General features: G+C 42.5%; 2 protein-coding genes across 8 annotated transcripts; one reads left to right on the top strand and one right to left on the bottom strand.

The window, feature by feature from the left end:
* The first annotated feature begins 25,301 nt into the window (after positions 1-25,301).
* On the top strand, positions 25,302-42,262 carry HNRNPF (heterogeneous nuclear ribonucleoprotein F). 5 transcript variants are annotated; one of them, XM_045841834.1, is made up of 5 exons: positions 25,414-25,454; positions 25,769-25,836; positions 36,355-36,491; positions 37,669-37,727; positions 40,378-42,262. In XM_045841834.1, the coding sequence occupies exon 5, from the start codon at positions 40,429-40,431 to the stop codon at positions 41,671-41,673; it is 1,245 nt and encodes a 414-aa protein (XP_045697790.1). In that variant the 5' UTR covers positions 25,414-25,454; positions 25,769-25,836; positions 36,355-36,491; positions 37,669-37,727; positions 40,378-40,428; the 3' UTR covers positions 41,674-42,262. The 5 variants fall into 5 exon arrangements, with proteins under 5 accessions (XP_045697787.1, XP_045697790.1, XP_045697789.1 ...); XM_045841831.1 differs by lacking the exon at positions 25,769-25,836 and having other exon boundaries at positions 25,302-25,454; XM_045841833.1 differs by lacking the exon at positions 25,414-25,454 and having other exon boundaries at positions 25,464-25,836.
* Positions 42,263-51,151: 8,889 nt separating this feature from the next.
* FXYD4 (FXYD domain containing ion transport regulator 4) lies at positions 51,152-55,375 on the bottom strand. Of its 3 annotated transcripts, XM_045842211.1 has the most exons (8): positions 55,232-55,371; positions 53,667-53,726; positions 52,879-52,911; positions 52,745-52,768; positions 51,990-52,064; positions 51,853-51,889; positions 51,516-51,553; positions 51,152-51,328 (listed from the first exon to the last, which is right to left on the bottom strand). In XM_045842211.1, the coding sequence occupies exons 2-7, from the start codon at positions 53,704-53,706 to the stop codon at positions 51,538-51,540; spliced, it is 225 nt and encodes a 74-aa protein (XP_045698167.1). In that variant the 5' UTR covers positions 53,707-53,726; positions 55,232-55,371; the 3' UTR covers positions 51,152-51,328; positions 51,516-51,537. The 3 variants fall into 3 exon arrangements, with proteins under 3 accessions (XP_045698167.1, XP_045698165.1, XP_045698166.1); XM_045842209.1 differs by lacking the exon at positions 51,516-51,553 and having other exon boundaries at positions 55,232-55,375; XM_045842210.1 differs by lacking the exons at positions 51,516-51,553; positions 53,667-53,726 and having other exon boundaries at positions 55,232-55,375.
* Positions 55,376-71,630: the final 16,255 nt, after the last annotated feature.

Below are 71,630 nucleotides of genomic sequence, written 5' to 3'. Positions count from 1 at the left end.
CTTTCCCTGTCTCTCCTTTTTTTTTTTCCAGTCTGGTTGCTCTTGTTACAGTGGGGGGCGGAGCCTTAGGTGTTCACCAGGGCTGGGCACCCCAGTCACTAGATTGTGACCTTATATGTGGGGGCGGGGGCGGGGGCGGGGGCGGGAGCGGGGATGGGAGGGAATAATGGCGGTAGTTCCGTTCTCCTGGGCTCAGTCCCTGCTCTGGGATCCTGGGCTGCGAGCTCTGCCCTGGTCCACAATCGCTGCCTCACTGGGTCCGCCAGCTGCAGCTTGCGTACTCAGGGATCACCGCTGCGTTCTTGCGCCCTGGATGGCTGTCGCGCCGATTTCGCGCCAAATTTTCCACGACCTCCGCGTGCTGCTGACCCACGCCAGCCCCGCACCCACCCGGTTCGTCGTCTCCTACCAGTCTGGATGTACAGGTCTACTTCAACTTCTTGGCTGTCCGACTTCCATTCAGATAAATCCTCAATCAGTTCTGAGTGTTATTCTATCTGTAAATTATTGTTGTTCTAATCTTGGTTGTGCGAGAAGGTACAGTGTGTCCACCTATTCCTCCATCTTGCCGGAAGTCGCTACTATTCTTTTCTAAGAGTGTATTATAAAAGTCCAACTACCTCCTGCCTGTGTTGCTTAGTTGGTTAGAGCATCATTCTGTAGACTAAAACTTCATGGGTTTGATTCCCAGATAGAGCAACATACCCAGATTGCAGGTTCCATCCTTCGTCAGGATGTGTATAACAAGGCAGCCAATTGGTCTTTTTTTTCTCACACTGATGTTTCTCTTTCTCCCTCTCCCTCTCTCTCTAGAAGCAATGAAAAAAAAGAATGTCCTCTGGTGAGGATAAAAAAAAGTACATCTGTATTGATGAGTCATAGGCATTAAGGTTAACAATGTAGATAACTTAGTCTATTAGCATTTTCCCTAATCTATAAAATGGTTATTTAGGAGAGTATAAGAACTTAACTCTGATGAAGGGAGTGCTCCTCAGATTCTAGCATTAGCCATCAAAATTAACATTGACAATAGGCAATTGAAGCCTATAAGAACAAAAAAAACCACCTGTTTCAAAAAGCATCCAGATGACCTGCAAGTGAGTTTGCTACAATGAGGCCCCTAAGTTTGAAGAGACCATGAAGAGCAAAGGGCTAGAATAATATAAATAGGCTGTTCTTCCAATATGCAGAAAGAAAACCACTATTAACACTTTCAGTACAATCCTCCAGAACTTTGTAATATATGTAGATATATATTGCACATTTAATCACAATACCAAAATACACCATTTTAGGAAAATGTACATTGGGTCACTTTTTTTTTAACAAAAAAGATTTCTGCTGCCACAAGTTAAAAAGGCAGCAGAGTTAACTGCTTGTCAGATTGTTACTGAACAACAGGGGGGTAAAGGGTGCCTGATATACTATTACCCAGAAGGAACCCCCAGGTTCGTTATGCCTGCCACCAGAAGAAAGATGTCTCTCAATGCCAGAGATTCGTGAAAAGGAAAGGAAATGTTTATTTAATGCTATACAAACTTAAAGTAGTGACCTAATATCTTCATCAAAATCCCAAAGTTCCTTAAAACACCCACAAACACACACAGTCCTTCCTTCCCCCCTTTGCCCAGTCTGGGGGTACCATATCTCAGGAAAAGAAATAGAAGTCCGTAGCTCAGGCAGCCCCCAGTTCTTCCCAGTAATCTGCCTTGGCTGGTAGTCCTCCCTCAGTTCCCGGCACCATTAGCTGTGTCGCCAGGATCTCTGCTAAAGCCGGGTGGTGGTTCCCCCTTCTAAAGTTGTGGGGGTCCCCACTCTGGCAAAGCTGTGTGGCTCTCCTTTCTATTGCCACAGCCAAGTGGTCCTGTCTGCACAATGGCCGCAGGAGTCTCCACTCTACCAAAACCGTGTGGTTCTCCCTGCACAATGGCTGCAAAGAGGGGGGACGCCACTCTGCCAGAGCCGAGTGGAGGTTCTTTGCTAAAGCCACATGGTGATTCTCTCTGCACAATGGCTGCAGGAGTCCCTACTCTGCCAAAGCCATGTGGTCCTCTCAATTGCTGCTGCATCTGGGTTTAAATCCCTGTGCCAATCTTCCTCTGCAGCCCCATTTCCGATTCCTCCTACAATCAGTTACACCTGCCAGCACTCATATCCTTTCAGTTTTACTGGGTTGCCATTGTGAGTCTGGGCAGGCATGGTCCCATGTCATGGAGCCAATCTTCTTCAAGCTCCCATGCAGGTGCTGTAACTCAGGGACCTGCCTCCCAGTTACATCTCGGTGGGGAAGTTACTTCTGTTCCCCTGGCTCAGAGCATGGTCACAGCTATTTAACATATCTATGTAACCAGTTAAAGGTTATAGATATGTTAAATGACCATGCCAGAGGTTAGCTGCAAAACTGTTGCTATGTGAAACAGCTCTCAATGGCCCTTCTCCATATGTCCCTTCCCCCAAACCACACCTGTGGGGGGCGGGAGTGTTGAGGACATCCTAATATTTCCTGGATACCCTGAGTTCTGGGCCCCATTCCAAATCTCTATTTGGGGTCCCCCTCTTGGCTTTACCCTGTTACAAGATCAGGTGATTTATCTCTCCCACATGTATTCAGCAGTAGGGCACTTAGAACTCAGCTATGTTGCCAAGTACCCATTTATTATATAAGTTACAGCTAAAACTTTGAGTGGTCTTCTGTATCTATCAAGTTTCAAATAGAGAAACAAAACCACCAGGAGATGTGTATGTATAATCTGTTACAGATATTTGATAGTTATGCCACTATAGGAGCTGGTAAAATAGAAGAGGTGCCATGACTCACATTATCTTATTCCTTCTTCTTGGTTTGGTTCTTTCTTATATTGACATTTACTTGATGTAGTGTGGCAGCATTCCAAAGAGGCCCACCCAGGATCACCTTGCAGACCTAGGCTTGGGCAAGGTACCAACAGGTGCCCATCGTGCACCACTGTTTCCTCACTTTGCATTAAGTAAACTTGAGTGAGTTTTTCTTAGGATTCTGGACCTCCCTGCTTTAAGATAAGAGGCCCTGATTTTATCTGAGCTGTTTAAAACAAATCCTCAAGGTAGAACTAAAGAGAAGTTTAGATAACTCAGGCTAAGGACAAGAGTTGAATTAACTCAGGACAGGAGCAAAAATTGGTGGTTAGATATTTTTAACTTTGGTTTTTCAATTGAAATTGCTTTCTGAGAGTCTAGACAAAACCCTTTGCTAGATAAATGACAGCCTGAACTTGATAGGGTCCAGACATAAGGGGCATTTCCTCCCCTTAGCTCAAATTTTGGGTATTCTTAGGTGACTAAAAATCTATGTGGAGGTGTCAGAGGGTATCCCTCATGATAAGCAGGAGTGCCATAGGAAATTTTAACTTAAGTATAATTAAACAGGTGGCAACCACGAAGCCCATGGGCCAAATCCAGCCCTCCACCTTGTTTTATCCAGCCCGGCACCTTATTTTTCTACCTGGCAGCAATACCAAGCTCTTGCTTAACTGTTAAGGAGTAGTTACATTTATACAGTCCTAAAATTATATTTGGCCCTTTGAATACAAGGGGTGGCAATGTTGATGTGACCCCCAGTGAAAATGAGTTTGACACCCCTGAATTAAATAATTGACTCATTCAGGTATGCACACATAAAGATTGGTTACCTAGCACTCTGAGTTCTCACAGTTGTATTAGACAGCCAGAGAGAGAAACTGACACAAAAGGTTGAAGCAACTCAGGAGATGACAGTTTCTTGGAATTCAACCCATAATCAGCACACTTCATTCAACCCACTACACAACAACCATAGAAATTTGTTCAGCCCTGGCTAGTGTGGCTCAGTGGAAGGAGCACTGGCCTGTAATCTGAAGGGTCACCAGTTCGATTCCCTGCCAAGGCACATGACTGGGTTGTGGGCCAGGTCCCACACTGGGGGTGTACCTCTCACCCATAAATGTTTTTCTCCCTCTCTCTCTCCCTTTCCCTCTCTCTAAAAATAAATTTAAAAAAATTTTTAAAGAAATGTGTTTGGACTGTACAGACCTCAAAATAAAACTAAAATTAGAGACTCGAAAGATGGCAGCAGAGTAGAAGAATATATCACACACTACCTCCTGGAACCAGACTGGAAATAAAATTAAAGAGAATGATCAGCCAAGTTAAACTAAAGGCTATCTGAAAAAGAGATTTTTAACCAAAGACAGCCAAAAACCCATCCCTAGACCATTAGGAAGGACAGGAACATCTTAAAGGGGCTGGCCCTGCATGTATGTGTGGTGGACTAAGGCAGCAGGCTGTAGGAGCTTCCCCTTGAGAGAAGTGAAGCCAGGACCACAGATGAGCTCACAAGCACAGAAAGCCAGTGCCAAGATCAGCCCACCTCATAGTGTTCACTGGTGACAGGCCACAGGAGCTCTCTCTGGTGTGAAGAGACCAAAAAAAAAAAAAAAAGCTGGAGACAAATCTACCATCTTATTTTTTCTTAAAGGAGCTAAGCAAAGCACAGGTTTTGTGTTTGCAGCTACACACCTTGGACCCCAGCAAAGGGAGGGCAGCATGGACTAGAGTCATGCAAGGAGAGTCTGGAGTGGGAGGCACTGAGGAGAGACTTGGGGGAGTGGCTGTTGGATTCTTAGGCTGGGATACACCTGGGCTCCACAGCAGCCATCTTTCTTAAGAAGAGATATCCCTTTCCAGGGGAAAATCAATGACCTTACCCTGTGGGTTATTGCTCCCCCGACGCTTTGGAATTCTGCTCACCATACCCTCTGAAAACCTATTCACTCCACTTTGCAACTTTTTTGATTCTTTTTTCTGTTTTTCTCTGTCTTGGTGTTTTGCTTTGTTTGTTTTTTCCTTTCTTTTCTCCCATCCTGCATCTTAACCCTTGCTGAGGAGAGAGCAACATAAACAGACTCAGAGGTTGTCAGAGACTGGCAGTAGGGCACAACCAATTCACACACTTTACTGGGAAATAGACTGGTGCTTCCCTCTCATGGGAGAGCCACAGAAATACCTTCCCAGTGTCCAGCAAACCCCAAATCTGGGTTCTGGAGGCTTATTGGGGTCCCCAATCTGTCAAGTACAAGGAAATAATCTCAGATGAAAGACTAATAGCTCAGGGAAGGGAGAACACACCCACCATGTTTCCTGGGGTCTGAAAGGCACCTGCCATGGAAGATCCAAGAATCACAGCCACCTGTTTCCACAAGAAGACTTCTCAGAAATAGCTGGGGTCTGCAACTCATCTAAGATTAATAGCAGAGCAGCAGGAGAGACAGGCAGAGGTGGATACTGAGGTGATTCAGGACATTTTCTGTCATACCCCAACACCTTGCTGATGAAAGCCAGCTTTGAAAAGCAGTTTGGGAGCTGGGAGCAGCCAAACTTGGAGGAATTAGTTACAAACTATGGATCACTTGTAGTTTCCAAAAAGTCTTCTGTAGGCCCTCCATGGACATCACCTGACATTGGTTTACAAGAAACTCAGACATCAGAACAGTATCTATAGGGAACCGATCCACATGGCAGCGGCAAATGTAGCTCAGCTCTGATTCAGAAAACTGGCAGGTGCGAGGCAGTGTACAGGAGCCAGGCCCACAGATTGGCTTTCCCATGGGAAAACAGGCCTGCATTGTACCTTTTTTAAAATTTTTGCTTTGAGGCTTGTTTTTGCTAAAACTCCCTCACCCTGAATTGAAGCAGCAAATGTTTACTGCATATCTTTAAAGTAACTTCCTAAATTCTGTGCTAATTCTCCCAAGAATAGAGTCTAACCAGATCAATCACTTTTATCATTCCCTTGCATTCACAACATTTTTTCTTTGTTATCTGTAAAAAGCAATCAGCAACATCCTTTCCTTTGTTATCTGTAAAAAGTAATCAAATCTAAGCATAATTAATGAGAACCTTCTTTGATGTATGCTACTAGAAAGCAAAAAAAGCCTGTCCAGACAAGGGTCAGGGCACTATCTCACTCAGAGAGTGGCCATGCCATCCCTTTTTCTCTACAGGACTTCTACAGTTCCTGTGAATTTATTTGTCACATCCACAATACTATGGACACCACTGGTCAGCATCTGCATCAAGTATCCAAGGGAGAAACCAACAGGCAAGCACTAAATTCTGCTGAGATGAATCCACTTGGTTCTTTTGAAATTATTTTTCTATTTTTTATTTTTCATAGACTTACAATTTTTAATCTATTTTTTCTTTTATTTTTGATACTCTACTTTTTATTTTATATCTCCTATTTTACTCTCATCTTTGATTTTTCCATTATTCCCCTCAATCCATTGAGCCACACCAGCCAGGCTTTCTTTCTTCTCTTCTTTTATTATTTTTGTTACTTTTTCTGTGTTCCTTTCCTCCATTTTGCTCTTTCAATTCATTACACATAGTATTAGTTCTCTTCCTCTTTCTCCTCTCATAATCACTTCTCTTTCCTTTAGTCTTCTCATATTATTTTTCCTTTCTACCTTTCTCTATTATTCCATTTCTCTTCCTGCTTTTATTATTTCTTGCTTTCTTTTTGATATTATTGCTGTAGAGGTTGGGAGAAGTTGCTTTTTGGTGTTATTTTTGGGTTGTTTTGCTTCATTCTGCCAGCACCCATACAACCATGTACAAGACACAGTGGAGGTTAAGCCTTTTAGTCAGCCAGCTAGAGAGGAGTTCTCACCAATGAATGGGCAAATAACAATCAGAACTCAAATATAACAGAAGAACCACATAACACACACAAAAGACATTCCTAGAGCATCTGGATTAGGAGATAAAGGAGTCTGCACCACTGGGTACCACAGGACTCCTAACACATAAGTCCACTCCAAGGCAAGAGTCAAAGCATATTAATCTAATACAAGAAACAAACACAAAGAGACAACTAAAATGTGGAGACAAAGAAACAACTTCCATGAAAGAAAAGGAGGGATCACACACACACACACATGCACAAAGAGCCAAATGAAAGCTAGGTAAGCAATCTATCAGACATAGAGTTCAAAGTAATGGTTATAAGGATGCTCAAGGAACTTACTGAGAACTACAGTGAACTTAGTGGGAAAAACATTAGCATGAAAAAGGACAGAGAAACCTTGAATTAGAACCAATTAAAAGTTAAAAGTGTAATATATAAATTAAGAATACATTAGAAGGAATTAATTGCTAGATGAGGCAGAGGTCAAATCAGTAAGTTGGAAGACAAGGTAGGAAAAAATACCCAGTCACAAGAACAAAATGAAAAATGCCTCAAGAAGAATGAGAATAGTTTAAGGCAGCTTTAGGACAACATGACTCAAAACAACATTTGCATCATAGGAATACCAGGAGAAGAAAGGGAGTAAGAAATAAAAAACCTGTTTGAAGAAATAATGACATAAATCTTTCCTAATTAGGTGAAGGAGAGAGTCATGCAGATTCAGGAAGCACAGAGTTTCAATCAGGATGAACTCAAAGATGCCCACACCAAGTCACATCACAATTAAAATGGCAAAATTTAAAGACAGAGAGAGAATCTTAAAGGCAGCAAAAGAGAAACAGCTAGTTACATTAAAAGGAGCTCCAATAAAGCTATGGGATAATTTCCCATCATAAACACTACAGGACAGAAGGGAGTAGCATAAGATATTTCAAATAATGAAGAGGAAGGACCTTCAACCAAGACTACTCTATCCAACAAGGCTCTCATTTAAATGGAAGGCAAATAGTTTCCCAGATTTAAAAAAAAAAAAAAGACTAAAGGAATACATTGCCACCAAACCAGCATTTAAAGAGATGTTAAAGGGACTGATTTAAGAAGAAAAGAAATAGAGAGAGAAGAAGAGAGGTACAAAGGGGAAAATGGCAATGAATGAGTATGTATTAACAATAACCTTAAATGTAATGGGTTAAATGCTCCAATAAAAAGACATAGGTAGATAAAGGATAACAAAACATAATCCATAAATACGCTATCTACAAAAAAACCCACCACAGAACAAAAGATTTACACAGGTTGAAAGTGAAGGAATGGTAAAAATATTCCAAGCAAATAGACGTGAAAAAAAAAGGCTAGAGTAGCAATATTTAGTTCATGTGAAATAAATTTCACAACTTAAGACCATAACAACAGACAAAGAAGTTTACTACATACTACTTAGAGGAGTAGTCCAACAAAAGAATATAACCCTTGCAAAGTATATGCACCCAATATAGGAGCACCTAAATATGTAAAGAAAATCTTGGAGGAATTTAAAAAGACATAGACAGAATGACTTCAAGAAAGATATTGACAACAACCCAGTCATTGTAGGGGATTTTAACACCCCACTGTCAACAATGGATAGGTCATCCAAACAAAATATCAACAAGGATATTGTGGCATTTAATGACTATTTAGATAAAAAGGAATTAATTGATATTTACAGGACATTTTACCCCCAAAAAGCAAAATATGAACTCTTCTCAAATGTACATGGATCATTTTCAAAGATAGACTACATGGAAAACAAAAAAAAGCCTTAACAAGTTCAAAAAAATTGAAATCATATCAAGCATCTCTTTGGATAAGAAAAGCTTGAAAGAAGAAATCAACCTCAAGAAAAAAAACTCAAAAACATTTAAATACGTGTGATGCAGGTCCCAGCTCCTGGGGTCCATGGTGTTATGGATGAGACCAGACAAATTCACATAGACTACCACATCCTGTGGAGGAAAAGGGATGGCACGGCTTCTCTCTCAAGGGGAGAAAAAGCCTCAGAGCACCTCGGCCACTCTCTCAAGGGGAGAGGGCCTCAACCCTTACCTTGACAAGCTTTCATTTGGTTCAATTTGCACAGGAATACAAGGTGTATACATAAAGCTCATCAACCATTGTCAGGGAGAAATGATTAAACAATAGATAACATTCAAAGAACTCTGAGGGCTTATTCTGAGTCAGGGTCAGATAGTTAAAGGGCCATAAAACTTTGGGGAACAAACTCACTTCTTGCTTGGACACTTATCATTTAAATTGAGGGTATTAGCAAAGTAGGTTTCATAGGATTTTATGCATTTTTTCTTAGGCCTGATCACCATAGGGATCCCACCCGTTCCAGCACAGGGCTGCACCAACCTCCAGCATTGTTTCAGGCTTAAGTCAGGCAGGGGAAGTAAGGCAGCCAAGAGCTTAGGAGACTTCTTGCAGACAGAATGAGGACTCAGGCTATGTCAAAGCCGAGGGGTGAGGGTCCCTCACCCTTTTTTTCTATAGACCCCCAAGTCCTTCCCTGAGGGCCCCTTCATGACCGTGCCTATCTTAGATTGTTCCTTGTTTGAGGAATCTTACCTATTATTGGCCAACCAGTCATCCACCCAGGGCCAAGCAAGGTGAAGAGAAAAGGGCCAGAGGTGGTTCTCTTACAAGGAAGATAAGTTTTGTCTCCTAAGCGGCTTATGGTCCCAAGGTCCTTTACTCAGCCTTAGCCACAGGGGATTACAGCTTCGGAAACCAGGCAGGTCAGTTCCCAACATACTTGGAGGCTGAATAACATGTTATTAAATAATGAGTGGGCCCTGGCTGATGTGGCTCAGTTGATTGAGTATTGGCCTGTGAACTAAAAGCTTGCTGGTTTGATTCCCAGTCAGGGCTCATGGCTGAGTTGTAGGCTAGGTCCCCAGGGAGGCATATGAGAGGCAACCAATAGACATTGCTCTCACCAATTTTTCTCACTCTCTCTTTCTCCCTCCCTAACCCTCTCTCTAAAAAAAATACATAAAATCTTTAAAATGTAAAAAAAAATAGTGATGAATGGGTTGACAATGAGATCAAGGAAGAAATTAAAAAGTATCTTGAAACAAATGAAAGTGAACACATAACATACCAAAACATATGGGACACAGTAAGTGCAGTCTTGACAGGGAAGTTCATAGCATTACAGGCCTACCTATAGAAGATAGAAAAATCTTTAATAAACAACCTAACCCTACACCTAAGAGAACAAGAAAAAGAACAAATGAAGCCCAGAGTAAGTACAAAAAAAACAACAATTCAAAGGATCAATGAATGCAGGAGCTGGTTCTTTGAAAAGATAAATAAAATTGGCAAACCCTTAACCAGACTCATCAAGGAAAAAAGAGAGAGAACCCAAATAAATAAAATCACATATGAAAGAGAAGTAACAACTGATACCAGAGAAATAAAAAGATTGTGAGAGGTTACTGTGAAAAACTATATGCCAAGAAGTTGGACAACCTGGGTGAAACGGTTACATTTCTAGAAACATACGACCTTCCAAAATGGAAAGAAGTAGAAAACCTGAATAGACTGATAACAACTAGTAAAATTTAAGCAGTAATCAAAAACTCCTGTAATACAAGGCTGTGGACCAAATGGCTTTACAGGTGAATTTTACCAAACATTCAAAGAAGAACTAACCTCTTTCTTTCTCAGACTATTCCAAAAAATTCAAGAAGAGGGAAGACTCCCAAACTCTTTTTATGAGGCCAGCATTATCCTAATATCAAAACTAGGTAAAAACACAACAGGAAAAGAAAATTACAGGATACTGAAGATGATGATGAGGTAGCTGGGAGCTGAACCCACTTGCTTGTGCATCCAGCTGGGACATCTAGCTGATCTTCTGAAGAATACAGTGAATAGCCAATGGATCCCAGCATATATGAAGGTTGGAGGCCAAAATTGTAGAGGAAATTGAAAAACAGATGGTAAGGAAATTGCATTGAGATGGTAAGGTCCCTGAGACCTGTGCAGGAACAAAGGCTGCTGGGGTCCCTGACCTGATGCCTGGCACTAAGGTAAGTGGCTGCTGCAGAAGCTTTAGAGGAGAACCAACTCAGGGATTGTAACTCCAAAGCTCCCTCCCCTACCAGAGCAGTGAAGGCAGCCCCACACCACAAAAGACCTGGTGCTTCAAGTCACTGGAGGGAAAAAAGGTGCAGTGGGAGACACACAGAGGCGGTGTTTCCCCACTGGGACTATGGTCACTGGCTAGGACATTACCAGAGAAATTGGGGAGCCAGTTAAACTTGGAGATAGGAGAAGAGTTGGGTCATGATGGACCCTGACCCGGATAGTCTCTGGACAGGTCAGAGAGTTGGGCTGTGTGAGAAGCCAGGCACTTATTAAGAATGGCTGGTGCAAAGAGGAATTTACTCAAAAAAATGTTCTCAGTGTTGACTAAGGAACTCTCATGCAGTGGCTGGGTCAGTGAAGAGAGAGAAAGGGTGCAATTTGCTCCAAATCAGGGCACCACAGGAACAGATCAAAGTGGGGCAGCAGGGGTTCAGAGGGGTAGCAGTCCCCAGAGAGACCTAATTTAATAGGGGGACTAAACTGCCCTGAAGGGATTTTGAGAATGCGTAGCACCCAGGCCAGCAAAGAGGGAGGAGGTGGGGTGCAAGTTGCTCCTAATCGGTGAACCTTATGAGAGGCACAACTAGTAGATTAAAGGTGCTGGCATGGCGCAGATGGACAGTGAGGGCCAGACAGCGCATGGAGGACCTGGGCTGGAGGCTGGTCACCTGTGAATATTGCAGCCCAGATGTAGCCCCCATCTTTGTAAAACCACAGGAAAGGAAAAAGTGAAGTGAAGCAGAGGATGCTTCCAATGCCTGCATCATACAGGAAGACCAGCAGAACTCCCTTAGAGGGTTTGAGTCACTAGGAGGCTTTTTATCCTCCCAACTATGAGATAATAAGACCTGGAACTATGGAAGGACCACAGATACAGAGAGGGATCACAAGGCTAACACCAACAACTGAGAAACTGAGACAAATTTCATTTTCCTAATCTATAGAACTTGAACTTTATTGTTTACTTTTATTATTTTTTTCATTATATTTATTTCTTTTACATTATTATTATTTTTTAATTTCTCTTCCTTTGGTTTAGTTTTCTTTGTTTAATTGCATTGTTTGACTGATTTTCCTTGTTCTCTCTTTTGTCTTCTTTTTTATAGATTTTATGTATTTATTTTTAGAGAGAGGGGAAGGGAGGGAGAAAGAGAGGAAGAGAAACATCAATGAGTGTCTGCCTCCCATGAGCTCCCACTGGGGACCTGGCCCACAACCCAGGCATGATCCTGACTGGGAATCCAACCAGTGACACTTTGTTTTGCAGGCTGGTGCTCAATCCACTGAACCCCACCAGCCAGGGCTCTCTTTCATCCTGCATTTTAATTTTTCTTCTTTCATTTTACTCATAGTCCAATAACACACTACTCTTGGCCTTTTATTTTCTATTCTTTTTATTAAGATCATATCTGTTGTGTATGTGATATGATCATATATCATATTATTGTTGTTCCTGTATTGTTGTAAATAATTGTTGTTCCATATTATTGCAAACACTACACAGCATCCCTCCCTGGTTTTGGCCCATTTCACTATCTTCCAGAGCTTTATTACTGTCGTGGTTAACTCTATTCTACTGCACACTACACCTACTTTCTATCCTTACTCTCACTATATCTCAACATCTAACCTCACACAAGTGCTCTGTTTTATGGATTCAGCTTGCATTCTTTCTCCCCTCTAATTTTTTAACCTTTTATAAAAAGTGGCTACTTGGGTGAAATATCATGGTTATCACTGTACTTCTCCAAAGGAACTCCTATCTGTTCTCTACTTTTTGGTACTTTAAATCCCATAGAATATTCTCATGCTATCTTAATCCATTTTACCTTCACCCTGCCTGTGATCACATACAAGATAAGGTAGGAGATGTGAACACCAGTAAACCTGCTAGAGGAGAGAACCCACCAACAAAGGAACCACCAACAGGAATAACACAAGTACAACAAGAGAGCCTACACAAACAGAAGAAAGGGAAACCCTAGAATATCTAGACAAGGAGATCAAAGGGACCAAACCACCAAATTCCATAGAACTCCTACCATAGAAGTTCACCCTGAAAAGACAACTTGCAAAGCAGAGCATCAGGAAGCACAGAAACAAACAAAAAGAGTCATCTAAAATTGAGAAACAAAGAAAGAACCTGCAATCAAAAGGAATGGAAGACCACTAAAAGAGCTAAAAGAAATAGAGGTAAGCAAACTGTTAGATATAGAATTCAAAAGGATTATTCAAGAAACTGAATGAGAACTACAACAGTATGAAAAAGGAAATAGAAACTATAAACAAACACCAAGAAGAAATAAAGAATAAAACTTCTGAAATAAAAAATGCACTAGAAGAAATTAGAAGCAGGTTGGATGAAGCACAGAACCAAATTAGTCAAATTAGTCAGCTGGAAGTCAAGGTACAAGCATACATCCAGGTAAAGCAGTTGCATAAAAAAAGACTAAAAACATATGAAGATAGCTTAAAGGGAGCTGCAGGACAACATGTAATGCAACAATATTCCAATCATAAGAATACTAGAAGGAGAAGAAAAGGAGCAAGGGATAGAAACTCAGTTTGAGAAAATAAAGACAGAAAACTTTCCAAACCTGGAGAGGGGAGAAACCGCACAAGTGCAGGAAGCACAAAGGCTCCCAATCAAGTTGAACCCAAAGAATCCTACTCTAAGACACATCATAATTAAAATACCAAGTTTTAAAGACAAAGAGAGAATCTTAAAAGCACCAAGGGAGAAACCAGAAGGAACATACAAGGAGTTCCAATAAGACTAGCAGCGGGCTTCTCAACAGAAACACTACAGGCCAGGAGAGAATGGCAAAAAATATTCCAAGCAATGAAAAGCAAAGACATTCAACTAAGACAAGTCTACCCAGCAAGGCTCTCAATTAAAATGGAAGGCCAAATAAAGCATTTCCCAGACAAAAGAAGGCTGAAAGAATACACCTCCATCAAACCAGCACAGTAAGATATGCTAAAGACACTTCTATAAGAAGAGGAAGAAAAAGAGTGAGAAGGAGAAGAAAGAGAAGAGTGAGAAAAAGAGTTAGAAGAAGAAGAGTGAGGAGGCACAAAGGGGGGAAATGAATAAATATCTATCAATAATAACCTTATATGTTAATGGATTAAATGCTCCAATCAAAAGACATATGGTAGTTGAATAGATAAGAAAACATGAACCACACACATGCTGCCTGCAAGACACCCACCTCAGAAAAAAAGACCTACCCAGACTGAAAGTGAAGGGTTGGAAAAAAATATTCCAAGCATATACATGGGAAAGTAAGTGCTGGAGTAGCAATACTTATATCAGACAAAATAGACTTCCAAACAAAAGTCATAAAAAGAGACACTGAAGGACACTTCATAGTACTAAAGGGATGAATCTATCAAGAAGATACAAACATTATAAACATATATCAAACCAACATAGAAGCACTCAAATGTATAAGGAAAATTTTAGGACTTCAAGAAAGATATAGAGAGCAACACACTTTTACTAAAGGATTTTAACACCCACTGTCAAAAATAGATAGGTCTTCCAAACAAAATATCAATAAGAATATTGAGAAACTGAACAATGCCCTATAGTGAATGGACTTCACTGATATATATAGAACCTTTGATCCTAAAGAAGCAAAGTACACAGCCTTTTCAAATGCACATGGAATATTTTCAAAGATAGACTACATAATAGAACACAAAACCAGCCTCAAAAAGTTCAGGAAAGTTGAAATCATATCAAGCATTTTCTCCAACCACAAGAGTCTGAAACTGGAAAACAACTTCAAAAAACAAAGACAAAAACAAAACTCAGTCTGGATGGTGTAGCTCAGTGTATTGAGCACAGCCTGTGAACCAAAGTGTCACCAGTTGGATTCACAGTCAGGCATATGCTTGGGTTGTGGGACAGGTCCCCTAGCTGGAGCCACATGAAAGGCCACCACGCATTGATGTTTCTCTCCTTCTTTCTCCCTCCTTTCCCCTCTCTGTAAAAATAAATAAATAAAATCTTTTAAAACACTCAAATTCATGGATATTGAATAGGATGCTATTAAATAATGAATGTGTCAATAATGGGATCAAGGAAGAAATTAAAAATTCCTGGAAACAAAAGAAAATGAACATAAAACAACCCAAAACTTATGGGACACCACAAAGGCAGTCCTGAGAAGGAAGTTCATAGCAACACAGGCCTACCTAAAAAAGAAAGAAACATTGGAAGTAAACAACCTAACCCTACATCTACAAGAACTGGAGGAACAACCACAAGCAAAGCCCAGAGAGAGTAGAAGGAAAGAAATAACTAAGATCAGAGGAGAATTGAATGACACAGAAACTAAAGCAACAATCCAAAGGATCAATAAATCCAGGAGCTGGTTCTTGAAAAGATAAATGAAACTGACATTCCTTTAAGCAGACTCATGAAGAAAAAAAAAAGAGAGAGGACCCAAATAAACAAAATCAGAAATTAAAGACAAGAGATACAACTGATACCACAGAGATACAAATGATTGTAAGAAATTACTATGAACAATATGCAAAAAATTTGAAAACCAGGGTGAAATGGAAAAATTTCTATAAAAATATAATCTTCCAAAACTGAATGAAGAAGAAGCAGAAAGCCTGAACAGACCAATAACAGCAGATAAAATCAAAGCAGTAATCCAAAAACTCCCAGCACAAAAAAACCCTAGACCAGACAGTTTCACAGGAGAACTTTATAAAGCATTTAAGGAAGAGCTAATTCCTATCCTTCAAAGACTATTCCAAAAAATCCAAGAAGAGGCAAGACTCCCAAACTCTTTATGATGCCAGCATCGTCCTAATTCCAAAACACAACAAAGAAAGAAAACTGCAGGCCAATATCTCTGATGAACATACACACTAAAATCCTCAACAAAATATTGCCAAACTGCATCTGGCAATACATTACTACAATCATACACCATGAGCAAGTGTGATTTATTCCAGCAATGCAATGATGGTAGAGTATCCACAAATCAATAAATGTGATACATCACATAAACAAAAGGAAAGACAAAAATCACATGATCATATCAATAGATGTGGAAAAAGCATTTGATAAAATTCAGCATCTATTTATGATAAAAACACACAGCAAAGTGGGAGTAGAGGGAACATACTTCAACATAATAAAGGCTATGTATGAGAAACCTACTGCCAACATCATATTCAATGGGAAAAAAACTAAAAGTCTTCCTCTTAAGATCAGGAATATGACAAGAGTGTTCAATCTAACCACTCTTACTGAACACAGTACTGGAAGTCCTATCCACAGCGATCAGACAAGAAAAAGAAAATGCATCCAAATCAGAAAGGAGGAAGTAAAGCAGTCATTATTTGCAGGTTACATGATAGTACACATAGAAAAGATTATAAAAAAACTACTTGACTTAATGCATTAATTCACCAAAGTAGCAGATTAAAAAGTCAATATTCAGAAATTAATGGCATTTTTGTACACCAATAATGAACTATCAAAAAGAGAAACCAAGAAAAAAAATCCTGTTTACTATAGCACCAAACATAGTACCCAGGAACAAACTTAAGCAAGTAAGTAAAAGAATTGTACTGAGAAAACTATAGAACACTGAAGAAATAAATTGAGGAAGACACAAATAAATGGAAGCATATACCATGTTCATGGATTGGAAGAATTAACATCATTAAAATGTTCATACTACCCAAAGCAATCTATAGATTCAATTCCTGTGAAAATAGCAATGGCATATTTCACATATCTAGAAAATATATTTCAAAAATGTATATGGAACTCAAGAGACCATGAAGAGCCTCGGCAGTCTTGAGAAAGAAAGGATAAAGTTGGAGAGATTATAATATCTGATATAAAGCTACACTACAAACTCACTCTACTCAAACAGTCTGATACTGGTATAAGAAAAGATACATAACAACAGAACAGAACAGAGAGCGCAGAAATAAACCCACATCTTTATGGTTAATTAATATTTGATAAAGGGGATAAGAGCTTACAATGAAGTAATGGTTTGGGGAGAACAAGCGTGTTACATAAAAAAAAAAAATGAAACCAAACCACCAATTTATACCATACACTAGAATAGAATAAGCTCAAAATTCATAAAAGACTTAAACATAAGTCATGATAGCATAAAATTCCTAGCAGAAAACATAGACAGTAAAATTTCAGATATCCCACATAGCAATATTTTTGCCAGTATATCTCCTAGGATTAGAGAAATAAAGGAAAAAGTAAACAAATGGGATTTCACCATATTAAAAAGCTTCTGCATGACTACAGAAAACATCAGCAAAATGAAAGGGAACAAACTATATGGGAGAACATATTTGCCAATGAGACATTGGACAAGGGTTTAATCTCCAAAATATATAAAGAACTCATATGACTCAACACCAGAAGACAAATAATTAAAAATGGTCAAAGGACCTGAATGGACACTTCTCCAAGAAGGACATACAGGTGGCTCATAGATATATAAAAAATGCTCAACATCACTAGCCATCAGAGAGATACAAATTAAAACCACAATTAGATAGCACTTCACACCAGTCAGAATAGGCATCACAAACAAATCAACAAACAACAAGTGCTGAAAAGGATGTGGAGAAAAGGGAACCTAGTGCACTGTATGTGGGAAAGCAGCCTGGTGCAGCCAATGTAGAGAACAAAATGGAGTTTTCTCAAAAAATTAAAAATGGAATTGCCTTTTGATCTTGTCATTCCACTTTGGGAATAGACCCTAAGAATCTCGAAACATCAATTCAAAAGAATTTGTGAACCCCTATGTTCACAGCAGCGCTAATTAAAATAGGCAAGATTTGGAAACAGCCTAAGTACCCATCATTAAATAAGTGGATAAAAAAATCTTTGGTACGTTTACACAATGGAATACTATGCAGCATTAAACAAATAGGAATTCCTGCCTTTGCCACAGAATGAATGGAACTGGAGACTATTATGGTAAGTGAAATATGTCAGTCAGTGAAAGACAAATATTATATGATCTTAAGTATAAGAGGAATCTAATGCACAAAATAAAGTAATGAGCTAAATAAAACCAAAAGCATGGAATCATGAAATAGACTGACAGCAGTAAGTGGGGAGTGGGGAGGGGAAAGATGGAGACTGATTAAAAGATGGTGAAGGGATTAGTTAAAAAAATACATGTGAAGGGGACATGGACATGGGCAACAGTGTGAATTGCCTATGGAAGTGGGTGTGGGCTGTGTGGAGGGGAAAAGGTGAAAAATAGAAAAACTATAATAGCATAAACAAGAAAACATTTTTGAAAACTAAAATTAATGTGGGGAATTATGCCTTCAATGCCAGAAACTTTCAGGCCCAAGCCCACTTTAATACTCCCTGCAGATATACAATTAATAGAAAGCCTTTACTTGCAAGTACTTACAGAAATGGGAAGATTTATCTAGAAGTGATATTGACTTAAGGTAGCCAAAATGGAGCTCTTTTTCTTCACTCCTAGGGGCAAGTTTTTCCTATTATTCCTGCATCCTCTCATATCCTTGGGCACCTGCAAATTTATAATATTTCTAAAGAAGGTCAATAGTATTTAACTCCAGGGCCTGGGGCGCTGTCTTTGTCTGGTAAACACAGCTAATGTGTGAAGGTCACAAGTGACCTTCTCTTGTGACCTTCTGAGGTCACAAGGGATCTGAGCCCTCCCAGGTGCCCTGTCTTTTAAAACACCTTTTCTGCAGACTCCTGAAGACACCCAAAACTGGAGAAAGGGACCATCCTAAAATCCTTCTACATTCCTCTAAATACATTTTCTTCATTATTATTGGGTAGGCCAAAATGTTTCTTTTTCTCTGTAAAATAGAAGACACATTTTTCATTTTCACCAACCTTATTGGTTTGAATATTTTGAAAATGTCAGCAATCTCCCATGTGGTATAAGGTTGATTATTCTCAATTAATGTCTCAATTTGATCACTACCAACTTCAATTGGTCTACCCAACCCTGCAGCACTGTCCAGCAAGCAATCTCCAGCATGAAACTTCACAAACCACTTTTGACACATCCAATCAGTTACAGCACCTTCTGCATACATGGCACAAATCTTTGTTTGCCTTTCGGTTGCACTTTTACCTTTCTTGAAGTAATAAAGTATAATATGCGAAAAATGTTGCATATTTTCTTCTATTTTCAATATCAAAATGGCTACACAAAAAATTCACCAATTTTGATGTTTTTAAAAAATGAATGCTGATATGACAGCAGTCACAATACAATCTAATACAAATTGTTTTGAATGAAGTTAAAGACAACTAAGTGCTACTAGAGCCATCTTATGGCCAAAAAAAAAATGGAATTTTGACCAGTCTAACAACTTCCATGAAAGCTTCAGAGACAACTTAGCAGTCACCACTGTGACCATTGGTAAGGCTGCCCTCAGAGTATGGAGTAAGCACTCCACACTCCTCCACACTCCCATGCCTCCTGGATGGGAAGGCACACAGCCTGTAATTCAAAGAGCCTAGAGATACCCATTTATCATGCATATTTGCCAACTGGGAGAAATTTGACCTGGAGCCCCTCAAGAAAATGAGGCTAATCTTTTGAAACAGCCTAGCCTCAATATAAATTGGGTGACAGAGTTTTGGCCAGTCAATGGCACCATTAATTTTATTACTATCATACAACTATACCTATGTTGCTGTTCCCAAGGAAAATGGATGGATGCTTCATATAGCCAAAGCTTTATTGCTTTCAGAGATGACCCTAAGCTGTGTACTAACTATAAACAAGGTCCTCCTGTATTTGCTATACTACACTCACAGCTGCTGCCTTATTATCCTTCCTCTACTACAGAAACTAAAAGGAAAAATGTGCTAAGATTTAAAAAAAATACTTCTAAAAATGAATGAATGGATTTATTAGTTTTTTGCCAACATTTAGGTTGCAACTCAATTCTTGATGTATTATACATAATTGTTTTTGCTTTACAATGAAGTATTTACAGGGCCAGAGGTGTGGCTCCAGGAACAATTCAAAGCCCACCAATTCTTTTTACCTTCCCCAAACTTCTCCTATTCATTTTAAAAAGTCTATAAACAATTGGCTTTATGAAACCAAAGTCCATCTAGAAAGGACTTGCATTTCTTTCCCTGTACCTTTGAGATATAAACATCTGGTCTTCATTAACAACTGTTATTTGAGCCATGTTTTAAAATGCAAGTTTCAACTTCCAGTCAAGATGGAGACATAGGTAAACACAGCTCATCTCCTTGCACAACCACAGCAAAAATTACAACTGTACTGCAAAAAAACAAACAAACAAACAAAAAACCACCTAGAATCATTAGAAAATTGAGCTATATGGAAGTCTAACAACCAAGGAATTAAAGAAGCCACATTCATCCAAATGCGTAGGAGGGGCAGAGACACAGAAAGGCATGGAGAAGTGTGGACATGCAGAGAGGTGCTGAGATTCAGAGAGGTGCTGAGAGCTGTGGAGACATGGAAGGGGCGGTCCCATACCCATATGTGATAGATAAAAATCGGGAAGGATATTTTAGGAGTGAGGGATCCCAGCCCTACACCAGACCATCCAGCTCAGGTTTTCAGTGCCAGGAAGATAAGTCCCTAAAACTTCTGGCTGTAAAAACCAGTGGGGTGGTGAAAGAAACTAAAGGATTCTCAGGAATCTCTTCTTAAAGGGCCAATAACAGACTTAGGGCTTATGCAGACTTACTCCCTCTGGGCTTCAACACCAGGACAATAGCAGTCAGCAGCTCAAAGGACACCAGTGGTGGCATATAAGGAAAAATTGAAGTCACTAGTATCAGGGCAAATGCCAGGAGACAGCTTCCTCTCATACAAAACCTCAGAGGCCAGGCAGTGGCATTGTTCCCTCTCTGAGCTCTACCCCACACAAAGGTATGGAGTGGTGACTCAGGTTGCCCCACCCTGGCAATCACCTAAGCTCTACCCCATCCAATTCACCAGTTTGCTTTTTGTTTCTTTTCAAGATTTCATTTATTGATTTTTTTAGAGAGAAGGGAAGGGAGTGAGAAAGAGAGGGAGAGAAACATCAATGTGTGGTTGCCCCTTGTGGGCCCCCTACTGGGGACATGGCCTGCAACCCAGGCAAGTTTCCCTGACTGGGAATCGAACCAGCAACCCTTTGGTTCCCAAGCCAGCGCTCAACCCACTGACCTACACCAGCCAGGGCTCCAGTTGGCTTTTCTACAAAAGGCCACACTACTAAGACAGAGAGTCAAAGCAGCTCTACATAATAATATACAGAAACAAACACAGGGAAGTTGCCAAAATGAGGAGACAAAGATAATGGTCCAAATGAAAGAACAGAACTCCAGAAAAGAACTAAATGAAATGGAGATTGGAGATAAGTAATCTATCAGATGCAGAGTTCAAAACAATGGTTATTAGGATGCTCAAGGAACTCATTGAGTACTTCAATAGCATAAAAAAGTCACCAGACACATATGGGGAGTGGGTGAAGTGACTAGAAACGGGGCACGTGCCGGGCAAACCCCAAGAAGCCAGGCAGCACCACAATCCCCACTTTGAGCCCTTCCCCCACACAGAGCCATAAAGTGGTGAAGCAGGTTGCTCCACCCTGACAATTACCTAAGGCTTTACCCCACACAATTTACAGGTGAATTTTACAAGGAATCAGAACAGCTCTACCTAATACACAGAAACAAACAAAAGAGGCTGACAAACTTAGGAGACAAATAAATATAGCCCAAATGAAATAACAGAACAAACCCCCAGAAAAAGAACTAAACAAAACGGAGATAGCCAACTTATCATATGCAGAGTTCAAAACATTGGTGAACAGGATGCTCAAAGAACTCACTGAGTACGGCAATAACATAAAGGAAGCAAAGTTTACACTAAATTAAATTTTTAAAAATCTACCAGGAATGAACAGTGAAGGAAAGGAAGCCAGGATTCAAATCAATGATTTGGAACATAAGGAAGAAATAAACATTCAACTAGATCAATAAGATGAAAGAAGAATTAAAAAAAAAAGGAGGATAAAATAAGACGACTCTGGGATATCTCCAAATGTGCAGACATAAATAGACATACAAGTCCAGGAAGTACAGAGATTCCCAAACAAGTTGGACACAAAGAGGACCACACCAAGACACATCATAGTTAAAATGCCAAAGGTTAAAGGGAAAGAGAGAATCTTAAAAGCAGCAAGAGAAAAGAAGTTAGTTACCTACAGGGGAGTTCCCATAACAGTCAGCTGATTTCTTAAAAGAAATCTTTCAGGTTAAGAGACTTGAGAAGGAATATTCAAAAAGGACTTTTGGCCAAGAAGGAGGAGTACATAGATACACTTTGCCTCCTCACATAACCAACAGAAGGACAACAAATTTAAAAACAAAAATTAACCAGAACTGCCAGAAAACTGACCTGTATGAAAGTCTGATAACTAAGGAATTAAAGAAGAAACATTCACTCAGGTTGGTAGGAAGGGCAGAGATGGGCAGTCAGGGTGAAGAGGACTGTCTCAGCCAGACAGTGGCTGGTGGAGTGGGTGGTCCTACATTTGCATGCACATAAACTGGGAGGAAGAACTGTGGAGCAAGACAGATGGCACAATGCAGGGTTCCAGCACGGGGAAATAAAGCCTCAAAATCTCTGACTGAAAAAACCTGTGGGGGTTATGGCAGTAGGAGAAACTCCCAGCTTCACAGGAGAGTTAGCTGGAGACACCCACAGGGTCCTAGAATGTACACAAACCCAACCTGGGAATCAGCACCAGAAGGGCCCAATTTGCTTGTGGGTAGTGGGAAAAGTGACTGACAGCCAGCTGAGAGCCAAGCAAGCAGCCTTGTTACCTCTCGGGCCCCTCCTCCACAGATAGTGCCACAATGCAGCCGTGTGGGTTGCCCCACCCTGGCAAATACCTAAGGCTCCATCCTTACAACCTAACAGGCAAAGAAATAAGGCCCAAATTAAAGAACAGATCAAAACTCCAGAGAAAATACAACCAAGTGAGGAAGAGACAGCCAACCTATCAGATGCAGAATTCAAAACACTGGTAATCAGGATGCTCATAGAAATAGTTGAGTATGGTCACAATATAGAGGAAGAAGTGAAGGCTATGCAAGGTGAAGGCTATGCAAATTGCAACATAGGAAAGTGTACAGGGAACCAACAGTGATGGACAGAAACTGGGACAGAAACCAGGACTCAAATCAATGATTTGGAGCAGAAGGAAGAAATAAACATTCAACCAGAACAGAATGAAGAAACAAGAATTCAAAAAAAAAAAAAAAAAAAGAGGAGAAGCTTAGGCACCTCCAGGACAATTTTAAACATTCCAATATTTAAATCCTAGGGGTTCAGAAGGAGAAGAGGAAGAGCAAGAAACTGAAAACTTATTTGAATACATAATGAAAAGAACTTCCCTAATCTGGCAGAGGAAATAGAGTTCCAGGAAGTCCAGGTAGCTCAGAGGGCCCCAAAGAAGTTGGACCCAAGGAAGCACACACCAAGGAACATCATAATTACATTAGCCAAAATTAAAGATAAGGAGAGAATCTTAAAAGCAGCAAGAGGAAAGGAGACAGTTACGTACAAAGAAGTGCCCATAAGACTATCAGCTAATTTCTCAAAAAGCAAAAAACAAAAAAAAAATCTTTCAGGTAAGAATGCGATGGAAATGAGTATTCCAAGTAATGAAAGGCAAGGACCTACATCCAAGATTACTCTATCCAAGAAAGCTATCACTTAGAATGGAAGGACAGATAAAGTGCTTCCCAGATAAGGTCAAGTTAAAGGAGTTCATCATCACCAAGTCCTTATTATATGAAATGTTAAAGCGACTTATTTAAGAAAAAGATGATCAAAAATATGAACAGTAAAATGACAACTCACAACTATCACCAACTGAACCTAAAAACAAAATCAAACTAAGCAAACTAGAATAGAAACAGAATCACAGAAATGGAGATCACATGCAGGGTTATGGGGGGGAGGTGGAGCGGGGAGAGTGAGGGAAAAGGTACAGGGAATAAGAAGCATAAATTGTAGGTACAAAATAGACAGGGAATAGTTAAGAATAGTATGGGAAGTAGAGTAGCCAAAGAACGTATATGTTACAAGCCCTGGACATGAACTAGGGTGGGGAAATGATGGGGTGGGGGACGGTGCAGGGTGGAGAGGAATCAAGGGGAGGAAAAAAATAACACAACTGTAATAGCATAATCAATAAAATATATTTTTAAAAAAATATTTAAAGTCATGAAAAGCAGGGACCTACAGCCAAAACTGCTCTACCCAGCAAAGCTATCTTTTAGAATCAAAGAGCAGATAAATAGCATCCTAGACAAGGAAAAACTAAAGTTCATCATTACCAAACCATTATTACATGAAATGTTAAAGGGACTTAGTTTAGAAAAATATCAAACTATGAACAATAAAATGGCAATAAATACATATTTATCAGCAATTAAATCTAAAAAAACAAATTAAACAAGAAAAAGAGACAGAATCATGGATAGACAGGGTTTTGATAGTTGCCAGGTGGAATGGGTGTGTGGTGGAATGGATGAAGAGGTGAGTGGATTAAGAAGTACAAACAGGTAGCCACAAAATAGCCATGGGGATGTAAAGTCCAGTGTGAGAAATGGGGTAGCCAAAGAACTTACATGTATAACCGGTGGAATGAACAATGGTGGAGGTATCACCTGAGGGAGTGGGGGATACTTGGTGGAGTGGGGCAAAGGGAGAAAAATCAGGACAACAGCATATTTAATAAAACATAATTAAAATTAAGAAAACATCAAAAACTTTTCTGCTTATGAGTATCTTGATTTTATCTTTATTCAGTTTTTTATAAAATCATATAAATTAACAACTGTAGAGGGGTGTAGAGTTGGCAGAGGTTATACTGGGATAAATAAGAGACAAAATGCAGTAAAATTTTAAAAAACATATATTATTAACTCTAAAACATATCAAGAAAATCTCCACTGCCTCACGTGTTAGCCATTTCCAGCCAGACCGGGCTCAAATGTTCTGTAACTGAGAACCCTACATTCCCCAAGACACCTTCGGAGGCTTTGGGGATTCTTAGGCCAAGTGAAAATCAAGTAAGCAACCTCACTCAACCTTTTAATTCCTCCCTAAATCCTGTTATCAGAGTCGCCTTTATCTATCTCCAGTTTCTCAATTTCCTCTTTCTTCTTCTACAGGAAACGGCTCTCATTTCCCTTCTCACGCGGGTCTTCAACCTAAGAGTCCTTTAGACTCAGTGTTTGGGGTCGGGGCCAGGGTTCCGACCGCCACCAAAATCTCCCAGTATCTTCAGAGACTCAGAAGCAGTTCCGGAAACCTTTGCGTGCCCCGATTCCAGCTCTCCCGCAGCCCGTCACTCCCCTCGGTGCCCTGCCCCTTTGGTAGGCCCGCCCTCTGAGCGACTGACCAATCCCCGGCTACGCTTTTGGGCGCGACATAGTGGCGCCCTAGGGGTTCGGTTCCCGGACGTCCGACGTTGGCGGTCCCGCCCCGCTGCGGTCTCTGCATTTTCCGGTCCCGTGGTGGAAGTTGGACTGCTTTGCGTCCTTCTGGAAAAGGTGGGCTTCCGTGGGGAAACCGACCAGGGTTTGCGTCGTCAGCCAGAAGCGGGGTGGCGGTGCGGGTTCACGAGACCGCTGTTCCCGGGTGCTGTGGCGCAGGGAAGAGCAGGGACCCAGCGCGCTTAGAGCAGCAGCACTTGAAGGGTTGCGTACGCCTTACGGGCGCGAGTTGTGGACTCCGGCCGGAGTGCTCCAGACCTATTGGGAGCCCCGCCCTGGGCGCGCTTCCAGGGGTTTCCATGGTGATGGTAAACAAGTCTCAACTGCCTCAACTACAACTGCCAAGTGCCCCGGGTTCTACCCTACTCTAGGTGTTCAAAGGGGCCACCGAGCTGCCGGATGTGAAGTAGAGCGGGAGCGTGGAGACTCGGAGCCCGAGGTGAGGGGCGGGACGAGCCGAAGGTCGGAAGCCTTACACCAGGGACCGACTGGAGACTGGGCCCGTTGGGGTTGTGGGTGGCAGGGCTGCGACTTGGAGTCCGGAGAGGCAGGATCTGAGGTCAACGGCCACCCTGGTGCTGGTCAGTGAGAGACTGGACCTCTTGCTGGTGGGGACCGAGGGTCTGAGATTTAGGGACGGAGCAGGCGGAGTCTGGGATCAAGGGCCGCACGCCCATATATCCACCTGAGGCTGAGTCCACTGGGAGTAAGGGTGGTGGGGCAGAGATTTTGTTTTGAAGGAGGTGGGCCTGAGATCAAGGGCCTTACACTCGGATAGACCTTGGGCCCGAGGTTTGGGGTTCGGAGAGGTAGGTCCTGCAGAGAGGAAGGGAAGGAGGTCCTGAACTCCCCTACCAGGCGTGAGGGCACCGGGCGAAAGTCAGAGAGGGAGTTTGTTTAAAAATAAGAGTAGCTCCACCACGTGGCTGGAAGCCCCGGGGAGTCGCTGTACTAGGGTTGGGACTGACTCCTCCCCTTCCCACGTTCCCGCTCGCCTGGCCTCCACTTTCGGTCTTTGCCGCCTTCCTCTTTTTGCGGTGTGTGAGTCCTAAGCGCCTGTCTACGTTGTCTACTGGCCGGAGAGGTATTGTGTTTGTATTTTGGCTGAACCTCTTTTTGTCGTTGTCTTTGCCTGGTGACCACACTTTTTCTGAGCGAGCTTGGTTAATCGGTTATTTCTTTTTATTTGTCTCTTTATCTTTGAATATTTGCTGATTCTTAACTCTAAGAAACTTCTGGACTCTCGGCGCTAGCGCTGCGCCCTCTGCCCCCTCTACCCTGCGTGGTTCACTGAAGGTGTCGACAGTGGCGTGGGTGACGCCGGGCAAGTCGCGGTGTCCCCACTTACCCTGGTTTTTTACAGAAACCGTTGGGAGGCCCCAAGCCCAGAAGACCCCCCCCGCCCCACCCCCATCCCCTGGGCATCTGCGCGAGTGCGGCCTGTCTCACACTGTGGCAATCGCAGCAGTTTCCTTCCCTTGGAGACCCGAGGACAAACAAACGCTTTTTCCTCTATTTTTACAACTGTTTGCTGGGTGTGGGGGGATCTTGCCTGCCCCTGTGGGGCAAGTGTGTAGTGGGAGAGAGGCCCGCGAGCTGAGGAGTGACTCTGCGTCACGACAGCTTCCTGGAACCGCGCGGGCGGGCCGTGGGCGGGAGGGGGGTGGTGGGCGGAAGTGCCACAACTTACGGTGGCGGCCTTTGCCTCTCCTGAACCTGGTGGAGCAGGGAGAATTTTGAAGGCTGTAAATAATTTTAACTCAAAATACCATCGAAACTACTGATCCTAATGTAATTCTATTACTTTCAGTCACGTTTTTAAAAGTTAACTGTTTCTGAATTTCTAGTAATGACAATACCTTGGGTTCTCCAGTTAGTCAAAAAAAATGCATTAGGCTCTGTCGGTGAGAAGTGGTGTTTTATAGATGTCTTTTCAAGATATTTTTCATTGTAAAATAAGTGAATATTGGGAGAGGGTTGCTGTATCACTAATGTTAAGCGAGTTCATCCTGTGATTTGAGGGGTCTCATGCTCCTGTATTTCTTCACATTAATTAGGTTTGCTATTTCCGTGTTGTGATCTTATTTGCTTTTTAAACTGACAAGTGACTGGTTTTTCACTTAAGAGCATTGTTACAAAGCTCCCATTAAACTATCAAGTAAAAACATGAATTGACTTCAGGGAAAAGATTGATTAAATGGACAAGTGCTTGTACATGGCCAAAACTGTGAAGGTGAGTGTGTGTGGAGACGAGGTGCCCATCAGGGTAGGTGCCTGGAAGAGCTGCGGAAATGGGAGTGGGGGGACCCTTACAGGAGATAACTTTCTGCCAACCTCCCCTCATTCTGAGCTCTGGCACTCACTCTTTTTAAAGCCACATTAATTAACCCTTACTGTGTCCATTCACCGAGCGTTTTAACATTTTCTAATCACATTCTTGAGCAGGTTATAAGGGGGTATTGATGTTATCCCCATTTTACAGATGAGGAAATGGAGACTGGGAGTCAAGAAGTCACTTGCCCAGTGGCACAACTGGGGCTAGGACTTAGATCTTTCTGACAGGGACAACTGCCAGGGCTCCTGCCCCCATCTCGTTACCCTGAACCCCAGGGTACTAGTGGAAGACAAGGCAAGGCAGAGGGAGAACCAGGCTCAGCTAAGACCAGCCTGGCTATTTTACAGCAAGCACATCCCATGGATAATAAGATTTGTATCCATAAGTCAGCTTGTATTTCTAAGGACCTTTAAAAATACAACCATGATACCATCACACCTAAAGAGATAATTCCTTAATATCAACAAATACCTAGTGTTCAGATATAACTGCTTATTTAATAAATATTTCTGTAAAGATGGTTGGTTTGAACTGGGATCCAAATAAGGTCACACTTTATGTTTGGTAGATTATATCTTTTAAATTATATTTTAACCCAAAGCAGTCCTGTCTAATAGAAATAAAAACAAGCCACATAGGTAATAATTTACTGTATATCCAAAATACTGATTACATTTTTAAATTATGTTTCTCATGTTTTCAAACCAAGCTTTCAGAATCCAGTGTACTCTTTATTACTTACAGCATGTGTTTGTACCAGCCAAGTGACTACCTTATTAGTGATGATGTAGGATGAGGTTGTTCTACATTCTTAAAACATCTTTGTTGACAAACCAGGTTGTATGTCATGTAGAGAGGTCTTTCCTCACACTGGGTTTTTTTAATTGCATTCCCATGGTGGTGTTTGAATCTCTGTATTCTGCATTTGCTGTAAAATGTCATTTACCTTTAAAGGCTGTTCTGATTCCGTTGAGATTTTTTTTTTCCTGTGGAAAGAATATTTCATTTGAGGTGCTATGTACTCCTACCAGAGGGCACGTAGTTATGTTTCTTCCCCCTTTGTGATGGTAGCAGCTGTTGATGATTATCCCTACATCCATTGTGTTGTCAGTGTTTCCAAATTAGTGGATATTTTAAGAGTTATTGTTTATTAGCAGTAACACTTCTAGAGAAAGGAAATTTTAAGATGTACTTTATAAAAGGCAGGTTACAGGCTTTATTTTTTTCTTTATGTTTATCAATGTCCTGCATAATGAACTGAATCCCTAGCATGTGCCAAAGATAATTTTTCTGGTATTATGAATTCATGGATTTTAGCATATAGGATGTGTTTTAATACACAGTAGGTTTTATTCTCTTTGCTCAATTATCTAGTTTTTGGCCAGTGGGAGCCCTTCAACTTAGTTCTTGGTTTCCTTGATTTAAGTGGATCCACCAAAGTTTAACTGGAACACTAGTAATGGGCAATTGGGTTGCTTGTAGACTTTTCCTGTTAGACCTAGTGGTGCAGTGAATAGCCTTTGTAGGTGTCTTCACCTTTTTGACTATAAGAGGTGAACCATTTAGTATTTCCACAAACAGTATTTGAGAGCGCCTACTTATTATCTACAGCTTTGCTAAGGAAATATGTTATACACATATACACAGGGAAACTTGTGTATTTTTGCCAATATGATAGGTATTTTAAATGTTATTTCACTTAAAATTTTAGTTTATCATTTATGGGTGAGATTGAGCACCATCTTTTCATGTTTAAGCTCTTTTTGTATGTATTGTTGGACATTTTCCCCATTTTTTCATTGGTATTTTTGCTTAGCTTATGTTGTTTTTAGCCATGCATAAGAGACTTGGTTTTTTAATGTAATCAGATTTTGCGATATTTTCCCATATTCTGTTTTTTTGGTCATGGTCAGACAAGTTTTCCCTACTCTCACTTTATAGAGAGATTTATCTATTTTCTATTTTTCTTTTATTATTTAGGATGTTTCTTAGCATTTCTCCTAAAACATGAACAATTCTTAACTCATTTTGCCTTCATTAATATGACAGTGTGACAAATTTCAATGAAGATTAACTTTGAAATGATGAACTACAATTACATTCTGAAATAAACCCAACTTGGTCATGATGTAATATTGCTTTATGTATTGCTGGATTTAGTTGGCTAATAATTTATTTAGTATTTTTTCTTCTGAGTTCTTTAGCTTGGGTAACTTGATAAACTAATTCTAAAACTGGAAATGGAAAACCAATTCCGTACATCAAAATGTAAAAATTCAGATGCAAACAGCTTTATAAGCTGTAAAAAATCCATGTGGTGTCGGGCTAGGAAAAAGTTCTCTTAAAACAGGAACTAAACAGTGATAATTACAGGCAGGCAGGGAGATGAGAGACGAGAATGAAAAATTCTAAACTCCTTTTAGCTTTCCCCTGACAGTATACATTCCTTTAAAAAAATCCTTACCTGGTACAAATTTTACAAATTCCTATCACACTCTTATTTTAGCATATTTTAATACATTTTGATTAACTCAGTACACCCAAAACATTTCAACATGTTATCAGCATTTTAAAATTGAAAGATTTTACATTCTTGTGTGTGTGTATACACATATGTGTGTGTGTATATATTCTCTTCATTTATTTTTAGAGAGAGAGAAGGGAATGAGAAAAATAGGGAAACATCAATATGGGGTTGCCTCTCAGGGGTCCACTATTGGGGACCCAACCCACAACCCAGGCATGGGCCCTGACTGGGGATCGAACCTGTGACCCTTTGGTTTGCAGGCTGGCAGTCAGTCCACTAAGCCACACCAGCCAGGGCTACATACTTGTTCTAATCTTTGCAATTCAGTATGCATTTTATCCAGCACATCTCAATATGTTCTTGCCACATTTCAAGTGCTCAGTAGCCACTTGAGGCTAGTGACCACCGTATTTTTATTCTCTGTACCTTTTTTTTTTTTTTTCCCAAAGCAGCCTCTTTCTATACTTTAAATGTCGGGATTTCACCAACACATGCCTTAGGTTGTTTCTTTAAAATGTCTGTTGGGAACTACACAATTTATCTTAAGCCAGGAAAGTGTCCTTCCATTCTTTATCAGTTTTCCAAAACTTTGTCTTGCCTCCACTTGCTTCTTTTTCTCCTGAGGTCTTTGTTATTCATGTCATTTCTCATGTCCCATGTTATATTTAATGACTTCCAAATTCCATATCCCCCCCCCTTATTTCTATATATTTTTTGAGATTCTTTTTGGTTTTCCAGGCCATTGTCCTTTCCTTCAATTCATTACTTTTAAATTGGAAACTCAATTTTTAGAACATACCAGAAAGTTTTTTTAATTCTCTAATTATTTGAAAGTGCTTGCTGTTTCTTTTATTGATTGGTACTTATTCATTGCTATTTTATCCCCTTTGAGTTTTTTCTGTTAAGATATTTATGGTTTTGCCCAGCACTTCTTGTTCTTGAAAAATGCTGTTCTAAGCTGTTTTCCTGTGTGTGGTATTCTTTCTGGATGCTGGAAGCCCCTCTCAAGTATGTTGTGTTCTTTTCCTCCTCTTGTCTGTTTCTCACTCTCCCAGGACAATGTGTTGTGGTGCCTAAGCAACTGCAAGCATTGAGCACAAGGTATCTGCTCTCCACTGAGCTCCAGGAGGAAGTTCTTAGGCCCCCTGCAGGACACCTTCTAGGGGAGGCTATGGGCATATACTGCAGTGATCTCCCTGGAGACCATAAGTGTAACCCACAGGCCTCCTGAGGCCTTCTGCCCAGCTCTATAATCTGACTACTTGCCCACCCCAGAGGCTTACTTGCTTTCAGGGAGAGAACTACAGGAAAGTTAGTGGGGGCAAGTAATTGGGAGATTATCTTCTTAGCAATTGTATTTTCTTTAGCAAACTATCTACCCCACCCCCATTTCTTAGCTAGGCTAGAATCATATTTTCTACTATGGGGTGAGCAATAATACTAATTAATACAGGTGATGAACTCCCCTCAACTGAGAATGGATTTTATCTTTAGCAATGGAAGTCGAATCGTTTTTTTTTTATGAAAAACATCTAATATATATATATATATATATGTATTTTTTCTCTGCAAAATGAAATCAGTAGTATGTATCAGTGATTTTCAACCAGTGTGCTGCAAGAATTTTTAAACATGCAATAACCAGCTAGTCAGGGACACTAACCTCTTTTCCCATATATTGTCAAATTAAAAAATGACAACAGCCACCACAATAGACATCTGGTGTGAATAAATCAAAATTATACCTTTTGGGGGGTGCCATGGGATTTTAGTACTGTAATTAGTTTGTGTGCCATGAGATGAAAAAGGTTGAAAAATCATTGATATAGATCAGTGACTGTCCCATATGGTACCTGTTAGCCACATGTGGCTTGTAAGCACTTGAAATGTGGCCAGTGCAAATTGATCGGGACTGTAAGTGTAAATATACACAGGATTTTAAGATTTAGTATGAAAAAATTGTGAAATGTATCAATTTTCATATAGATGGTATGTTTAATCTTTTTGGTTATATGAAATTACTGAAATTTAAAAGTATGTAGAGAGCAATGGTTGCTTGTTCTGTTGGACAATAATTTATCCCTTATGGTAACTTAAATACAAGCATTATAGATATAATTTACCTCACAGCACATATACTATTTTTGCTCTTAAGTTAACACAGCTTTTGAGAAATAAAGACTGAGGGAAAACAGTATATTACTTCATACTTAGGTATACTAAGTACTCTAAAGGGCCTAATAGTTAAAAGATAATAAAAAGCAGCTTTCCTATTGTTTACAGATGACATACACCCTTTGATGGATAAAAATGTAGTAGTAGCAATAAACACTTGAAATGTTAATAATGCATTTAATGATTTATCTACTCCCTCTGTCTTAGGTAGCTTTGTGTTTTAAATGTGGCATGTTTTGCAAATTAGGTAAGAGTTTTCACCCTTAAGGTGCATGAGCTCTTTGAAATTTTAGGCACAATTTCATTTCGTGTCTGCATTTTTTTTTTAAGAAGTTGGTTCAGACCTGCATCTCAAGTTAGTTCCTGACAGCAAGAAATACTTAAAAGCCACTAAGCTGGGGCTTTACATTGCTGGCTTGGAAAAGACTTGAGGTTTCCAATATAATTTCTAGTAGAGCAAGAAACCATGACAGATAGGGGTCTGGGTTCTGCTCACATACTATTCTCTTGAGAGGCAATTGTTTCTTCCTCAGAACTATCTGCCTCAAGTGAAAAACAGACATGAGCAGCAGAAATGATATCTAAAATTCTCTTGTGGGTTTCATAAGAAAATACAAAGATTAAAAGGGTTTATCACAAAATAAAAGACTTACGCAGAGCAACCAAAATCAAAACATCCTGGCAAAGGGTTGCATTTTAAAATTATAAAGAATTTGAGCAAACATCCAGGGGGAATAAGTAGGATAATATATTGTACAAAAAAAAAGAGTAATATGGTCTTCTAGCTTCTACTTTGAAACTTTAGCTACCTATGCATGGCTTCTGGTCTGCCAGAATGGAACCCCAATGTAAGTTAATCCCCATTTCCTAGTTTTTAGTCATTTCAGAATTTGTCATCAGACATGTATTTCTTTATTGTCTGTTTCTCACTTTACACAGGATGGCTAGGTTTTGAATCCTATCAACTAGTTTCAACAATTAACAATTATGGACAGTTTTTTCCTGTATCTTCCATCTACTTCACTCAGATAGTTTTGAAGCAAATCCCAGTCATCACACTATTTCATTCACAAATACTTCAAAGTGCATTTCTAAAATATAAAATACAAAACTAACTCTAAAAACTATTTTTATTGTTCACTGTTCTTCGGACCTGCATCTTGTATAAGTGCACAGTATATCTATCTGGGTTAATGAATGACTCTCAGCTTGGTTAATTTTATCTACTGCACATTTCTCAAGTCCTTTCACATGCTTCAGTTTTCACCACAATGTTTCTGTTTCAGGGTACCATTAATTCCTCCAAAACTTCTCTAATTTCTTCCCATGCATCTGTTCTTACCATTCAATTTTCAGACAGCAGCTAGACTGTTTTGTTAAAAGCAGAAAGTAGAATACATTTTGTAATGCAGAATATAATTAGAAACAATTACATGACTTCCCATTGGCCTTTGAATTAAGTCCAAAATACCCAACCAGACCTATGGAGGAAGGATCTCCCTCTGTTTTCTTCCTTTATTAAGCTTAGCCCTATTGCAGGTGTTTTTCTGGTGCCTTCTGTCTCGGCACACCAGGCTCCCCTGTGTATTCTGTATTTGTTCCTTCACTGGCAGGAACCACTATCATGATTAATCAATTATTAACACACACCTTACCGGTTTCACCAACCTGTTAACCAACTGCAACAAACACATTCAAATAAAATAAGTGAGAAAATGCATGCCAGTCATACGAATTACCAAGCATATACTTAGAAGAGGATTTTAAGAAGCAAAATAAATGCTTATGAAGCAGTCAAGGTACCCATTTATGCCATGTAGAGATGTGCTTTCCAAAAATAGGCCAATTTTGTTTTACTTCTCTTGAATGTGAGTTTGTTGTGTCTGTTTCTCACTTTACATGGGATAACTAGATTTTGAATCCTATCACCCAGCTTCAACAATTAACTAATGATGGACAGTTTTTCTGTACATCTCCATCTACTTCACTCAGATAATTTTGAGGCCAATCTCAGCTATCACACCATTTCATCTACAAATATTTCAAAGTGCATTTCTAAATATTCCTTTGGTTTTTAAACATAACTACAACCTAAAGTAAATATTTTGTAACACATTTGTAGTCAAACGTCTTAAATTGTCTTAGTGTTTACTCGTTTGTTTGGCTCAAGAGACATGTATTTTATGTATTGTGAATCCTTGCTAAGTCTCTTAAATGTCTTGTATCAATGTCCTCTTGTTTTTTTTCCTTTGGAGCTAGTATGTTGAAGAAGAGTTGATTCATTTGGTTTTTTTTTTTTATATAGTTGCCTATAGTCTGGCTTTACAGACTGCATCACCATATTCTCCCCTATTACCTTCCTCTTTCCCTATAAATCCTACAATTTGGTAATTATCTTTAGATTTTTAAGACTTTAATCAGATGTATTTCTGAGTAATCACCCTTTTTTAGTTTTTAAATACTAACTTTTTATAGTTAACATGACTCTTAAAGTCACAGCAACTAGTTACAATTAAAATTCTATGATTCCTGATACAAAATAATTCAGTCAACTGCTCACATAACTGCAGTTGCCTTGTAATTGTTTTCCATTGTATTCATTTGAATTAGGATTAAAAGGTTCATAAAATGTAATTCCTTGGTAGGCATGAAGTTGAAGAATTGCGTTTTAATCTTTTAAAAACTATTCAAACTATTTAATGAGGTTAAATCTACAAAACAAGGTACCTGTATATGCACTAGTTCCCGTTCTAAATTTTTCCTGCCTTCAGAGATTTTTTTTTTCTTTCAACGGTTTCTCCTTCCACATAACCTTGTCTACCCTCCCCTCCGCTGGTACTCTGGACTTTTCCCCACACTGGCACCTTTCCTCAGAACTGAGAACAGTCTTCCTCGTTGCCTTTCTTCCCTCCTCCTCCCACTTCCTGCCTCGGCCAACCCGCGCGGGCCGCTGGGCCGCACCTGCTGGACGCGTTTCCATTGGTGACATCTTGGCGGGTCGGTCGGTGGCACTTCCTCCTTTACACCCCGTGACCTACGTCCGGCTCGCCGCCCTCCCAGTCACGCGGCCTCAGCCTTCGGGACACAACCCCGCGCGCAGGCCTTCCGGACTTCAAGACCCCAGACCAGTCGTGGTGAGCCGCTGCTTGCGGACGACCCCCCACCCCCCTTGCGTTTCCACTCCCCATCCATGTGGTTGGGGCAGTTCTTCCCCACTTCCTCGCCCCTTTTTTTTCTTCCCCATCGCTGTCCCTGGAACTTTCTCCCCACCCCAGGAAGTACCCCAAGTCGAGCCTGCCCCGGGGCCTGCCAGCTCTCTGTGGGTCCCGGGAACTCTTCTAGGGCTTCCTAGGAGGCCCGCTTGGATCAGGAACTCTGCCTCCTCCCCGTCCCCTCCACCCGCCCTTCTTAGGCTAGGCCAAAGAAGCCTAGCGAGAGAAGTCTTAATCTTTTTAACCAACCCTCGGCAGGCCCGAGAATTTCTTCCTGGTGTACCCGCGAGACCTCCGACGCGGAGAAGCCCCTCCCACCGCCGGCCCTGGCGGCCTAGGCCTGTACCCTCCTGTACCCTGTTCCTCCACCACCCCACCCCCACACGTCCCGGGGAGCGGTTCTCCGCCAGCTCTTCCCCAACCGTAGCTCGCTCCGCCCCGGAAGCGGCCGCAGCGCCCGCCCAGGCTCTGGATGGGGGGCTTTGGGGTCCGGCTTTACGCCCTGGTAGGCCGACGGAGGCTGTCGGAGCACCAGGTGGAGGCGGAGGGAATTCCTCTCCTTGTTCCGGGGTCGCGTTGCTCCGGGAGATACACGTCCGGAATTGCTTCTACGCTTCCCGCCGAAATCGCTGTGACGCGGCCTTGGCGGCTGGCTGCGCTTGGGCCTCGGACTAAGTTGTACCCGTAACCAGACAGTTTCGATTTCAGGTTAATAACAGAAGGAGATGCACCTGGAGATTCCCCAGAGCTCTCTGCGTTTTTAAGCGTCGGGTGGATTTGGGGTCCTTTGGCTGTAAACCACGATCGCTTGATGTAAATAGAAATCGGCCCTGCTTCCTTCAGCGGTAAGTCTTAAAGCGGAAACGTCAACCATGTGTCCCTGAGGCGGCATCTTCCGCGGGCTGAAATTTAGAAGTAGAACTTTTATGAGTAATTGCGACATCCAGGACAACCTGGCTGTTCGCGCGCTGCCAGCTGTAGCTTAAAACTCATTTGAAACGAAGGTGAAAATGCTCCTCGGGTCTCATTGGCACAAGACTGAAGGAGGGGAAAGCCGGGCTTCCACCTGAGTTCCTGTCCCGGAACCTTCGAGAAGATGGGAGGTGGGGTTTAAGCCGCCCTGTTTACCACATAGATAAACCTAATCTGCCTTAGTCCGCTAGGGCACACCCAGTTTATCTTGATTGGATCTGCTTGAATCCGAATTAGATCCTGTCTAACCAGTAATGAGGAACACATTCAGGAGAGTCCAGATAATATTGTTTTAAATTGTAGCAATTTACGTTTATGTGGGGGTTTTTCCAAGTAGTATCTCATGGCAATCACAAAAGGCTAGTAAGACAAGGCAAATATTACCTGTAACACACAGGCTTAACGGAATTGACTTTACCAGTGTCCAAAACTAACGATGTAGACATGTTCAGCCCTATCACATGGAAATGAGCAATGGTAGTAATGATGATTTTCCTGTTGAAAAGCTTATTTCAATATTTCCTCTCTTTACTATTTCTCAGTAAATTAAAAGATGAATGTCAGGTCTCAAGAAGTGAAATTACCGAATAAAATTGGGAAAGAAATTCTTGAGTGTCTCCACCCTGCCACCCAGGGATGTTTATAAATTACAAACCCTATTGAACGATTTCTAGCAAACTTCTTCTGGAGTCTATCCCAGTGACGATTGGCTGCCCTGGCCCTACCCTTCCCGGGACTGCTTTTGTACCTCCCTCACCCTCAATGTTTAAATTTTGTTACTGCCATTCTAGTTTTGTGTATAGAAACTCTGGAATTTGAGTTGTCTACTCTGGGCAAGTGGGAATGCCCCTGGTGGTGTTATCCCATGAAAACGTAGATATCTTAAATGCTTGGGGGTGGGCCCGGTGTGTATTTCAATTAGGATAGCCCCCAGCCCTGCTTTGTTTTGGGAAGAAGACAGCTCTGAACCCAGGCCAGCCCTGTGGCCTGCTCTGGTTGCTCTGGTAAGTGCTTGGGCACTGAGGCAAGACGGCGATATCTCTTTTTTAGGACAATTTGTACCTACCAGGAGTGTCTCCGACTGTTGGATCTCTCCCTTGTTCTTTAAGGTGAGCTATTTTAAGAAAAGTAATTTCTCAATTTACAAATACAAATAGAGGAATGTGAAGTAAAGGATGTATTTGTCACTATCTTTAAATCTAACATTTAGCAGAGCTAAGCTCTTTAGAGTTTAAATGTCTTATGTACTGTTAAGTCTCTACAAATAATCAAAATATAGAGGATTCTGAAGGTAAAAGGTGAGAGTTTTACTTTTTTGTGGTGTTAAATTGCATAATTATAATGAAATGTCCTGTTCTTCTATGCTTCCTGCATGTCTTTCTCAGACTAAATAAACTGCCATATTCTAGAGGGAGATACTGACCCACCCTCACCCGGGCCATCCGTTAAATTAATCCATTGCTCATCTCCAGCCTGTTGTGCCAGGGCGTTGGGCAACAGTGATAGAACAGACACATCCTGTCCCTGGGACTCCCGATGTACTTTTGAAGACACATTTTAAACAGATCACAGGAAACATGCTCTGGGGGCATAGAATCATAAGATTTAGTTTGTAGCAGGGGAAGATGTTTTGAAACAGTGGGATATTTGAGCTAAGGCTTTAGGATTAGTATGATTTCGCTAGAGAAGAAGGTTGGGTAGAATATGTTTGAAGAGAATTACCATGTGTGTTGATTATCAAGGGAGCAGAGAGCCTGGCACATTCTAGGCACAGGAACAAACAGGAAGTTTTAAAATGGTGGGGATGATAGGAGCTGAATAGTGTTTAAGGCCAAAGTTGTAAGATCTTAGAACCCCTTAGTCCTGTGGTTTGTTTGCCAATGAAAACTTGGAATGGGAGAGTACATAAAGTAACCTTAACAGGACACTAGCTGCAGATTGGGTTGCAATAAGGGCCAGCTGTTAATGCTTAAAGAGCTTTAAGAACCAGTTCCAAGTATCCTGGAATGGGCTATTAGTATGGGAACTAGAAATAATGAGGGCAATGCAAAAAGAAAATGACAGTTGTCATTCATATGAAGGAATTACCGAGCTTATAAAAGAATTAACTCTTTCTTGTATTCACATCTATAAATCTACTTTTCCCACGCCTGTAGAACTGTAAAAAGACTTTATTACAAGAGTCACTAACTAGGGCTTATGGGTGTGGTTAGGGTGGACAATGGGATCACCTGAGAGAAATAATTCATTGGAATTTGAGACCTTGAGAGGCCTCATTTATTACACCGAATATTTAAATTCTGAAAATAATGATGGGTCAAAACATAATTTGGCAATAATTTGTTTTTTTCTGCTACTAGTGCAGTTGAGTGTTTCATATATTTGTTACAAATTTGCTCTGTTTGGTGGGGGCAGCACTTAAATTACCTAACATGCTTTCTGGTTTATCCTTTTCTACTAATAGGCCCACATTTCTTTGAAATGCATCTCTTAGGACTAATTTTAATGTCTATTATTATACTTAATGTGAAATGACACTTCCATTAAACATTTAATTTCCATATATCTACATGTATACATTTTGAGCATTGACCACTAAAAATATACTTTTGGCTCTTAATATATTTGGGCCCTGGCCAGGTAGGTAGCTCAGTTGGTTAGAGCTTCATCCTGATGTGCAAAGGTTGTGGGTTCGATGCCTGGTCAGGGCACATACAAAATCAGCCTGGCCAGGTGAATGCATAAATAAGTGGAACAACAAACAAATTCATGTCTCTTTCCCACACCCTCTCTCCACCTCTGTAAAAAAAATATATATATATATATATATATATATATTTGTCTCTTAACGCATATATTGCTATCTGATGGTTCGATTCCTACTCTTCAGAAAATTTCCCTTCCAGTTGTATTTGACCTTTCTCTATTTTATCTTGAACTCTGTGCTAGATGCCACATGCATTTTATGACATCCTATGAGAGGGGTACCTCTCACTGTCTAAGGAGTTCATTTTCTTTAAATCCTTCAACCAAAATGTAGCAGTAAATGTGTGTACTTTTATTTATATGTGAACCTGAGAAGCTTATTTGATTTCCTCATTTGTAGTGCACATAACTAATATTCTGTTGATGGACTTTTCTGGATATGACTTCAGTTTGGTCTCACTTTGTTTGATTTGACACATCATGTGTTTTTACTTCTGTAGTGCTGAAGAATCTCACAGGACCTCTTATAAACGAGCTACCAAATTTCAGCATGAAAAGTACCTGGAATAAATATATAACAAGAAAATGCCCTTGCTCAACCTGACTAATACTTAGATTACTCTCTGTTCAATGTACCAAGTTACACTATTCTCCTGCCTTTTACTTTAGCAATGCAATATAATACATCTCATCTCTTTTCTTCTAGTTCTGCTTCCCCTTGCTGTTTCTGAATATTGCCTCAATTGATTATCTTGTCTTCTCTTCTAGAACTTACAATAATTGACTATTAGAATTTGTAGATTTTTTACATTATTAAAGCTTCTAGATCACTGTATTTCTCTTCAGATTTTATTCTACATTCGACATAACTTTCTCAGTCGTCGTAGTATGCATTTTTTGGAAGACATGGAAATGACTGTTAGCTCAAATGTATTTGTGTATTTTCAACCTCAGCTTACTCCCTCATATGTGAAAGGGAGAAAACTGTATTTACTGAATGTTCTTGTTATAAATATGAAAGGAAAAATTATGTAGTTTTTGCTTTCTTTTCAGCCACAAAAAGCACCAGCTGAGCTTGTTTGAAGTCTGCCCTGTCAAGTGTCCATGATGCTGGGCCCTGAGGGAGGTGAAGGCTTTGTGGTCAAGCTCCGTGGCCTGCCCTGGTCCTGCTCTGTTGAGGATGTGCAGAATTTCCTCTCCGGCTGCATAATTCATGATGGGGTCGCAGGCATTCATTTCATCTACACTAGAGAAGGCAGGCAGAGTGGTGAGGCTTTTGTTGAACTTGAATCAGAAGATGATGTGAAAATGGCCCTTAAAAAAGACAGGGAAAGTATGGGACACCGGTACATTGAGGTGTTCAAGTCCCACAGAACTGAAATGGATTGGGTGTTGAAGCACAGTGGTCCAAACAGTGCTGACACCGCCAATGATGGCTTCGTGCGGCTTCGAGGACTCCCGTTTGGATGCACCAAGGAGGAAATTGTTCAGTTCTTCTCAGGGTTGGAAATCGTGCCAAATGGGATCACACTGCCTGTGGACCCCGAGGGCAAGATTACAGGGGAAGCCTTTGTGCAGTTTGCTTCACAGGAGTTAGCTGAGAAGGCTCTAGGGAAGCACAAGGAAAGAATTGGGCATAGATACATTGAAGTGTTCAAGAGTAGTCAGGAAGAAGTTAGGTCATACTCAGATCCCCCTTTGAAGTTTATGTCTGTACAGCGGCCAGGGCCCTATGACCGCCCAGGCACAGCCAGGAGGTATATTGGCATAGTTAAGCAGGCAGGCTTGGAAAGGATGAGGTCTGGTGCCTATAGTGCAGGCTATGGGGGCTATGAGGAATATAGTGGCCTCAGCGATGGCTACGGCTTTACCGCTGACCTATTTGGAAGAGACCTTAGTTACTGTCTCTCTGGAATGTATGATCACAGATATGGAGATGGAGAATTTACTGTCCAGAGTACCACTGGACATTGTGTCCACATGAGGGGGCTGCCATACAAAGCCACAGAAAATGACATTTACAATTTCTTCTCCCCTCTCAACCCTGTAAGAGTCCATATTGAGATTGGCCCTGATGGAAGAGTGACGGGTGAAGCTGATGTTGAGTTTGCCACTCATGAAGAAGCTGTGGCAGCTATGTCCAAAGACAGGGCCAACATGCAACATAGATACATAGAACTTTTCTTGAATTCCACAACAGGAGCTAGCAATGGGGCATACAGCAGCCAGATGATGCAAGGAATGGGGGTGTCTGCCCAGTCTACTTACAGTGGCCTTGAGAGCCAGTCTGTGAGTGGCTGTTATGGGGCTAGCTACAGTGGCCAGAATAGCATGGCTGGATATGACTAATTTTGTAGTGCATTTGAGTTATTTTAAATTTTCATAGGCAGTCAAGCAGTGAAAAGCAGTTATTACTCTAGAAAAAGCTATGGGATCCATTTTGCACCATGAGTTTGTGAAATCTGGATTAAAAAATTACCTCTTCAGTGTTTCCTCATTCAAACTTCTGGTATGTGATATTGAGTAAAATTATTTTCAGCTTTTTTCAGTATTTTGGTAGTGTACTTCAGGTTGATGTTATCTGAGTTCAGTAGTTTTAAGTACATCAAATGTGGATCTTTACACATCACAGTGAACACATTGAAGAGATGTGATTTTTGGGAAACTCAAGGTGCTAGATCCCTAATTCAAAGAGGAGCATTTCTCATGTTTGTTCATTCTAGTTTGTTTTTCATTTAAAATCTTTTAGGTTAAGTTTAAGCTTTTTAAAAGTTAGTTTTGAAAATTGAGACACATTACTAATACTGTAGGAATTGGTGAGGCCTTGACTTAAAACTTACTTTATTGTGATTTCCTTTTGGGTGTATTTTGCTAAGTGGAATTTGTTAAGTTTTTGTTAACTAAACTTTTTTCTTAAATAAAGACTTTTTCACAACGACTGGTATAGACTGTCTGCTCACCAAAAAGTATCAAAACAACTGGGTAATTGAAGAGAATTCATTTGAATGTTGTATTTTAGTGTGAATTTTAAAATAATTTAACATCAAATTTTCCTTATATTTCTACAAGGATGCTAAATCTAAAAGGCAGCTTTTAAAAGTATTAAGTGTATATGGGTTGTAGAAATGATGACTAGAAACATCCCAAAAAGTAGGAAAACAGAAGCACATAGCCCCAGCCTCCTGTGAATTTTGTGCTCTTTTCAGCCCTCTGGTCATCCATTTTTCATAGCTGGAGCATCTTAGTTTTGAATGCCGCATATGTTACAAGTCGTGTTTTAGGGGGGGTTTTGTTTGTTTTTTATGTAAAATGTGCTGTTAAAACATTGCTTTTTTTAAATCTCTAATGGTTATTTCTATAGGGTACACTCCTGGGTTAGCAATTACAGGCTATTACAAGAAATATATAATATCAAGCTTTTAGACCTATCTCCAGAATTGTTTAAAAATTGTCATCTGCCCAGCAGTGTAAAGTAGCATCCAAATTCCAGGCAGCTCTGCACATGGCATATTACCATCACTCTTTATGAAATGCACTAAATAAAACCAAGATGCTAAAATGTGAATGGAGTTCATTTTTAAAACAGCACAGACTTTGCTTGATAGCTGCTATTGGTAATTTTCCCAAGTTTTTTATCTTATTTGTCTTTAATAGGCCACATTTCCTAGTTTCACCAATTTAAGGATCATCTGGTATCTTTATTTCAAAGGACTGTCCTCATTTACAGGAAAAATATTCTTTGATTAAGCCCCCAGGAGTTTATTAAATAAGTACATAGGTAGACTGGAGTCTTTTCTTTGCTCCAGTCTTTCCTGATGTAGTTGAGTTTACAGGCCTACCTTACCTGCTGTCCTTGTCATTAGTATTCTGCAGACTCAGGGCAGCAGCCTCACCCAGGAATACTGAAGTACCAGAACATGGGTGGGACTATGAAGATTCAAAGAGTGGGTAGTGTGAGAAATCTGGAGCTTTTCTAGACCATTTACACAGGGTCTGCCTGTAAATGGGCCCGCCATGGCTCCAAGTTTCAGGCAGCAGTCTACCACAGAAAGCAGAGGTCTGGGTTGTGAGGAAGACTCAAACCCCAGCAAAGCACCTAGGAGCTCTCTAAATGTTTAGTGACAATCTACGATTCTGTGGAAGACAAGGACATTCACAAACCCTGTAAAACTGCTAAGTTTTGAGTCCAAGTCTGGACTCCAATAACCTCAGATGGGGATGTGCTAGAAGACCCTCAATCCCAAGGTGATCCTGAGATCTTCCAGCAGCAATGACCCCTCTTATTAGGAGGTTTTGGAGGCCTCACCTAAAGTAGGTGACCTGTAAACTGATTTCTGTCCCCTGAATCTAGGAACTCAGATCAGCTTGCCACCTGTCCTATGGCCCACGAGCTGAGTTAATTTGTTAGCAGGGAACCCCAATTAAGAAAAGTAGAATCTCACCCAACCAGAAAAAAACTAGTACAAAATGTTATTTCAAGTTCTGTCCAAAAAAAAAAGAAATTTTCAAATTTGCCTTGGCCTGCCTGCACAATTGAAATATTTAGCCCTATTAGAAGAAAACTGCTGACCTGTGTTCTAGAATATGTTATCAGGACTGACCATGGTATAGGAGGGAGAGCTGCCACTCCACAAGGAAGTGGCTGTGTTACCAGAAAAACTGGTATGTATGGATAGGACTCGGCATCCGGGGAGTAGCTTGATGCTATATAGACCAGGGGTATCAAACTAATTTTCACCTAGAGCCACATTGGAGTTGTGCCTTCAAAGGGCCGAAAGTAATTTTAAGACTGTAAATGCAACTACTTAACTAGAGGCAAGGAGCTCGGTGCTGCTGCCAGGTAGATACTTGGAGGGCCAGGTTTGGCCTGTGGGCCTTGTGTTTGCCTGTGCTCTAGACCAAGGGGTTGAGTATAAAATGGTTATAGGATATCTTATGACTCAGGATTGACTAAAATGATCTACTGGAGTTGACCTTCAAGCTGAAAGACAATGCCTCTGGGAGAGATGCTGGGTTTTGAAAAGATGTCAAGGGACCTATGTGGGCATGCTAGGAAAGATTTGGTATAAAGGGCCAGAAAAAAAAAGTTACCTGGGAGGGTTCAAGGACACCTAATCACTAAATTGGCAAGGAATGTGCTAGTGAGGTGCACTAGCATTTCGAGAACCTTACCTGGGAGCTTTCCCCAGCCAGGATTGGCAGTAGGGGAAAATAGGGATAAAAGGATTTTAGATTATAGAAGAGTAAGACCAGGTAGGGGCAATCATCAGGTGTGAGGCTAGCATAAGTGCCTTAATGGGCAGTGAAGCCCAAAAGGCAGTAAGGACTTTGACCTTGCAAAATATGGCAAAGTCTAATACACCTCTGTGGATCCAGGAACCACGTTCAGGCACAGCTATGAGATCTCTCAACCTGTTTTTACTGTTTCTATGACCAAAAAACTCATGGGAAATCAGGGTCTCATTCCTATTTATTTCCAGAACAGAGATCTCAGATTGGAGAACAATTGTGGAGGAAGAGCCTGGCAGCATTTTAACAATTATGTGGGGGAGAAAGTGACCCAAATCTTTTGGGTGCTATTACAAATGGAGTCTGAATTGATGATAGCAGGGGATCCATAATGCCAATATAGTCCCTCTAATACATTGGGAGCATATAGGGAGGCCTCCTGACAAATGGATTCCTGGGCCATGCTCATCTCAGTGTGGGTAGAACAGGTTTGCAAGCCTCTCAGGTGTATCTCCCCAACTAAATAAGTGGGCAGGGATACTCTAGACAGTTGACAGAGCCTCCACACTGCTCCTGGTTTTGGAAAGCTATATGGTAGAAAAGGCCAAAACCTCTCAAATGGCATTCCCAAGACTAGGGAGAGGCTGTAATGCATGTGCAATGTCTGAGGTTAAGGGCCACACTGAAGACTTAAAAAGCAAGCATAGTTCCTTTCAATTTGCCTGTCTGGTTCTAGCAAACAACATGGATTCTGACAGATGATAGCAGACAACCAAAAACAACCAAGTAGTTGCCACAGTCACAGTTCAGTGCTTAGTGTAGAATCTGCCACAGATCAACAAGCCTCTGGCACTTCAGAAGCCGTTGGCCTATTTAATATATTCTCTTCAATCTACATCAAGGAGGAGGTTAAAAAAACATTTTACCATTTCATAACATGACCATCAGAACATTCCCTTTCTCCTGGGTTTGTGGTAACTCCTGCTCCAGTTACCGTAGTATCTAAAGAGACTGATCACCTCCATGATCAACTGTATGGATGGCATGGGACTTGGTGAGGAGGAAACAAAATATTGTAGATGTCCTAGAAAGATGTGTGCTAGAGGGAGGGAGAATTCAGGGCACTGCCCCATCAGGGAAGTTTTTAGAATCGAATAGTTTTGGGCAGGGATCAGCAAACCAGGTAGAACCCAAGGGCCAAATCTGGGCCACGGCCTGCTTTTGTAAATAATGTTTTCTTGGTATATAGCCAACAAATCTTTTTTTACATGATGTAAAATACTTTTATCAGTTCTGGTGGTGAGAAGTTAAAATTAAGGTGTTGGCAAGGCCATTCTCCCTCTGGAGTCTCCAAAACAGAATTCTTCCTTACCTTTTCCTAGCTTCATTGGTTACCAGCTATCTTTGGTGTTCCTTGGCTTGCAGCTGCATCATTCCCATCTCTATCATTGTTGACACATGGCCTTCCCTCTGTGTCCAAATTTTCCACTTATAAGGACACCAGTCATTGAATTAGGGCCCACCCTAACCCAATATTATCTAAAATGATACTTGTAAAGGCCCTATTCCAAATAAGGTCACAGACTTAGATACTGGGAGTTAGGACTTGAACATTTATGGGAGACACAATGTAACCCACAACACATAGGTTCAGGGTTTGTTGTTTTTTTTTTCCTGAAAATCTCCAAATGTCAGCTCATTCTTTGAATATATTAGTTAAAATCTTGTCCTAATCATTCCAACATTTGCATCTTCTTTCTTTGTGTTTATGTTGTCTGTCTGGTACTAGTTTGCCTCTTATGCCTGGATATTTTTGATAGAGCACCAAATATTATGTATATAAATTACGGGTATAGAAGAACTACAAGATCCATGAGCTATTGTCATGTCAGATTAGCAGAAAGAATGCAACCAGATTTTTTAAAAAATTACTCAGAAAATGAGAAGCTCAAAATTGCCAATGGCAATCTGAGAACAAATAGCCAGATCTGTGATACAAAACCCAGAAAATTCTTTAGATGCCAATTTGAATTACGCTACGGTAGGGGTGGGAGACCATAACAAATAAGTCAATGAAATATAAATATTACATGAATTAGGGCAAAGTACAATACAGAAAAAAAAAAAAGCAAACAGATGAGAAAGGTGAGTTTTGGTGGTGCAGTTGTAGAGTGACCCTGGAGGCCTGAAAGGACCTACAAGAAGGGAATTGATGAGTCAGCGATGCTAGGGAACTGGGACAAGTTCCTGAAGGAGGGAAATGCAGTGCCCTAAGGCTAAGGCTGCAGTCTGTGGTGTATTTAGATAGCATCCAGGAGGCAGGGTGGGTATGGAAGAGCACAGCAGTGAAGTTTGAGCATTGATGGCCTGACAAGGGGTCTGGAGTCAGACTGTAGGGTCAATGGGTCATCTTAAGGGAATTTTTCTGTAAGATAAGTAGGGGATTTTTGGTATATTTTGGGCAGTTATCTGACCTTGTCTTAATAATATTCCTCTGATGGTTGAGGCTTGAGTAATAAGGTCTTCTGCATAGTCAAGCATAGGACCTAACCAGTGATCAACTCAGATGGTTCCAGTCACATGCTCTTGTGTTAGCTGTTAGCCCTTGTTTCTTACCCTGGGCTTTATAGTATTTGACACAAAAAGTGAAGGTAAGATGCTGGTACCTTTTGGGAAACATAGTACAGTGTTTTCAGCCATCTGTCAGAGTAAACTATATAACTTTTTAAGTTAGTAGGCCCTTATTTTAAAAGCACTCGCCAGGACCCAGCAATACAAACCAATGAACTATTGATTCTTGTAAGAACCTGGCTGGTCTCCAGAGAATTATAGGGAGGGGGAATATATGAATGAATATGTGTGTGTGTGTGGGTGTGTGTGGGTGTGAGAGAGAGAGAGAGAATTACAGAATATCAAAAATTTACCCTTGATTATCTTTGGATGCTGGGTTAGAAATTGGTTTAACTTCTAAAATGAGATGTCTGTACAAGTTTTCTATAATAAGCATGAAAGATGTTTACAATCAGAAATAAAATAAGATTGTTTAAATCAAAAAGGAAGGGGGGAGGGATGTATAATTCCCAGATACCAGAAAGGCAGTGTAGCCCAGTCCTTCAGAAACATGGCTCAAAAACAAGACATCCTGTGAGAACCTCTGAGAGAATGGGTCTCCTCTTATGCATGGAGGGGATAATGCAAGACTCCATCTCATGTTGCTGGGAAATTTGAGTTAATGTGTGAAAGATTTATAACAGCATCCAGCACATGCTAAGTATTCAATAAGTGCAAATTATCCTTTGCTTTCTCTGGTTCTCTTGGGCTGCCCCTGATCTGGAAAAGATGACAAGAGGAGGGAACTGTGACTAAAGCCATCCCCACCCCTGTCCCCCTACAAGAAATAGAACCAGGGAAGGGATCTTTGTGGCATAATAATTGCACACAGGAAGTATGGGCAGAGGCTTTTTACATACTAAGGCAACCTTTCTCACACCCTCCTCCAGGGAGGGCAAGAGGAAAGCTTGTTTCCCTTGGGAATCAGCAGCTACCCTCAAGAGCTAACACCAGTCTATTCTGCATTGCCCCTCAATCACCAGACCCTGACTTCTCTGACCCAGGATTAACCCAGGCTCCCAGATGCCCTTCATGAGCCCCTTGCCCAGGCCTTGGACAGGTGGAGTCAGCATAAACCGCTAGGCACTTTCCTGTTATTGAACTAAGGCTCACTGATGCTGAGCAATGAGCCCCCACCCCCAACACGGTTGTGGGGCCCTCACCCAGAATAGTTGCTTATAGGACTTGAGGGGACTGTGGAATTTGTTCAGGCAAAATTTGAATGAAGCTGTGTTGGCAGGCTGCAAGCAGAGCAGTACCATGTATTCTGTTGTGTCCTCCCATCCCCCCAAAAGAAATGAGCACATGACGATGAATATGGAATGCTCTCTACCTGCTCTGAGTGCTCTGGGCAGGAATCATGGCTGCATCTTGAATCAAAGTGACTTAGGTTCCCAGGACAGGGTGGGGGTTCCTTGTTACTGAGGGGGTATCAAATAGCATAGCTGGTCACGTGTGGCATTGAGGACCCAGGAAGTTGGGTCCCGAAGAAGTTGTCAGGGAGTAGGCAGAGATCTCTTCCTTGCTGCTACTCCAGCCCCACCAACCAACAGCCACAGACTTTGTTTTCTTAGGCAGAGTTCATTTTTTACTTTCTCACGTGCGATCTACTCACAATAGCATCCTTTGTGTCCAAGAAGAAAAGGGACAGCACCCCCTTCCTGGGGACAGATTTGTGGTGTTAGCCTGCACCCTCCTCTGGGAGTCCGCATCTTGGTGCTGCACTCCTGCACCCGCCTTCCCCTCCTGCTCAGCTCCCAGTTCCTCCAATGAGTCCCACGACCCAGCAGGGGGCAGTGGTTCTCTCTGCAAAGGCCACCTGGGATCCTATTTCACTCATGTTCCAGTCACGCGGACCTTTCCTGCAGTTCTCTAAAAGCATGAAGGCCAGTGTCCCCTCAGGTTGTTTACAAGCGCTTTTCCCTCTCCTAGGAAAGATGTTTGCATGGTTGGCTCTTCTCACCATTTAGTTGAGGAGCCATCTCAGATCTCATGTCTTGGCTTGACCACTTTACCATCTGCTGCTCATACACTCAGCCACTCTTCTTTTGTGGGTATGCTTCTGAATGGGGTCAGAACACAGGGGTCTTAGAAAATCTGTCTGACAGATAAATGGGCCTGGCATAGCCACCACCCCCATAGTCTCCCTCTCACACTGTATCACTCACCTTGGAGAGTGACTGTACTTTCAGCCAGGTATCCCGCATCCTGTCCACATTCTTGGAATTCCTACTAGTGCTCTGGAGTAACCTTAGAAACCTCTTCTTACCTGTCCAACTTCAAGAGCCCTGAGAACCTCATTTTTACACCTCAGGGCCTGGAGATACACTGCAGAGCAGGAGGCAGGGTCCTCAGCCTCCAGACTCCCTTGCACTGGCTTCCTGACTCCAGCCCATAAGTTAGGGGATCCGGCACCACTCAGAAATGGAGTAGAGTTTGGAGCAGCACACCATTGGAGAACTGGCTTGAAGCAACACCAAAAAGGGCTACCCTATCAACCCAGACCCGAACTGTAAGCTACTGCTTGGCAGGGACAGGGCAGACCTCTGCTGCCCCAACCTGTCCCTGCCCCAGAGTCTCAGCTGTGGGCAGGGGCTGGGCTGAGTGCACCTTACACCCTTGGCTACGGAGGTTGGCAAGAGGGTTGAGGCTACAGGATGGACAGGCTGCTGAGGTGGAAGAGGTACCCTTCCCCACCTCTACCCCATGCAAGCAGGGATCTTTCAGGTGACATATTCCAGAAGTGGACTTTGGACATACTGTTAGATAGACAAAGGTCTAAAGGTCTAGGTGGTTCTTACTAAATGCCATTCTTGCTAAACACTAAAATATTTGGCTGAGGCAGCTGTAAACAGGAGGTGCTTGACAGAAAATTGGTTAAGCATAGTCAACTGCAAAGAAATCTCTGTGTGTGTGATCAAATAGTAAATATAAGCAATGGCTAAGCCTCCCTTTAGAGACAAAGCTTTGGATGTGAATCCCTGGTCACCTTTACTTGCTGAAAGTAAATAAAACCACAAGTCATTCTTTTTTTTTTAAATCCTCACCCAAGTGTGTGTGTGTGTGTGAATGTGTGTATTCATTCATTCATTTGTGTATATATATATGAGGATTTAAAATATATATATATATATATATATTTAGAGAGAGAGATAGAGAGGGAGACACAGAGAAAGAGAAACATCAGTTGGTTACCTCCCATATGTGCCCCAACTGGGGATCAAACTTGTAACCCAGGCATGTCCCCTGACCCAGGGATGGAACCCATAACCTTTTGGTGATGGGGTGATGCTCCAACACAACTTAACCACCCAGCCAGGGCTCACCTGTCATTCTTAAATAGAGCACCCCAAGTGTTGACCCTCCCTTGAGTTTAGTAACAACAATGAGGGACCTAGATTTGCAGGGCTGTTTTTTTTTGTTTGTTTGTTTGTTTTTGTTCTAAATGGGGCTCTCTTGAGATGTAGCTCAAAGTGGGGTCTTGGAATATTACTTAGGGTGAGGGGAGGGTTCATGGGTTGGTCTGAGCATTATATAGGGTTTTACTAGGGTGGTTCAATGAAGGAAATGTTGCTTTTCCTGTGCTGTGTGAGCAAGAGAGAGCATTCACTGAGTGTGGTGGTGTCTCAGTGGAGGGAAAGCCACTGAGGATCATTCTAGGTTATAGGATGTCATAGGTTCCTGGCTCATTGGGACTTCTAGGGTTTCTGGGCAAGATGTGGAAATTTTAAGGTCCTTTTGTATAATATTGAAGTGTCTCAAATGGTGCATGGATAAGGCAAGGGGGTGGGAGATCAATTATCAGGAGGTTCTCAAAGCGGGGGACATGCTGGGAGTGGGTTTTAGGACAGATGTGGCCAGTCACAGAAAGCATTAGCAATCTATGCCCCACTCCCAGCACCTTAGTTGCTGAGGGCCTGGGTTTTCCTGAGCAAGATGTCAAGAGTTCCTGTCCAGCCTGCTCAATCCACAAAAGGTGACAAGACCATGGGAGAAGCGAGACCAGTTTAATTTAGAAATAAGCTTTGGGCAGCTTCCTGATCAGAAGGGAGACTAAGGGTCAACCCATAGAAAGAAAGGCCTCCAAGTAGGGAGGGAACAGCATGGGAGCTGACACTGGGAGTGCCACAAAGCTGGTCCTGAGCTCAGCAGGTACTGGCAGAGCCTGTGAAAAGAATGGGAGTCATGTCCTCATAAAGATGGTCACTACACAGACACCCACCTCAGCCTTGTGCAAACCCAAGCCTAGGCTGGCTGAGGACAGTCCCACGTTACACACAGCATATCATTTTTGAACTCTCAAATTATATGGCCAGCCTGAGTGCCTGGAGGCCTCTCAAAGCTTTTCTCACCTGAAGTGATGAATGGAACAGCTTACTCAGGTAAGGGGCTAAGAAAGGAACACATTGGATTAGCATCTTTGGACTTTAAGACCTTCACTAAGACTCCTGGTGCCTCCTTCCCAGAAGATCGCTAGCTGCCCTCTTGCTATTCTTCCAGTCATTTTAAACAACACCAGGGTCTAGAGTTTTTCCTAATTTGGGGCCCCTTCAGGGTTGATTATCTGTGAATAATCCCATTGCAAGCCCAAGGAGCAGCCAAGAAACTGTCCTTTTTCTTCAAGTTGTAGGACTTTACTCCAAAATAGTAGGCTCAGTTTGAAATGCACACAAAGGGGCCTTATCTCACCTTTGCTTCTGATTGTTCTTGCATTTACATTTGCCACCTGTGAGAGGAAGAGACATCAATGCATAGAGACTGGGGACCCTGGGCCACCCATCTTCTCATACGTCCTCCCTCCCCATCCCACCAGCTCCACAGCTCACTTAGGATGAACAAGAGTCCAACGATGCACAAGAGCCCTGCGCAGATTGTCCCACCCAGCTGCAGGCCTTCCCAGTCTAGGAGAGTAGAGAATGAACATGTTTCAGTTTGGCTCACCCCAACACTCATTCAAAAGATATTTATGAGCACCTGCTTGTGCAGTTGTGCTCACATTCCAGGCAAAAAGAGGAAAACAGACCAATAGATACACAGTACAATATCTGGTAGGAGCAAGTACTAGGAAGAAGAAAATAAGCAGAAGAGCACAGAAAAAGAAGGAGTTTTAAAGGATGATGAAGGACGGCTTTTCTGAAAGCTGACATTTGACTGAGTAGGAGGCAAGCTCAAGGACAGTGCAGGCCTGCTTGGGGGGCTACAGCAGACAGGAAGGAACTGGGTGTTGGGGAAAGCATACAAGAGTGAGGGGCAGAAGAATGCTTGTGTGAGGTACCTGGGAACCCAGCAGCCCATTGCCTCCACTCCTTGTCCCAGAAGTCTTCCTAAATATGATGGGTACCTTCCTTTCTTGCTGGAAGGCAGTTCTTTCAAAGACTAGGTTGCATGTTGGCCTTTTGTATTTTTTGTGTTGGCCATACTGGCTTTTTAATTTCCAGTTCCAGCCCCATCCTGCTCCTCCTTCCTCATCCCTTTAAGTCTCACTATGCCTACACTGGGCTCTACATTACCCCTCACCAACTTTTAACAAAAAGGTCCAGGACAAGCAAGGGAAGGGGGAATGAGGGATATAGGGTCTTACCGTAATAGAAGGGGCTGTATTTATCTGCAGGAAATAAAAAGAAATAAATAAGGACCAGAACTAGGAGGCAGGATATAGGGTCTTAGAGGGAAAAATGTGGACATCAGAAGCAGTTTGTATGGGGCCTCACTCACCAACCAGATCATTGGCTTCAAAGGCAGGCATGCCTGGATGGAGGAAGCAGAGGGATTGGGTGATAATTCATGACTTTAGTGTCAACATGAATCAGCAGATAGACCTCAGCCCAAAGGGCAAAGACAACCAATTTCATTGGACGGCACCGTGGGGCCAGTTCCCTTCTCATACCTTCCCCAGCCCCAAACAATGCTGCTGAGATTCTGTCTCCCATCACTTAGCCTTTGGCCCCTCACAGCCCTTGCTGCCATTTCACAGGCTTCCTGCTGTTTTTAAAGATTTTATTTACTTTTAGAAAGAGGGGAAGGCAGGGAGAAAGAGGGAGAGAAACATTGATATGCGAGAGAAACATTTATCAGTTGCCTCTCCTATTCCCCTAACCAGGGACCTGGCCTGCAACCCAGGCATGTGCCCTGATGGAGAATCCAACCCACAACCTTTTGGTTTGTGGGACAATGCCCAATCCACTGACCCACACCAGTCAGGACTCTGCTATTCTTTCTTACACTCAAAATGGTATAGTGTGTTTGTATCTCTTTACCTTCTTCTGACAAGCTTCCTACACAGAAGCTGACTTACCCTCTGTGTCCTGAAATGGGAAATGCCTTTCTTTTCATGCCAAGTGACAGTTATAGTTCTTACCTGTACTATCATTTCTCTTTAAATCAATACTGTAAATGAAAACACATTTATTTGACATCAGGCTCCCTTTGAGAGATGCTGCCCTGATCTTCACTGCCTTAGTGGGCATGTGAGTAGCATCAGGGTCAGCTCTAGGAGGACTCACCTGCCAGTGCAAAGAGAAGGCCCCAGGTCACTCTCTCCATTTCACAGCTGCAGGGCAGGGCTGTAGGGGTGGGGGTCAGACTGGGGTCAGATGGCCCCCACCGATAGGAGAGCAAGGGCACCAATCCCAAGGATGTTGCTTATTAGGCAGTCTTGGGGAAGTCACTAACTTCTCTTTCCTCATTTAGAGATGAAAATAGTAGTGTTTTGTGGAGTTACACGAGTTGATTAATACTAGTTAAGTGCTTAGAACAGTTCCTTAGTATATATAGTAAGTGTATATAAGGCTTTGTTAAAAATCTAAAGTCAGGTGCTTGTCCTAAGGTCAGGTGAACAAGGTTGGTGATCTAACTCAGGCTTTTTTTAAAAAGTTTTTTTTAATTTAGAAAAATTTTTTCAATTACAGTTTACATTCAATATTATTTTGTGTTCGTTTCAGGTGTACTTACTCAGGCTTTGGTACCTGCCTTCCTAACCCCACACAAAGAGCACGGTTGTCAGGCCTTGGACTATTGTTTCCAAAGTCCTGGGCCTGGGACATTATCAGGCTGCATTCCAAGAGAGATTCCTTAAAGGGAGCACCCAAGCCTGAGCTGAGTAGAGAAGCCAGCAGCTTAGCAGGGAAGTGGGAGGACTACTAGAGGCAGACAGAGCCTCCCACCCTAGCCTCGGCATTGAGCCTGCTCCAGGCAGCCCCCAATTCCACTCTCAGGGTACATACTGCTATTGGCAGAAAACTGCTTGGCTGTTGGGGTATTGCTCCCTCCTACTTTCTCCTTAGGGTACAAGCTAGTTTCTGGGGTGGCTGTAGCTGGAGATAAGACCCCTCCCAACTTTCTGCACAATCATATTGTTAGCTGCAGAAAGGCATAGGGATTGGTAGTATTCCATATTGAAGCCATTATTATCTTCTGGGACCAGCTAGAGGGAAGTCTAATCCACTCTCAGCCAATTTTAATAGCTGTGTGAATCATCAGGTTAAACTCTCTGTGCTTCTGTGTCCCGTAAATGAAGATAATTGTAATAGCAACCTCACAAGGTAATGACTGGATTACATAAGTTAATATGTTTAGTCTAAGAACAGTGCCTAGCACAGTAAGTACTAAAATATATTACAATAATAAATATATAAATACCGAGGTCCTAATGCCATCAAAGGGAGGGCCTGTTAATGTGCTGCTTCTGAAGGCAGAGATTTGTCCTTGAGCAGAAACTAGTCTGCCTCTCTACTATTTTCATGACCATGCAATTCCTGGATCATGATGGTTGCAACTCATTTTACATATTCCTTAGCCAAAGGCTAACTTCTGTTTCCTCCCACTCCCCCTCCCCCCACCCTCACCATCCATATGACAGTGGTCACAGAATAGACACCTTCCAATCCTCAAACTCCCAAACATGCACCAAGAATACCCAGGCATGACCACCCCTTCCCTCAGGCTGGTACTCTGGGCCACCCCACCACCCCCTACCCCTCCACCCCCTACCTCTCCACCCCTACCCCTCCACCCACCAGCCCTAAGTCTTAGCAGTCACCTGCTCACCGAGAGCCAGTTCTGAACTCACCTGAGAGCAGGGTGCACAGAGCAGGTCTGAGAAAGCTGCTGGGGCTGTATTCAGCTCAGTAGGTTCCAGCTCTTTAAACCCAGCAGTCTCGCCCAGGGCAACAATACCTCCAGACCAGATGGAACTGGTCAGACGCTGTAAGACTTCCACAGCTCTTTCTCATTTGCTCTTAAGGAGACGGCTAGCCCTGCCACACCCAGTGCAGTGCAGAATACCTAGGGGCCCCAGGGCCAGCTCAGAGATTAAGGTGGTTGTGGGGGAGAGGGATGAGCAGATTCTCTGATACTTCTCTTGTGGGGAAGATGACTTTTAGCTTCTTCTGCTCAACTAGGCCCTAAAAGAGGGGCCCTGAGGTATGCTGTAGGGGACAGGGTATTTCTGGGGTCTTGTGCCAGCAGAGGGTGTTCCAGGACTTCTGTGTGGGGGTACCTGGGAACAGTTGAGTTGACATGATGTCAGGTACTGGCCTTGAAGCTCCATTTGTTCAGTGGTGTCATTGCTTTTCCTTGGACTGGGTGTTCATTGATAGGGAGGGCTGGAACTGATGGGTATCCCTCAGGATTATCTATCTACCTTCTGATTATGCCCTGATACCCACTTAACCCAGGGAGACTTGAGGCAGGAGGTAGTCAGGAAGGAAGCTCCAGAGGCCCCGCAGGGCTGAGGTAGAAAACACCTATACATGACAAAGACCCCCTAAGACGGGTTGTTCCTGTTTTCTGGGACAACTCTGAATCATAGAATGCGCCTGCGCGCTACCCCCTGATTCATTATAATATCATTATAATGAAATAACATTGTGGGACTCCCTTCTCCAGTAGCCAATCAAGAAAGTCATGGGAAACCACGCATGCGCAGTAGCTTTGAAATCCAACTCCTTGTACCTGCGCAGGAAAAGCCCGCCAAAGACTAGCAGGGGGCTTCTGCCTCTATAAGAATAGAATCCCCCAGCCCACGTGCCCCTTTTTTTTTTCCTCTGCTCAGAGCTGGCTCACTCCTGTGTCCTGTGGTGTGTACTATCACTTAATAAACCTCCCCTCTTTCTTTATGCTATAAACTTTGTGTGTTCGGTTCAATTCTTTGTCCTCGATCACTAAGAACCTGGTTACCTGTGCACACCTGTGCACACCTGTGACAGTTTTTGGAGAGCCAGCTTAGGAGAAGACACCGGAGTGGTAAGCCCCCCTTTGCTGCTCTGACACCCGGGATGCCCTTTTCCGTTATCACCTATTCTGTTTCGGTGACTCTGATGTTCCGTGATGGAAGGTCGGCCGCTAATTTGCGGGCACAGGTCGGGCAGTTAAAAGCCACAAGGGCGCCCGCCGCTTGAAGACTCCTGTGATAGGATAACTTGGATGCGGAACGGGGTTAGCCTTAGTCCCCGCCAGGTACAAGAAAATGTCCGCACAACGGTCAGGCACACTGTGGAAAGCACAAAACACTGCCCCCCACCCCCGCGGCCACTCCCCCAGTAGGCATAGTCGGACCTTCCAAGCGGGATATCAGTCACCACCTCACCTGCGCTATGACTTCCTTTTGCAGTCTCCTCATCAGGCCCACAGATAGTTTTTTTATGCTTTTCCTCCCCAACTGACTTCTGGTCTTTATACCTTCACTTACACCCCACTTGCCTTTTATGTATGAAGGGTTCCTGCTGTCTTTGTACTAAGATACCTACCTTGGGGTCATTGTTAGGCTAGCGCTAAGCACAGTTGCAGGAATGAGCCACTCCCATCTTTGCCACGTGTATACTATCATTGTAAGCAGCAACATCGCTCAGAACTGCACAACGGGTGCCTGCTGGTCGCTGGTTACTAGAATGGCTGCGTAGAGCCACTCTTACCTAATCAATTGAATTTGGAATTCTAAGGTGGTTTACTTGTTCCTATAAGGGTATTTTAATTTCCCCTCTCAGTTCATTGTCCTTCTACGAGATCCGCCTCCAATATGAAGGGTGGTGTTTTAGACATCTCTTGAGGTCCCTTCTGGGAGATTTCAGACGCAGGTACAATTTCTTAAAGCTCTGGAAAGTTACATAGAATATTTAAGGGTCTTCTTTGTGATCTGGAAAAGATTCATTTTATAATAAGATCATCTTGGTGCTTCTCTTAATGGTTTACAGGGCCAGAAATTATTTTTCTAGTAAGACACTTCCTTTGCCCCAGATCTTAAAGCTTACAGGAAAATGAGGGTCCCCGTAGATGAAGAATACAGAAATGGAAATGTACTAGGGCCACATAGTGTCTGGGATTTTCAGGATTATAGGCAATTGCTCAAGAATGAAGGACTGGTTCCTTCCCAATAGTTAGAGACAAAAGTAGACTGTGGTGATTCTCTCAAGTCTTTTAAATTTCTGTCGGCCGACACTCACTAGGATTTCTTTCGCCAGAGACGTCTGGTAGTTCGGGTGGGGGCCACAGGGGACGCCCTGTGGCCCACTAGGAAGCTCCTGAGGCAAGAAAAGGGGGGACGCCTCTCGATTGCAAGGGAGTATTTTTCTCACTAGAATCTCTTTCGCCAAAGACGTCTGGTAGTTCGGTGGGATCCCAGGGGACGCCCATGGCCCACTAGGAATCTCCTAAGGGCAGCAAAGAGAGGGACGCCTCTAGTCTGCAAAGGAGTATCTTTGTGTTTCTTCTCTCTTAGGATCACCGCAGTCGAGATGGGAACTACATCTTCCATCCCTTCCAAATCACCATTGGGTTGCATTCTTAGCAACTGGGATAAATTTGACCCCAAAAAATTTAAAAAAAGAAGAGATTAGTTTTCTTTTGTAACACTGTTTGGCCCCAGTATAAATTAGGGGGTGGAGAGATATGGCCTGAGAATGGGAGCACAAATTATAATACTATCCTACAGCTAGATCTATTTTGCCGGAGGGAAGGCAAATGGTCTAAAGTTCCTTACGTGCAGGCGTTTATGGCTCTGTACCGAGATCCCTCGTTTTGCTCCAGCCCCACCCTGACAAAACCTACAGGCCCAAGTGTTGATCAATTAGAAGATACCCTCCTTAGCTCCCCACCTGTCTCTCAAGGGAGATTAAGGGAACCCCAGAGTTCTGAAGTCTCTGCCCCTACCTTAGAGGGAGCGACCTCTCCACCACCTTATGCTATGGATAACCTAAAGCCACCAGCTGAGGAAAAACCCAGCCCTGCAGGACATACTAGAAGTGGCGCTTCTTATCTCCCTACCACCTCTGCACTCCTACCCTTGAGGGAGGTAGCAGGCCCTGAAGGTGCTATAAGGGTACAAGTGCCATTCTCTATAACTGATTTACAACAATGTAAAGACAGGCTAGGGAGTTTTTTCAGAGGACCCTTCACGTTTCACTAGTAATTTCCAGACTCTTACTCTAGCATTTAGTATGTCGTGGAGGGATTTGTACATAATTCTGACCACCTGCTGTTCCCCAGACGAGAAACAGCGGATCTGGGAGGAGGCTCGTAAGTATGCAGATCAGCTGCATACCCAGAACCCTGGCACTAACCAGCCAGCTGCCCAAGCTGTCCCGGACCAGGAACCTAACTGGGAATACAATACTCAGGCAGGGATCCGGAGTAGGGATGCAATGATAGATTGCTTACTGGCAGGAATGAGAAACTGCATCAAGAAACCTGTGAATTATGAAAAGGTTAGGGAAATCTTTCAGGGCAAGGAAGAAAACCCAGCTCTCTTCAGAAACAGACTAGTAGAAGCCTTCCAAAAAATATACAAACTTGGACCCTTCATCCCCGGAGGGTCGAATCTTGATAGGGCAGCATTTTATAATTCAATCTGCCCCTGATATTCGTAGGAAGCTTCAGAAATTACAAATGGGCCCGCAGACCCCCCTTAGATCAGCTCATGGATACAGCCTTTTCAGTCTTTAACAATAGGGATTTGGAGGAAAGAAAACAGGGAAAGAAGGAAAGGGAGAGGCAAGCAGAGCTCCTTGCACTAGCCTTTAGTAGTGCCATTGGCGGAAACCAGCCCCATCAGGGGAGCTGGGGAGGCGGCAAAAGGATCAGACCTGTTATAAGTGCAAGCGCCCTGGACACTGGTCAAAGAACTGCACTCAGCCACCTCCGAGGCCCTGTCCTCTATGCAAGAACTTCAGTTCTGATCCCTGGCACTGGAAGGTAGACTGCCCCCGTTCCCATAGTGGAAAGGGGTCATCTCCCAAGGCCATGGCTACTCTTGAGGACTGAAGGTGCCCGGGGAACAGGTCGGCCCCAGGGAATACTCCATATTCCCATCTCTACTGAGGAGCCCTGGGTAACTCTAGATGTGGCAGGTAAGAAAATCGACTTTCTTGTTGATACAGGGGCCACTTACTCTGTCCTTAACTCTTACTCTGGACCTCTTTCCTCCAAATCAGTTAAGGTAATGGGGGTCGAAGGAAATCCTAAGGCATATTTTTTATACATTCCCTATCACTTGCCAATTTGAGAGCCGAATATTCAAACACTCCTTTTTAATTGTTCCTCAGTGCCCTATTCCTCTGTTAGGCCGGGACCTTTTAGCTCAGATGGGAACCATCTTGTTGTTCCCTGAAGTGCCATTTGAGTTAAGTAAGGTGATGATAATCAGTAGTGTTCGAAATCAGGAAGAAATCCCAAGTTCAGTTCTGGATGCAGTAAACCCACTAGTTTGGGAGTCAGGGATTCCTGGAAGAGCAAAGACTGCATTACCGGTTAAAATCCAGTTAAAATGAAAATGTCTTTGTTGTTTCTATTAACCATTCTCTACTCGCCTGCACCCTGTATAACGGAATGGGATGAAAATTTTCTAGTGAATGCTTCTCGAACCTTAGCAGCAGGAGAAAACCTGGCCCAATGTTGGATATGTCATCCTAACCCGGAAACTCCTTCCAGATATAATACTCATATAAAAGCCTACCCAATAGCTAATGAATCCTTAATCAGTGCTTTGAATTCCTCTGCCAATTACATGCGTTCCCCTTTTTCTTTAAGAGTCACATGGGAGAGAAATCCTCCTTTGTGTTTCCGTATGACCCCCACTAGAATTAAAGCCATTTAACTACTCCAGCACCTCTCTTAAGTGCAACAGTACGATGGGATGTACCCCATGTTATAATAATACTCATACAAGGGCCATTGACCCATTTAAAGCCCTGGCTTCTCTTTCAAGTTCCAGCTTTCTAGAGAATCTTTCTGAGGAAGAAATTTTCAAACCTTTAAATTGGTCACATATAGTATGCTACCCGAATTATGATTCTAACTGTATTCCTAATAGTACCCATTGTTGCTTTGACAAAACTCACAATGCAGATACAAACGATACTTCTAAATGTGTTACTTGGAAATTAAACCAATCTCTTCAAGGAGTATTAGCAAAATTTCTACCACCTCCTGCAGGGGGGAAAGATCAAGGAAATAACTTAGGCCCTTTTAAGGACTGCCTTTCCCCCCTTGCCATATGCCCTCCTTAACAAATATAACTCCACTAATGCCACAGTTATTGCAGCACCCCCGGGGGCTTGTCTGGCTATGTGGGACTCCCAATAACTGGCTAACAGATCATTCAGAACTTCAAGAAGCTATTGCTTATACTCATCTCAGCAACTCTAAACATGGGGGGGTGACTGTACCTTAGGGACCTTGGCACCCCAAGACCTTACTGTTATAAATATAACCATGGGTCCTGGGAGTCCATCTCTCAGCAGAAAAAAACGAGCTTTTGGTCTAGTAGTGGCTGGAGCTGCTGCCACTATAGCCGCTGCAGCCCCCTGGGGAGGTTTCGCCTATCATGAGGCCACTCTAAGGGAACTCACTAAGATTATAGAAGAAATCTCCAAAGATACTGCTGGTACTCTAGCTGGACTCTCAAGATCAGTAGACTCATTGGCAAATGTAGTCATGGATAACCGCCTTGCCCTTGACTATCTTCTAGCAGAACAAGGAGGGGTATGTGCTGTTATCAATAAAACCTGCTGCACCTATGTAAATAATTCTGGAATGATCGAAACTAACATAAAGAAAATTTATGAACAGGCAGAATGGCTACATAAGTATAATCAACAGGGCCAAGGGATTAAGGAAGCCCTGACCTCCTGGTTCCCTGGCTTAACATGGTTATTACCCTTCTTAGGGCCCTTAATAACACTGCTGGTTTTACTACTTTTAGGACCTTGCTTATTTAATCTACTTGTTAAATTTGTTTCTTCTAGACTTAAGCAGTTCCAGGTCAAACTGATGACGCTCCAAGGTTTCCAACCAATCCCTGAGAACGATGTTGAAGCTGACCAACATACAGCATCTGCGGTGGCCTCAGGAATTCCTCTTCAACCCCTAGATAGAATAGGGCGAGAGTTCCGTGGTTCTCAATAGGCAGGGTCTACTGTCCAATCTAAGCCTGAAGCAGCTATGGAAGACGGATCTTCATCCTTCAACAACCCCAAAAAGATTTTTGAGAACCATGTCTCTCAGGGGGGAAGTTGAGGCAGGAGGTAGTCAGGAAGGAAGCTCCAGAGGCCCCCGCAGGGCTGAGGTAGAAAACACCTATACATGACAAAGACCCCCTAAGACGGGTTGTTCCTGTTTTCTGGGACAACTCTGAATCATAGAATGCGCCTGCGCGCTACTCCCTGATTCATTATAATATCATTATAATGAAATAACATTGTGGGACTCCCTTCTCCAGTAGCCAATCAAGAAAGTCATGGGAAACCACGCATGCGCAGTAGCTTTGAAATCCAACTCCTTGTACCTGCGCAGGAAAAGCCCGCCAAAGACTAGCAGGGGGCTTCTGCCTCTATAAGAATAGAATCCCCCAGCCCACGTGCCCCTTTTTTTTTCCTCTGCTCAGAGCTGGCTCACTCCTGTGTCCTGTGGTGTGTACTATCACTTAATAAACCTCCCCTCTTTCTTTATGCTATAAACTTTGTGTGTTCGGTTCAATTCTTTGTCCTCGATCACTAAGAACCTGGTTACCTGTGCACACCTGTGCACACCTGTGACAGACTGACAGCTGGAATTCAGAAAATACCCAGACCCAACCCTGGTTTCTCCCCTGCCTGCTAGGGGATGGGCAGAGAAGGATCACCAGCTACAGGATAAGAAGTAGGCCACTTTCCTCTGAGGAAGCCCATGCCTGTCTCATGCCCTGCTGGCCAACTCTCCTCTTATCTGTCATTCTACCACATACTTTTAGCCTGTGCCCTTGGCCCTGGATGAACCAGTCCTGTTTATTCTGTAGCCCTTCTTCCCCAGTTTCTCTCTGTTCACTGCTTTCCCCCACTGCATAGTGACCAAATGAAGGCAGGGAAGTTGCCTCCCTTATTCCCAATGCCCAGCTGTGGACACCAATATATAGATCTCGATTAGATTGTGACTGGAGGAGGTAATCAAGAGTATGTGACTTCCAACTAAACCTAGAGCTGGACACAGTTAAATGCTCCTCATCTCATCCCCTATTCTTGAAATGTATGCTCTGCCTACCGGCATACAGTGGGAACCGTTCCAAGGACATAGCCTTGTATGTTTTGAACTGATCTCAGCCTATCAATAACCAATATTGTGGCTGGACCAGTCCTTGTGGTTTTTATTATGATTGCAAGATGCCCTTAAGCAATAACCATCAAGAAACTTTGAAAAAAAAATAAAGGGCCCTGACTGGTGTGGCTCAGTGTGTTAAGGTTGCTAGTTAATTCCCGGTCAGGGCCCATACCTGGGTTGTGGGCCAGGTTCCCTGGTTAGGGGCATGAAAGGAGACAACCAATCCATGTTTCTCTTGCATATCAATGTTTCTCACACTCTCGTTCTCCCTCTCTTCCCCTCTCTCTAGAAATAAACAAATAAAATCTTAAAAAAGAAGAAGAAGAAAATAAAGGTTTATTACTCACAGGACCTGGAAATTACACGGCACACCTGGGGCCACTCAATATACTCACAGGGAGAGGGAGAAAAAGAGAGAGAGAATGGGCCTGGGGTTCTGCATTTATTGGGGTTGGAAGTGGGAGCCTAGGGTTTCATAGGCTTGTAACAGAGTACAGCCAGGGGGCCCCCAAATAGGTATTTTTAAGGCGGTCCAGAACTCAGGGTGTCCAGGATATATATAGGATATTCTCACCCCCACAAGTCTAAACTGGGGGATGGGACACTTGGAGCAGGGCCACTGAGAGCTGTTTTACATAGCATCAGTTTTGCAACTAACCTCAGGCATGGTCATTTAACATCTATAATTTTTAACTGGTTTCATGGATATGTTAAATAGTTGTGGCTAACCTTTGAGCCAGGGAGATGGGAGTGACTTCGACAAGGGGTAACTGGGAGGCAGCTCCCCCTGGTTTCAGTGCCTGTGTGAGAGCTTGGAGTAGGAGGGGACCACGTGACTTTGGCAAAAAAGGAGGGACCTCAAGGCTCTTGGGGAGAGAGGGAGAGCCATGTGGCTTTGGGGCTCCCTTTGCCCTTCCCTTGCTTTCCAGCTCTCTTAGGAAGCTGGAAAGCAAGATGTAGCAGCAATGTAGAGCTCTCTCTTAGCAGTTTGGAAGAATACAGGAGAGACACTGTGGGAAGGAAAGGGGTAAAAGGATTCTTGCTGGTGGGCCATAAGAAGGTGCCACGTGGGTTTGGATTAAGAACTGGATATTGCCGTGGCAACGCAGCTGACGGTTGCTGGGAACCGAGGGAGGCCTGCCAGCCAACCATGGATTACTGGGAAGAACCAGAGGCTACCAGAGCCATGGACTTCTATTTCTTTTCATGAGATACAGTACCCCTAACATGGCAAAGGGGGAAAGGAAAGACCGTGTGTGTTTGTGGGTGTTTTAAGGGACTTTGGGATCTCAGTGAAGACATTAAGTCATTACTCTTAAATCTGTGTAGTTTTTGAATAAATAATTCCTTTTCACCAATCTCTGGCATTGGGAGATGTAATTCCGTTGTGGCAGGGAGGGCGAACCTAGTACAGGGGGTCCCTGGGAGAAGAGGGGGCATTTGGTATGTCTTCCCTCCACCCAACGGGTCTGTTCTGTGACAGGCTTACACCTTATTAGTGAATTTAAAACATTAAAGTGGGGATTTAAAGTCTGGGAAGAGAAAGAAAAACAAGTAGCCCCAATGGCCAGTTATTGAAATCAATCAAGATTTCTAAAGCACAGTAACTTCAGTGGGGGAGGTGGCCTGTCTCTTTATTTAATCTTTAGCTCTTTATCTATGTGACTGGCAATGCGTTTAGTTGAGATAGCCCTCTTTGAAATGGATACCTCATACCTAGTCAATCAAAGCTTAAGTCAGATATTTGCATTTCAAAAAATAAAATAACTGTCATGACTAACACCAAAACCTGAGCGATTAAGGTGTTGAGAACATCTGGACTGTGTACAACTGAATCTAGTTAAGGCCTCTATATAAATTTTTAAGATTCTGGTGGGTGGATGTGGGTATTTACTCTTCCTATGGTTGCCCAAGACAAGCCTCGTCAGTAAATTCCCTTGTTTATTAAACCTGCCACCTACCAATCTGGAATGGTCTACCTCTTTCTTCAGTCTCTTCCTGCCCTCCATGTAGGGGGCCAGTTTGTGAACCAGTGATCATTGACTCAATGAGGACAAGAAGCCATCAGATGCTCCCAGTGCTGGGGGGCAGGTGACAGACAGGCCAAGGCCCTGAAAGGCAGGGCAGGGTAGGGTATATTCAGGTGAATAGGAAGGGGAAGGGTATTCCTAGTGCAAACATGCTGCATCTCCTCGTGAACATTTTCCATACTGCTCTGTTTTTAAGATTCAATTTCTGCATAGAGTTTGACCAGGAGCTCTGAGGTCAGAAAGAGCTGGATTTGAAGCCCAGCTCTGCCACTTGCATTCTGGGCAATCTCAAGTAGCTCTTTCATCATTCTGAGCTTCATTTAATTCCCTATCCCATAAAATGGAGTAATGACAGGGTTTATCTTTGAGATTTAGGGTGGAGGTACTGTGGGAGCTCAGGGCCACCCTATGGTCAACCCTCAATCGTACTTGTGGAATGAATGCCTTTTAGCCTGGTGTATAGAAAGTTTGTGGACCTTAGGATTCAAAAGAAACGTTAATAGCCACATACTTTGGAGCCAAATGCAGTTACTTGCTATATGTCCTTGAACAACTGACTTACTGTTTACTTATCTATAAAGTGGGAACAATGACCTAGCCTACTTTGAATGTTTGTGGTATGATGACATCTGATTATGCTGCTCAGTTTACAGGAGCTCTTATTGTAGTTGGGACTGGCTCTGATATTCACATGGTGAGATCTGCATCATGGGAGGAAGAGGGTCATCCTTAGAAAGACCCCAATGCGAAAACTACATTCCAGACAAGAGAAATGTCTTGCTCAAGGTCACATTGTGGGGACTCAGCCAAAGTTTTTAGATTCCCCAGCTGAGTTCTTCTGCCCTATCAGGCTACAGTGGGAAACACACAGCAAGAAAGCAGGCATTTGTAGGAAGGAGTCCCTTTAAGTCCTCAGTGCTTTGGAAGGTCTCCATGAAGTATAAAAAGGACTTCACATCCCCTTCTCCAGTAGGACTAGTGCTTCTGCCCTACAGCTTCTGTTTTTTTTCAAGAATCTACCAACTCCCATCCCTGTTACCACCAGGTATTATCATTTTTAACAAGTAGAAAGAAAACTTCACCTAAGCCAGGTGGTATTAACACTGGTCCAATGTAGGAGACAATTTAAGCTTGGGAAGAACCAGGAAGAGGGAGCCCAGCTAACTGAGTAACTTCTGCAAGCACAATGGTAGATTATTACCTCATTTCTTTTTTGCCGAAGTTGGCTATAAGTGTAGGTGCATCATGGCTGAGTAACACATCTTTCCCCTCTGAGAGGCTCCAAAGGCTATCTACACAGTCGATGGTGAGCAGCAATGCCTTTCACACTGGAAGTATGTAAAGTCAGTTTCCAGGTTAGTGAATTTGTCTTCTTAGATATTAAACCCTGGACTTATAAGTAGTCACAAAACTCAGTATAGAAAGCTTTTAAAAGCTTTTTAATTCAGAGATACTAAAAATTTAAAAAAGATAAAAAAGTATTTACTGAACTGTCCTATTTTGTAGGAGCATTTAGGATAAACAACCACTCTCTCAAGATGTGATTTCTGAGGGACTGGCAGTGAAGGCTGTTTTCAGGAAGTCACATTCAAGGAGGGCTGCTCACTGGCCCTGGTTCTTGGATATGCATTTCTCATATGAATCCCTGAAGCCATCCATTTGGGTCTGATTTTTTTGTAGCTCTACATGGGAGAGCTAGGTAAGAGGCACTAAGTTGTATAGGGAAATCAAACCTCAGATTATGAAAGGCTGGGAGGAGTGGGTGATTAGAGAACAAGCCTCAACTGGGTGAGTACTGATTAGAGTCTGGAGGTATTAACAGGTTAGAGAGAGAAAACTGCTAGACCCAGCTCTGAACTCTTTCTTTCCCTTCTGGACTCAGCACTGCAAAGGAAATGAAGGACCTTATGTGGAAGGAGGAAGTCTGTTACCAAGAGTGGCCATCTGAAAATCAGTACTCAAACTCAGGACTCCCTCCTCTGATCATGTCAATCACTGCTACAGCTCCCACATTCCCAAACTGTGCTTTCCCACTTATCCAAGCACTACCTATTGTTCTGTGAAGAATGTAGATATATCCTAAAAGCCTTTGGTTTTCCTGAGGAAAGATAACAAAATAGGACAATTGAAGACTGACCAGGGGTAAAATAAAAGAGATGTGGCTCATATCTTGTCTGGCACACAGTGGTATTGCTGGTGGAAATCATGTTCTTTCATGGGATTGCATGGAAAGCATTCCACAGACCAAAGCATGTGAGACTGTAGTGTGGCAAGATTTATTCAGATGGAAATAGAAGGCTGCCCCTGGGTTTCCAATTTCTCATCTCTGTCTGACCTGCTATGGGTAAAATCCAATTTTTTCCCCATCAAGGCCCAAACAAAGGCCAGTGTCCAGAGTTTCTGTTTCATGTTAAAGCCATATGAATGCTTTAGCCCTTTGGAGCCCACATGGTCTGCTGTGAGCCCACATGGTTGCTAGACCTACATGGTTGTGCATATTACTGAGGGAAAGAAAGACAGAGAGAGAGAGAGAGAGAGACAGAGAGAAGGCTTTGTTTCCTGGGATATTATCTCAGGCTTTGGGAGGACCAGGAGCTTTTTCAAAATAACCAATCAACGTTCCAAGTTTTTGTGGGCTTCTGATGAGTCCACCCCCTAACCAATTCTTTCTTTCTCCAGGCTAGACTGACAGGCCTCCACAGTTGCCATCTTGGCTCCTATTACCCATGCCTCATAGACACACTTCCCCCTACACCATTTTGACTTCTACTCCCATATACTTACCTCCTCCTTTATTGTTCTATCTCTCCCTCAAGTGATCTTTGGGGAAACTACAGGTGGTTTCCTGGGGTATGTGTGAAGCCGTAACTCCTGGTGAAACAAGAATGTTTGATTCCTTTGCTTTCCTCCTTTATTTGTATCTAGCTACATATACTAACAGTGGGACCATAACATGAGTACTTTTCCTACCTTCTACAGTGGGCTGAATGTCACAGGCATCAGTAGAAGACTGAGACTGAAACAGATAGAATAAAATGTTCCTAAAAATTTCTCCATCAAGTCAAGCCCTGCCATAATTATCAATAGATAGCTATTAAACAATAGTCCAGGAACTGCTGTCAACATAAGAAACATTTAAGCCTGTAAGGGTTTTTATGAATTTGTTTGAGCCAAAATGACAATTGCTGGGAAACAAAATCTCAATAGATTGAGAAAATGCTTCAGAGAATGGCAGTCATGTACCCTGTTTATACATTACAATCAAAGGAGGAGGCATAAAGGGGTTACATGATAGTCATTGGTGACCAATTAGGTAGGTAGGAGAAAGAAAAGTGGGAAATCTCTGGGATTGGATAAAAGTCAAACTAAATAGATACATACTTCTTTTACATTTGTGGGTATAGTTAACAATTAATATGATAGTTAATAATTAACATAATAGTTAATAATTAACATGATAATAATAACACGAGGGAATTTGTAGTCTCTGCCCTGTGCAGTGGTTGTGCTTTGAGGAGTCTAGAAAAAAGGGCAATTACTTTGATATTCCAAAGGTACGTTATTGTAGATGCAAAAGAAAAAATAAAAATAAAAAGGACAAACAATAGACAGTCTCAGTTACGGTGAAGACTGACCTTTGTTAGGGAAAAATACAGTCCTAGGACATGACTACCTGTCATGAACTGACTTAATTTCAGACCATCCTGTGTGGTTACTTTAGGTCTCTGAATTTGTAAGGCCACCATGTAGACCTTCTCTGAGCTGGTCAGGTTTAACATGTAGCCCATTTTTCATCTAAAGTACCCTATTTTTAAGTTTGTTTTTCAGATCTAAAGCCAAGCCACCAACCACAAAGACAAACACAATACCTGGTTGGGAGAGTCCCTTCCTGTATCCCATAATAAGTGCTGCACAATCCCAGAACACTTTTCTTCATTGTTGTATATCCAGACATCAGTGTTCCAAAAACGAAGCCTGCTAACCCACCCCCAAATGGTTAACCCCAACAACTTCTCAAGTCATAAAAACCCTGAGCCACATACCTGGTATGCAGAACTTGGGACCCTATCTCAGTGTTCTTGCCCTCTGCAGAGCCTCAATAAATCTTCTTTTGCTTTTATCAGTGTCCTTTTCAGAGTTCTCTTATATCAGGAGCCAAGAACTCAAACTCGTTGGTAGCAAGATTGTCTATTTTGAGGGCTCTGGTGCAAGAGGAAAAATACCCCATTTGTGAGAGAACCAGAGAAAGAGTAGAGGGAATCTGTTCTCTGAGGTCTCTCCCATCTGGACCCACTTCCTGGGTTCTATCTCCCTCAGGAGTTCCCTTGCTGTTCTTGCCCTCTTGTCATGCCTTTTTGGCCCACAGACTGAAATTAAGGTCCTTCTGTCCAGCCCTAATAGAACAAAACTGAGTTTGGCAAAACACAGTAGAAACTTTATTCTTTGATCAGGGAATGAAGAAGGGTGAGCTCATGCTTGAAATACACCTTCTCCCCCAAGTGGGAGGTCAGGGAGATTTTAAGGAGTTTAAGGTAGGTAGGCAGGATCAGGGATGGTGAATTTCTAGAAAAGGGGTGGTGATTTCAGGGAAGAGTGGGTTTTGCTGGAGTCCTGACTCCCTGGCTGTGATTTTTAGTAAGTAAATAAAGACCGATTCACAGAGGGCAGAGTGGGTGGTGGGTGAGGGGAGGATGGTTCTGCTCCAATCCAAGGCTGGCTGGTTCTGCTGTCAAGCTGTTTGTTCAAGCTGTCTGCAGGTGCTGTGGTTAACCATTAGCAGTTTGCCTTAGTTTCTGTAAGCAAGCATAGCTTGTGAGGTAGCTTAGACATTTGGGAACAAAAGGGTTTCTTAGATGACAGCCCAGTGGTGCTCTCTCTGCATATTCCTCATGCCCCCCTATGTGTGCTGGGGGCCTACTGGCCTTGGGCCCACAGATCTGGGACTCACTCCCTTTGAGGAATGTGTCAGGAGGGAGGCAGCCTGATTCCTTACTTGCCTGTCTATATGAGAGCAGTAGGAGAGCAGGTGTTAGACTTGGTGGAAGAGCAACCATCTGAATGAAGGGTAATGGTTGAGGGACCAAGGGCTCACTTTCCCAGAACTTGGTCCTGGCTGATGTCCTGTGCTTTGGCCAAGCTGAGGGAGGGGCCTTTCACACCGTGGAATCTCAGAGCCTTTGGGAATTCTAGAGGAGGGGATACAGAAACGATGTGAAGGAGTCTTGAGAAGGGTAATACTGGGGTCCCTGCATCAGCCAGTCCATTCAGGATTCTGGAGTGAAGGCCTGGCTCCCTCTGGCCGGCTCCAGCCTGCAGGAACAATTGGTTCCACCTGCAGGAGGCTACTTCCAAGAGGCCATTCATGACCCACCCGCTGGTGTGGGTGGCTAGAGCTTTCCTTTGGCTAAGGGATATGCCCTCTTGGTGCAAACTGGCTTTCCAGTTCAATGTACTGTGGGTCAAACCACTGCCCTGCTGCTCTTGTGCAACAGCTCCTCTGGCTGCTCTGAGTCCTTTTGTCATATTCAGGTTTCTGGTTAATTCATAGCCTGGTCTTTGTCAGTGCATTTTTCTTTTTGTTCTGCTGTGATGGTCACAGTCTGGTGGAGATCTTAGTCTTCAGTGACTGGCACTTTAGAAGCCTGGAGAACCCACACAGCTGGTGGGCTCAGCACAGGCCTGGTGTGGCAGACCAGCCGAGCCATAGAGGGGCCGCAGGCATGAGGTCACAAGGCCAGAGGGAGCCTGAGGCTAGGAGGGCTTCATTCAGGGGGCTGACATTGTTAGATCTGCATTTGATAATGTCCTTCGTAGGTTGAGAGTGAAGACCTGTGCAGGAGAGGAGTGGGAAAAGTCCAGAGACTTGAGACACAGGTGATGCCATTCCTCATCCACCCTTCTCCTTTCTGCTCACGGTGGAGCTCAGTAATTCTCCACTTTACCCCGATACTACTTGAATCGCTCATCACCCACCTGAGCAGAAATGTCTGTGTAACTTATTTATCTACATCTTTATATAAGTTAGTTATAATGAGATTAAGTGTCTGATGAGGAGAATTATTTACTTACTTGGCAGTAATAGAATAAAATAATGTTTTTTCCTGGCACTGAATATTGAAGTTGAAAGATTAAAACTAGTGGCTCAAGAGACCAATGCCACTATGATTGGAAAGGATCTACATTTGAGCCAGTGTTAGTTCTGTGTTTTGTGAGCCTTGAATGTGACTATGAATGTCAGTGGTTTCTAGAAGCTTGCCTGTTAAGTAAAGAATGTATTAAATGGATTTAAAATGCAATCCAAGCCTGACAAAGTCTTTGTTGTCTCCATTGCAGTAGCTAATCAAAAAACCCTGCAGTCATTTGTTAGGCAGTTTTACCAACAAAGGGGCTAGTGTTTTGTTCTACTCAATTAGACTACAAAAGAGAATAACAAGTATCTTCAAGCAATGTGAATTATTGAAGAAGTCATAGTGTGCAATTGGAAAAATCGTACTAAAAATTAAATAACATTAACTTTTTTTCTATAATGTAAAAGTTTGATGTATAAAGTCTTGAGAGCTAATATTTACACTCAGGTTCTTAAGACACTAATAAAATATTATTGGAATTTTCCACAGTGAGAGTCTGAAGCCACCCCCTCCACCACACAGCATTGAAGAACCAGTTTTGCCACTTAAGATAGTGGAGTTTACACTATCCTGCTTTTCACTGGTGGTGAATAAGACCTACTACTTCCTAGGTGTTGAAAGAGTAGGGTGTACAGGTCTCAGTTCCTTTGCACCTACCTTGGAAAACAATTGGCAGGGCTTCAGAAAACTAAAGGTGTGCAAACATGGTGCCCAGAAGCAATGCCCTAGGTGAGACCTTCATAGC

The sequence above is a fragment of the Phyllostomus hastatus genome, unplaced genomic scaffold (assembly GCF_019186645.2).
Source record: "Phyllostomus hastatus isolate PE091 unplaced genomic scaffold, TTU_PhHast_1.1 phas_contig_38, whole genome shotgun sequence".
Classification (NCBI taxonomy): domain Eukaryota; kingdom Metazoa; phylum Chordata; class Mammalia; order Chiroptera; family Phyllostomidae; genus Phyllostomus; species Phyllostomus hastatus.
The sequence above is the reverse complement of the archived record's forward strand: the minus strand, read 5'-3'. Positions and strand labels throughout refer to the sequence as shown.

Coding starts and splice junctions, on each gene's coding strand:
- HNRNPF (XM_045841831.1), top strand. CDS start 40,429: ATGATGCTGGGCCCTGAGGGAGGTGAAGGCTTTGTGGTCAAGCTCCGT.
- FXYD4 (XM_045842209.1), bottom strand. CDS start 53,706: ATGGAGAGAGTGACCTGGGGCCTTCTCTTTGCACTGGCAG. Junction 52,912..53,666: donor CCTTCTCTTTGCACTGGCAG/GTGAGTCCTCCT, acceptor TCCTCCATCCAG/GCATGCCTGCCTTTGAAGCC. Junction 52,065..52,744: donor ATACAGCCCCTTCTATTACG/GTAAGACCCTAT, acceptor CTACTCTCCTAG/ACTGGGAAGGCCTGCAGCTG.